Here is a 71,787-nt window from a genome sequence, read left to right as displayed (position 1 = left end):
ACAAATGTGAAGAACCGATTCCAAAAGGACAAGTCCAAGTACAATTCTAAAGACAAACTTACACATGATCATGTCAAGGCTATCTGTGCTTACACAGGAGGTCAAAGTAAGATGTACCCAGTGTTCAACCAAGCAGTCCGGACCAATAGAACAGAGTACACCACCTCCTTCCAATTCCACTCCCTGCATTTCCTGCTGACTGACGCCATTCACCTCCTGAAACTAAACCAACAGACCTGTCACACCACATACCGGAGAACCAACATGGAGTTTGGAGGTGAAGTTAACCAACTAATCCGATTCGGCTTCTTTGCCTCAAGCTCTCTCAACAAGGGAATTAGTGAAAAATTCGGAAAAAAATCCTGCTTTAATATAACTACATGTTCAGGAGCTTTTCTCAAGTCCTACCCATTGATGGGAGACTACGAGAAGGAGGTGTTGATTCCACCTTTTGAGATGTTCAATATTACCAAAAAGGAAAATGGCCAGAAGGTTTTTAACTGTGAAACTCTCTACAAACTGGAGAGTGTAGGGCTCCAGAGCAATCTGAATTGTAAAACTGTATAGGAAAAATACAGCAGTCAACATGTCTGTTAGTCAGTGAAACTCTCTCTCATTCAGAGAGTGAAATGAAACAGGCTGGGCTACTTTTGCTTGCTTGTTTCCCTGTGGATTCCCCCATCACTGTAGACCTGTGTTATATACTGTATGTTCACATCGTTCTTCTTCTGCGTGGCCCTTTGCTCCATAATGTAATGCCCACACAGGGAGAAATCTAATATAGAATTTCTGCTACCAACAACTTCATCATAGGTTACATACAAACCTGGATTCAAATACTGTTTGAAACATTTTCATATACTTTATTTGCATTTAATTTAGCTTGCATGTTGCATTGAAACCAATAGAACAGTCCCCAAAGTGCAAACCCTGCCCACCTGGCATTCCACCCAGGTTAAAGAAAACGCTCAAAGTATTAGAAAGATTTCAAATAGTATTTGAACCCAGGTCATATATAGCATTTACTGTAACTATATTTACTATAGCAATTACTGTAACTATATTTACTGTAACTATATTTGCTGTAGAATTTACTGTAACTATATTTACTGTAGCATTTACTGTAACTATATTTACTGTATTATTTACTGTAACTATATTTACTGTAGCATTTACTGTAACTGTGTCTACATAGAAAAATGTATTCAGTAATGTGGTGTAATGTAGAGTTAATTGTGTTTTTATCATATATTTTGAGCAGTGGCGGCTGGCCGATAGAGGGCGCTAGGGCGCCGCCCCCTTAAATAAAATTATTTTAAAAAAAAATAAAAAAAAATAAAATAAAAATAATAATAATAATAATAAAAACATCAGTATGTCAATATTTGTGTGTTTGAAATATGGAATGCACACAGTAATATGTGTAAGATATGATAGAAAATCATATTCGCAACCTTTCCTCTGCCTGTCAAACGCCTCGTCAGCTCTGGGCGATACAGAAAGTGCCCCGAGGAGGCGGGTCTACGTAGCAGTTAAGCCAATTGCTAATTTAAGATATGAATGTATGACATAAAATGTAGCTAATCAGCGATTTTAATTCGAATCCAAGGAGGGCGATTATTTTATCGCCCCAAGCTCGCCCCTGATAAAATAAGGACCGGGCTCCAGTGGCGCCATTTTTACTAGACGACAATGGCGAACGCAAACGTTACTCCTCCAAGACCCAACCCTAACTCGGTGAAATCTCTCCTCCAAGATCCGTTTGAGAGGAGAACTTTGTCAGAGAAAGTTCGGGTGAAAGAGCTGGGCCCAGATCAACCTGACCTCTCAATCAGACAGCAGGCTAGCGAGAAAGGGAAGCAGTATATGCGCGGCTTCTCCCGTAGCTGGTACACCAGGAAGGCTTGGCTAGCTGGGTGCACTGATGCTAATGCTTTATTTTGCTTTCCGTGCTTGCTTTTTAAAACGACGGGGTCAGATTCAGCATGGACAGGTACCGGAGTGAGGGATATGAAGCACCTGTCAGAGAAGGTAAAGAAACATGAGAACACCAGGGCACACATGGACAACTCTGTAAAGCTAGCTGTATTAGGAAGGGTGAACATTGCTACGCAGCTGGATGACGGCCACAGGATTGCGGTGAGGAAACACAATGAGGAGGTGGATAAAAACAGGCACATTCTATCCAAAATTATCGATTGTGTGAAGTTCTGTGGGGCTTTTGAGTTGGCCTTGCGTGGGCACGAGGAGACTGACTCCTCGGACAACCCCGGCATTTTCCGGGGCTTAGTGGATTTTGTTGCCTCCCTCGACAGTGTGCTGGAGGAGCACCTGAAGACAGCTACCGTTTTTAAGGGCACGTCAAAGACGATACAGAACGAGCTGTTGGACTGTATGTTGTCAGTGCTTAAGGATTACATCCTGGAGGAAGTAAAGAGTGCTGATTTTATCGCCATTCAAGCTGACGAGACGACTGACGTTTCCACCCACTGCCAGTTGGTGCTTGTGATACGCTACATCGATGCTAAAAGTAACGTCCAAGAGCGTTTTTTCGAGTTCATTTTGATCGAGAACGCAACCGCCGACACCATCGCTACAGCGCTGCTGGAGAGGCTCAGCACCATACTCTCACATGGACAAAAGGCCAAACTTATTGCCCAGGCTTACGACGGAGCAAGTGTGATGAGGGGAGCCACCGGCGGAGTGCAGCGTAAAATAGTGGATGTGTACGAAAATGCGCACTACGTCCACTGCTATGCACATCAGCTGAACCTCATCATGCAGCAGGCTACTTCACGCATCCCCAGGATCGGCACTTTCTTTTCCGACCTTGCAGGATTTTCTGCTTTCTTCTCCAGGTCTCCCAAGCGAACCACCGTGCTTGACGAAGTGGTTGCGCATAGACTCCCCAGAGCCTCTACAACACGGTGGAACTTCCACAGTCGCGCTGTAAACACTGTGTACGAGTACAGGGATGACCTCCTAACGTGTTTCCAGACCATCAGAGACTCTGGGAACTTTGATGCCCCGACTGTCAGAGAGGCGGGGGGCTTTGTGAGGATGCTCGAAGACGAGGCTTTCTGTTTTTTCCTGGCACTGTTCCACAAGATCATGCCAAATGTGGACATGCTTTTCAGCCAGCTGCAGAAGAGGAACATCGACCCTGTCTTCATTAAAGCACTTGTCCAGAGGTTCACAGACAGCATGCTAACAATCAGGTAAATAACTATATTTACTATTGGCTGATAAAGATGCTGTTAGAAAGATGAATAGTTCACTTACAACAGTTTAAAAGCCTAAATGTGTCTGGTCATCAAAGTGAGTGATTATCATAGAGCCGTCACAATTATATTTGTTTTAGTATTTTAAAAGGAAAGAGAAGACATTTACATTATATTTTAGTCATTTAGCAGACGCTCTTATCCAGAGCGACTTACAGTTAAGAGTGCATACATTTTTTCATACTGGCCCCCCGTGGGAAACGAACCCACAACCCTGGCGTTGCAAGCGCCATGCTCTACCAACTGAGCTACACGGGACCACATTAGTTTTGGCAAGATCTGAAAAAAGAAGTTGGTGGAGTGCAACCCTCAAACATTGAAGAATTACAGCAGTTTGCTGCTGAAGAATGGGCCAAATTGCCAGCAGAAAAGGTGCAGCAAGCTCATTGATGTCTACAATAAGCATATGTTGGCAGCTATCTTGGCCAAAAGCTGTGCAACCAAGTACTAGCTCCAGGGTGCCAATAATTTAGTCCATGACATTTGTCTATATTTTCTAAATTACAATTGTAAACTTAAGTTTACAGAAATATAATTAAAGGTGTGGAGACCCATTTTTTCCTCTCAAATTTCAACTGATTTTAGAAGAAATAGGGAATTATTTAAGAAAATCCCAAGGGTGCCAATATATTTGGACACAACTGTATGCCTTCAGTCTAATTGGAATGTATGGCAGTAGAGTTGTTTGTATTTCTCCCTAACCAAAATGGCTGCCATTAGGATACCATTCAGGATTTTTTTTCACCTGTGTTACCACGACAATCACGCCAAATGAGCATTGCATTTGTGTGCTCCTTCAGTGTGAATGCACAAATTTGATATGGGTCACATGTAAAACTGATACATAATTGATACAGATTTACGGTATGTTGCCTATATATTACTATATACCGGTATTGATGCACAGACCAGTTTGGGTTTTTACTTTACCTTCTATAACGGTATTTCAATGTTTGGTTTGTTAAATGTGGTAATGCCACTCCGCCATGTGTAACGTCCGTTTTTCTAGTTTACTCCGCAATTTGGGTCGTCTCTCTCCCTCTCTCACCAAGTACCACCCCGTCACTCAAGGAGCGCAGTTGTTGTTACTCGACCACGAGAACAAGTGTTTGTCCAAAAAGACACAATCAGACGTTGATAATAATGCAGGAAAGTACTACACAGTTTGTAATAATTATTCAGGTGTCCACCAGGTCAATTTCTAGAAGAGGCCTAGTTGTTATTGAAGATTAACTTTATTGCTAAGTGCACAGCAGAACAAAATTATGTTGCATCCCTCTCACAAATGTAATAGAAAAAGGCTTTAAAACGTAATAACATCAGTTAATTATGTACATCACAGGTTAAAAGCAGTTACTAGACATAGTTTGTGTGTATATACACACTATCTGTCTGTCTGTCTGTCTATATATATATATATATATATATATATATATATATATATATATATATATATATATATATATATATATATATATATATATATATATATATATATATATAATATAAAAGTCACTGGTTGTGTGTTGAGGGGGAATTACAGTGAGTTAAGAAGTCTGATTGCAAGTTATCAAATTAAACTTAATTTTTTGGACCCAGGGCCTCAATTCCCTCTTTGTGTGGGGACAGCGCATCTGACGAGCAGCAACAGCCCATCAAGCGACGGAGGATGCTGGGACCAGGAGAACAACAGAGGTTGGCTATAGAGGTAAGTTGTGATGTAATTGTCAGTGTTTCCCCATATAACTTTTTTCAGGCCTGGTAGTATGTAGCCAAAACCCTGAACAATCAGCACCTTGGTAATCATATACTTGAGTTGGACATAGGCATGTGTCAGTCAGGATCACTTGCATCAAAATAGCTTAATTGCAAATTAAAGCTGATGATGTATCTTTTACAGGTATGTGATACCATCCTGAGTCATGCCAAAGAGAGGTTCTCCTTCACCCAGCACCTCATCAGCGCAACACTATTGCACGGAGAGTTGTTCCCACAACACAGTGTGAAGTTCCCCGATACAGCGCTTGAAACAACCGTGGAGGCGTACCCCATGTTGAACAAGGCCAAGCTCAAAACCGAACTGTCCCTCATCTATGAGAACAGTGAGTTCAAGGCTTGTAGTGGTGCAGTGCCCCTGTACCAGTTCTTCATGGGGAACAACCTTCAGAGCACTTTCACAGAGACTGCCAGCCTCCTCAAGATCCTCATCACCACACCCATGACAACTGCTGAGTCAGAAAGGTGCTTCTCTACACTGAAAAGGATCAAGACCTTCCTGAGAAACAGCATGACACAGGATCGCCTGAACGCTCTGGCCATGCTCTCCATGGAGAAGAAACTTGTCAGGGACATTCCTGACTTTAATCAAAGGGTCATTGAGAGGTTTGCCACTCAGAAGGACAGACGGGCAAAATTCCTGTACAAATAAGATGACAGACACACACACACAGAGCAGCTCTGGCCGCATGTTTCTTTGTATATAGTTGACCTTAGCATAAAAAATCCAGTTATATATGGTACTCTAGAAAGTCTTAATAGTGTCTTTGCTAATATTACTGTATATATGTTGTTTTGTATCAATTAATTGTTGCAGTTCTGGAGCACATTAACAATTAGTCACATTTAGTATGATCATAAAATACTGTATGCTATTCTTCCAGTCAAAGGTTTGAGTTCATCCACTTGATATCCATTTCTATATTATACATCCTTTTATACAGTGTAAGATTTCCTATAAACTTTATAATAATTTCATGTTATTGTCCACTTTCCACTCTGTTCTGACAGCATGCCTGTTGCGTTGCCTGTTTACTACCAATGGTAAAAAGTTCACTTTAAATGCAAATGAAAGGCTTGGGTTTCTGTAATATGTTTTTGTGTAATAATAATAATAATAATAATAATATGCCATTTAGCAGACGCTTTTATCCAAAGCGACTTACAGTCATGCGTGCATACATTTTTTTTTGTGTATGGGTGGTCCCGGGGATCGAACCCACTACCTTGGCGTTACAAGCGCCGTGCTCTACCAGCTGAGCTACAGAGGACCACAGAATGTAAGAATGCCTCAACTTTTTAATATTGGCATTAAATAATTACTGAATGTTTCACTGAGCACTGCTGTCCTGCAGTTTGTGTTAAAATATATCGCGATGGTTACAGGAAAAAAAAAGTATGGCACAGCCCCACCGAGAATATTTTTCACCAGCCGCCACTGATTTTGAGCACTTGCCCTGTAGCATTAATAAAGCATCACTGAGCACAATTAAAGCAGTTCAATGTGATTGAAAGACCACCGGCAACAAGTGATTACATTGTGCATTCTACACAACTACCAGAAGGGTGCAGCATTATGCAGAAAACAGACCAACTATTTTCAGCTACCTCTCTCTCTACATCAGTGGTCACCACCCCTGGTCCTGGAGAGCTACAGATGCAGGCTATTGTTCCAGTCCAGCAATAAAAACACTACATTCAGCGTATCATCAACTTATCATCAAGGCCATAAAGCCACAGTCTCCTTTAAAAATGAATACCAGCTTAGATAGCAAATGCATGCTATGAGATTTTAAGATTTAAAAAGCACTAGGGACATGACAGTATCTGTAGTGGTCAGGAAATGACATCCCATTACATCAGGGTTGTGTTGAATGGGCCCAGGGCCTGCTGTTTGTGGTATTGTATTGGTCACTACAGATACGGTCATGTCCCTAGTGCTTTTTAAATCAAAAAATCTCATTGCATGCATTTGCTATCATAGATGGTATACATTTTTAAAGAAGACTGGGGCGTTAAAGGCCTTGATGTGAAGAGTAGTATGGTAATGATCCTATCCAGTAGGACTTTATCAAGGTGAGCTACAAGCCTTGTGTCAATACACCTGTCCAGGCAGGAGGATCAGTCAGCCTCTGATGTCCACAGAAAGACAGAGGAATGAGACCAACGTATGTTCTAAAACAAACTAGTAAAAACAGCCAATGGCAGACAGGCACAGGAGTTTGTGGGGTATGAACGAGACTTACTTTAAAATGCAAATTGGCATGCACGTCATTGGTCCACAACCCTGGTCCTGGACTGCACCTGATTAAGCACTGAACAAACAGTGAATAAGTCTGACATTTTTCAAGTAGTATGAAGGGGATCATGGCCATGAATGAGTGAGACAGAAGATATACCCCAGTTAAACAACGCCTAGGGACATTAGAATCACAATTAGTTGTTCATACAGTACTTTTTTGTAATTGGGCATAGGTGAGTGTCTAGAAGCACTGTAAGTTAAAACATCAGATTCATTTGTAGACGGTCAACACTCAAAAAAGAGATTTAAAAGTTATTTTTATGCTATTTTATTAATTTAGAGGCAACGAGCTAAAACAAACAACGTTGAGTACTTACAACAGTAGAAGCTCAGCTACAATACAGTATAAAACTGGTCCTACTCTGTATAGAGTTATGGTGTAAAGAAGATGTCAAGTGGCATGTGAATGTCAGTCTTCCATCTTCCTTGGGCAACACTCAATTTCCCAATAAGGGCAGAGGAATGAGACCAACAACTGTTTAAAACCATCTAGTAAAACCAGCCAATAGGAGACCGGCACGAGAGGCTGTGATGTATGATATTAAACTGACACGTGTGCTCTAGTAGAGTAGCATTAGACTATGCAAATCAGTGGAGAACGCTGAGAGGAGAACGCCTCATAATAATGTCCATAACGGTACCAATGGAATGGCATCAGACACCTGGAAACCATGGAAACCATGTGTTTGATGCATTTGATCCTATTCCTCTGATTCTGCTCCAGTCATTCCCATGAGTCTATTCTCCCCAATAAAGATGCCCCCAACCTCTTGTGATGCAAATGGTAAGATACAGGAGAAAACACAGCCCAGAGACACTGGAATATTTTGGGATCAGTAAAGCATCGCTGAGCATGATTAAAGCAGTTTAATGGTATTCAAAGACCACGGCAGACAAGAATGATTACATTATTCATTCTCCAAAACTAACAGAGGGGAGCAGAATTTCAGGCATTAAACCGACCAACCATTTTCAGCTACCTCCTTCTCTCTCCCCTGAGAGCTACCCTATTGCTCCTACCCAGCAATAAAAACACAAAATTCATCAACGTATCATCAAGCCACAGTCTTCTTTAAAATGTGCACACCAAAGAGTGAGTGGGCCACCACATATTTTAAACAACAGAGCAAATGCATCCCATTACATTTTCACTTTAAAATAGCACCTGGGACATTAGCGTCTGCAGTGCTAAAAGAATGACATTCCATTACATCAGGGGTGTCTTTAATGGGCCCAGGGCTGTTTGACACCACTGAATTACATGTTATTACACATTATTATGTTATGTATTTCTCCCATAAAAAAATTTAAATAAACTGCAACAGCCAATGGAGGAATACGTCCTTAGTTTTTTGGTTATGATACTCAAACTCATTGGCTAGGGACATAACAGCGTATAGAGGGTGAACGAGGGTGGTATTGAATTGGGAGGATGTAAGGGGGAGAGAGGGTGAACGAGGGTGGTATTGAATTGGGAGGATGTAAGGGGGAGAGAGGGTGAACGAGGGTGTTATTGAATTGGGAGGATGTAAGGGGGAGAGAGGGTGAACGAGGGTGGTATTGAATTGGGAGGATGTAAGTGGGAGAGAGGGTGAACGAGGGTGGTATTGAATTGGGAGGATGTAAGGGGGAGAGAGGGTGAACGAGGGTGGTATTGATTTGGGAGGATGTAAGGGGGTATGTGTCTACATCAGTGGCGGCTCCTGAAAAAATTCTCAGGGGGGGCAATTTTTCTGATGATTTAGGTGACCTACACACATTTTAAAAAAGATATGTCCAGCAACAACATGAAGACAGGGGCAGCATATAAGTCAATACCAGAAGCATTTATTGACTGATCTCAAGCGCCGTGCTCTACCAGCTGAGCTACAGAAAGTGGATACTCATGGATGCGCATCGCAATTGTAAAATGTCAACACAATTGGAGACACCACGTCATTTTTGGAGACATGTTATTGACAGTAAACTATTGTAGATGCGACTGCTAACTAAATAAAACATTTTAGCTGGCTAGCTAATCATCTTAGCTAAATGTGGGGCAAACAATTCAGTTATTTACCGTTAATTTGAGGGATTGGGGTGAAAGAAATCGAGTTACATAGTGATACTTTACGATATACTGTATTGACAATATCGCAATATTTTAGCACTAGTTGGCTGTACCTGCACCAAAACACCATTATTGTTCCTTCATAGCTTGTTCTCAATCTTTTCACATTGGGAGCCAATTTGTTTTCAGCACTTTTATTTCCATGACTGATCAAAACTCGTTCTCATGGCTTTCTGATCCCTCTGCAACAGACATATGGTGCGCAATAAAATCACAGTATCGAATCGCAATACGTATAGAATCATGAGACTCGCAATGCATATATCTTATCGTGAGGTTCCTGGCAATTCCCAGCCCAAGTTCATTTGCCACAACAAATCTCTTCGCTAGCAAACGCGATGTCTTCTCCAAAACGGCAATGTGTCTCCAGCAATGTTTACTTTTTTGACGTTCTATGGCATCTCCACTTTCCAAGCATATATGACCACATGTAAATTTTGGTAAGTGATGCAAATAGTGAACTATGTAGGGCCAGGATGTAAAATATGTGTAGCTGCAGCAATTTCTCTTATCTGATATGGTAAGTAATGGGGCTTAATGTATAGCTAAGCTCCCTAAGAGTTTGACGAATGGGTCCGTGCACGCGATTCCAGATATCTTTACCTCTGAATAAACTGCCTTTATTATACCATATCCACCCTGTCCAAAGTCTCTACTTGGTCTCAGTTCTCCAGTAAACTTGTGATTATCAACACTAACCTCATCGTTGTGGCGGCGGACAGCTAGCCTGTATCCCTCATCAAGTTGAGTGGCAATGTTATTTTTCCGTTCGTACCAATTTTTTGAAAATCCTCGGGTGTAGGACTTTCCGCCTTTAGTAGAAACCTGTTGAATTATTAAATTTGGTCTGGGAGGTCCTAATTGTTTCGTTGCCAATTTATCTTCATTTGTTCGCCGACAAAAAGGAACTTCTTTCAAAGACACAATCCGCTCTTTTCTTAGTTACGTTCATGGTTACGTAACGTATGACGAAAGCGCGTAAGTGCAAGCCCTCAGACACCCATAGAGATTGTATTGAAAGCTCTGATATTTGAAAAAAATAGATTTTACATGGGAGTCTATGACAGACTTCTGGGCGATTTTCAACCTGACTGAAATCGCCCCAAAAGGGGGGGGGGGGGGGCATTTGAAGCACGACTTTAGCCTGATTCGACATTTAGTGGCAGTGTGGCACTGTGGCAGATCAGACGTATAGATTACAACACTGATAACTACTGTTGCCATGATATAATTGATTAGAAAAAAAATCCCTTCCTTTTCCCGTTTGGCAGTGCGTCGCCCATATCGCCCTATTGAACAGGCCGCCCCTGGTCTACATTTACTGTAACTATGACTACATGGAATAATGTATTCTCTAATGTGGTGTAATTTAGAGTTAATTATGTTTTAATAATATACTTTCAGCACTTGCATTCATGATTTTACCCTGAAGAAGGCACAGTGATGCCGAATCGTTGGTGGTTTCTTACCCAATAAATTACTGGGAGTTTATACATAGAGTGTGCGACTCTCTTTGTTTTTATAGTTTACAGTTTATTCACCATTAGTCAGCACCTCTACACTAAATAATGTTCTCTGGGTGTGCGCCAGCTCATGCTTTTTACTAGACTTGAACTATAGCATCAATAAAGCATTACTGAGCACGATTAAAGCAGTTCAATGTGATTCAATGAACACCGGAGACAAGTGATTACATTGTGCATTTTACACAACTACCAGAAGGGTGCAGCATTTCATGCAGAAAACAGACTGACTATTTTCAGCTACCTCTCTCTCTCCATCAGTGGTCACCACCCCTGGTCCTGGAGAGCTACAGATGCAGGCTATTGTTCCAGTCCAGCAATAAAAACACTACATTCAGCGTATCATCAACGTATCATCAAGGCCGTAAAGCCACACTCTTCTTTAAAGGTGTATACCAGCTAAGATTGAATGGGCCACCAACAACAATGTAGAGCAAATGCATGCTATGAGATTTTCACATTGAACTAGCACTTCAAATTAAATCAAAATGTATTGGTTGCGTACACAGATTTGCAAATGTTATCTCAGGTGCAGCGAAATGCTTGTGTTTCTGGCTCCAACAGTGCAGTAATACCTAACAATACAAAACCATATGCACATAATGCTAAATCAAAATAAAGAAATTAAGAAAATAAATATAAGACTGAGATTTACAGTTGCATTTGCAAACAAATTACTTTTTTATGCAAATTCAATAATAGTTGCACAAATAGGGGTGACAGTGAGCAGTGAACAAAATAACCATAGATGGGAAGTTGACAATAGCTTATTAGTAGCATAAATACATTGTATATCTGTGGTTGCAGCCCTAAAAAAATGTAATTTAATTTAATCAAATTAAACAGATCCAATGAGTTACCAACCGTAGAGCGGGGTATCTCTATGGTTCATTCATTAATGTAAGAAAACTGTTATCGAAATACTACTCATTTCAAATTACACCAATTCTTGCTTTGTAGCACCTACAGACTGTAGTATTAAAGGAGGACTGAGTAAGGCCAAAATGTCACAATACAATTTAATGATTTTTCAATAAGTCATGAAAAATAATTCATGAGGAAGTTTAAAATCCTATGTGTTTAAACATCCAAAGAGTGTGCCACTTTACCAACCGTGGTGGAAAATAATTCATGAATCAGTTACGAGTGCTTATAAACACTAATGTGCCTTCTCTGATTGTACCCTATACATGTATAAGTATGTGTACACATAAAGGCTTCATAACATAAATATATGTGGAACAGAGACATTTGGCAGAGACAAAGTTGCTTGCTTATAACAGTTCTTGTGGAATGGTGTTAATGCAGTGGTGTAAAAAGTACATTATTTTCCTTAGGAATGTAGTGAAGTAAAATTAAAAGTTGTCAAAAATAAAAGTAGTAAAGTACAGATACACAAAAAAATACTTGAAAATATTTTTATAGTACTTGAAAATATTTTTACTTAAGTACTTTACACCACTGCCTAAATGTCTATGGCAAGTTGCCCGGTTCCCACTACGGCCAAGCTGTGAAGTCAAAATTGGTGTCACGCCCTGGCTCTGGGGACTCTTTAATGTTGAGCCAGGGTGTTAGTTTCTATGTTTATTTTTCTAGGTTTTTGTTCTAGTTCGTGTGGATCTATGTTGGCCAGGGTGGTTCCCAATCAGAGGCAGCTGATTCTCGTTGTCTCTGATTGGGAACCATACTTAGGCAGCCTGTTTGGCACAGTTCATTGTGGGATCTTGTTCCTGTAAGGTTTGTGTTATTAACCTAGGACTTCACGTATCATTTTGTTGTATCTGTGGAAAGTACTCATTAAAGAATGTACGCCTATCACGATGCGCCTTGGTCCGGTTCAGTAAACGAGCGTGACAGAAGATCCCACCAAAATAGGACCAAGCAGCGTGTGCAGGAGCAAACGCCGGGAAAGGAACTGGAGAAGTTGGCGATGTCCCAGGTGGGCGAATGGTGGTCTTGGGAGGACATGTTCGCGGGCAAAGGGCCATGGGCAAAAGTTAAAGCCCTGGCGAGAGAGGAGGTACGGCGCCAACCGTGCCGTCGTCGGACAGGCGAGAGGCAACCCCAATAAAAAAATTTTGGGGGGCACATGGCTTGGACGACGGGGATGCTGGAGGCAGCTACAGGACGGATCGGCGGATTAGGAGAGGAGGCCACCAGGTTTGGGGGTCTGGAAGGGTGGTTGGCAGAGCCTAGAGGTAGAGCAGAGCCAACTCCCCGTACTCAGGCTAGGCAGCGTGAGACTGGGCAGGTTCCGAGTTATGCGGAGCTGCGTACTGTACCGCGAGTGTGCCGGCACAGTCCTGTACGTCCTGTGCTAGCACCACGCACGTGTCGTGCTAAGGTGGGCATGCAGCCAGGACGGAGTGTGCCGGCTCAACGCTCGTGGCCTCCAGTAACCCTCCTCGGGCCCGGATATCCTGCGCAAGTGCCACGTGCTGTAGTGCCAGTACGAGTGCACAGCCCTGTACTTCCTGTGCTGATGCCTCACACAGAGTGTGTGGAGATAGGCATTCAGCCAGGACGGGTTGTGTCAGCTCTTCGCTCCAGGCCTCCAGTCCGTCTCCACAGTCCAGTCTGGCCTGTTCCTGCTCCCCGCACCAAGACAGTGGTGCGCGCGCCAGCCCGGTCTGGCCCGTTCCTGCTCCCCGCACCAAGCCAGTGGTGCGTGTCGCCAGCCCGGTCCGGCCCGTTCCTGCTCCACGCACCAAGTCAGTGGTGCGCGTCGCCAGCCCGGTCCGGCCCATTCCTGCTCCCCGCACCAAGCCAGTGGTGCGCGTCGCCAGCCCAGTCCGGCCCGTTCCTGCTCCCCGCACCAAGCCAGTGGTGCGCGTCGCTAGCCCGGTCCGGCCCGTTCCTGCTCCCCGCACCAAGCCAGTGGTACGCGTCGTCAGCCCGGTCCGTTCCTGCTCCCCGCACCAAGCCAGTGGTGCGCGTCGCCAGCCCGGTCCAGCCCGTTCCTGCTCCCCGCACCAAGCCAGTGGTGCGCGTCGCCAGCCCGGTCCGGCCTGTTCCTTCTCCCCGCACCAAGCCAGTGGTGCGCGTCGTCAGTCCGGCACGGCCCGTGTCTGTTTCCCGCACCAAGTCAGTGCCTGTTCCACCGGTGCCTGGTCCGGCACCGGTCAGCTGCTCCACTCCGGAGCAAGAGCAATCCGCTCCACCGGTGTCCAGTCCAGCTCCGGCCAGCGGGACCAGACCAGGGGCGCTATGGGGGGGTAGCGAGAGAGTGGTGGTCACGCCCGGAGCCGGTTCCGCCTCCGAGGCGGAATGCCCACCCGGCCCCTCCCCTGTTGTGTTTGGTTGTAGCGGTCGCAGTCCGCGCCTTTGGGGGGGTGGGGGGGTACTGTCACGCCCTGGCTCTGGGGACTCTTTAATGTTGAGCCAGGGTGTTAGTTTCTGTGTTTAGTTTTCTAGGTTTTTGTTCTAGTTCGTGTGGATCTATGTTGGCCAGGGTGGTTCCCAATCAGAGGCAGCTGATTCTCGTTGTCTCTGATTGGGAACCATACTTAGGCAGCCTGTTTGGCACAGTTAATTGTGGGATCTTGTTCCTGTAAGGTTTGTGTTATTAACCTAGGACTTCAAGTATCGTTTTGTTGTATCTGTGGAAAGTACTCATTAAAGAATGTACGCATATCACGCTGCGCCTTGGTCCGGTTCAGTAAACGAGGGTGACATTTGGGTGTAACATAACATTTTATGGTCTTAATTTAAGGTTAGTTAGGCATAAGGTTAGCAGTGTGGTTAAGGTTAGGCGTAAGGTTAAAATCAGTCTTTGCAGCTTGGCCAGATAGTTACAACCAAGTTTCCCTCTGTAACCACTAACCAGATCCACTCTCCTTCTTCTTGGCATGCGTCCTTGATCCTCCTTTATCTAGATTTTTTTGCTTAATCTGATTTATTTCAAGTTGCTGAATTAGTACTTGAATTTCCTGAATTAGCAGTTTCAGGACTGTTATGAGCCAATTGCTGAAGATTACTGTGACTTGCAGATAATGCTGTATGTGCTTAGCATTGCTAATAACAATGTCAACATGTTATTTTTTTCCAAAGGTTTTTTCATTTGAACAATGTCAACATTTGAGATACTTGTGAAAACTTGTCATGCACCTGAAAATAATAAATGACCTTGAATGCTACGTCTGTTAATTTCCATTCTTCCCCCTGATTTGGAGTACCTGTGGTGGTACTTATGAGCTTGCTTGTTAAAAGAGGACCCAAACTCCACACTAAATTGGTGTAGCACTTTTACATGTAATCCCTCATCCTCCTTACTTTCAAGGCTACTCATTAATAAAAAATAAAAAAATGCCCAGCCACTTTGTTTGTTATAAAACAGGGATGGGGCTGAAGAAATGTTAGCCTTATCGGGCCTAGCATAAACTTTGCCACAAGGAACAGTCTGCCGCTCTACCTAATCATTGAAACATGATACTTCATTATCAATGAGACTTTACAAATTCAAAGAAAATTGCAAGATTCCAGTTATACTCACCAGACCTTATTTCCAGTTGCGTCGCGTCTCCGGCTTCCTCTTCCGTTAGACACAGGTGTTCTTGTTTGTCTTCACAGGTGTTAGGAAGACGCTGGACAGTTAAATAGAACAGGCACTCATCTTTCTCTTCTGAATCAGAATCACCTTTATTAGCCAAGTCCATTTGTGGTGTTGTGTCATGAAGTGTTGCAAAGAAGCTGGAGACGTGGGAATCTTTAGTACAGGGATGGGCAACTGGTGGCCCGCAGTTGGGGAAACAGTTCAACAAAAATCCAGAAAATCACAATGTATGATTTTTAAATAATTAATTTGCATTTTATTGCATAACATAAGTATTTGATCACCTACTGATCAGTAAGAATTCCGGCTCTCGCAGACCTGTTAGTTTTTCTTTAAGAAGCCCTCCTGTTCTCCACTCATTACCTGTATTAACTGCACCTGTTTGAACTCGTTACCTGTATAAAATACACCTGTCCACACACTCAATCAAACAGACTCCAACCTCTCCACAATGGCCAAGACCAGAGAGCTGTGTAAGGACATCAGGGATAAAATTGTAGACCTGCACAAGGCTGGGATGGGCTACAGGACAATAGGCAAGCAGCTTGGTGAGAAGGCAACAACTGTTGGCGCAATTATTAGAAAATGGAAGAAGTTCAAGATGACGGTCAATCACCCTCGGTCTGGGGCTCCATGCAAGATGTCACCTCGTGGGGCATCAATGATCATGAGGAAGGTGAGGGATGCACAATCTGGACCCCTACAAATCATCTGGGCTAGACAAACTGGACCCTTTTTTTCTAAAATTAGCCGACAAAATGGTCGCAACCTCTATTACTAGCCTGTTCAACCTCTCTTTCGTAACGTCTGAGATCCCCAGAGATTGGAAAGCTGCCGCGGTCATCCCCCTCTTCAAAGGGGGTGACACTCTAGATCCAAACTGTTACAGACCTATAGCCATCCTGCCCTGCCTTTCAAAAGTTTTCGAAAGCCAAGTTAACAAACAGATCACCGACCATTTCGAATCCCAATGTACCTTCTCCGCTATGCAATCTGGTTTCCGAGCTGGTCATGGGTGCACCTCAGCCACGCTCAAGGTCCTAAACGATATTATAACCGCGATCGATAAAAGACAGTACTGCGCAGCCGTCTTCATTGACCTGGCCAAGGCTTTCGACTCTGTCAACAACCGCATTCTTATTGCCAGACTAAATAGCCTTGGTTTCTCAAATGACTGCCTCGCCTGGTTCACCAACTACTTCTCAGATAGAGTTCAATGTGTCAAATCGGAGGATCTGTTGTCTGGACCTATGGCAGTCTCTATGGGGGTACCACAGTGTTCAATTCTTGGGCCGACTCTTTTCTCTGTGTATATCAATGATGTCGCTCTTGCTCAGTGGCGGCTCCTGAAAAAATTCTCAGGAGGGGCAATTTTTCTGATGATTTAGGTGACCTACACACATTTAAAAAAATATATGTCCAGCAACAACATGAAGACAGGGGCAGCATATAAGTCAATACCAGAAGCATTTATTGACTGATCTGGGGAGATGGATTCCAGTTTCTGTGACAGATTATAAATAATCTCTGATGCCTTTGTTATATTAGCTTTTGGTTGAATGTACTGTCGTAGTAAATATATAATGTTATAGCTTGGTCTGACTAAAATCTTGTGCATGACCCATTTTGTGTTGGGCGTTTGTTTTCAATCAATGCTGTTCCTATCCTATAACAATGGACAAAAGAGTCCTATCTTGTCAGCCTTGTCAGCAGGTGGCCAAGGACAACACCCACGCCATAGGTCTCTCAGTTCTTCCAACTCACGAGTTCTTGCTCTGAGGACACACACACACACACACACACACACACACACACACACACACACACACACACACACACACATCATCACTGATAACACACACACACACACACATCATCACTGTTAAACACACACACACACACACACAAAAATCCCCTCTCTTTAGGCTGAACATTTGAAGACAGAGAACCCGACTCAGAGCCAATGCAACAGTGGAGGGGACCTCGCCCAACTCATCAGGACCAATCAGAAGATCAGAACTACTAGATTCAACCTACATCATTTATTGTATAAAATGTCTGCACAATGTTTTCGGGGCTCTCTTCAGATAGCTCCCTAAGAGTTTGACGAACGGGTCCGTGCACGCGATTCCAGATATCTTTACCTCTGAATAAACTGCCTTTATTATACCATATCCACCCTGTCCAAAGTCTCTACTTGGTCTCAGTTCTCCAGTAAACTTGTGATTATCAACAGTACACAACGGTAACAAACAATTGGGGGAACTCACGGGGCAGATAGTAAGGTCGCAGTGACACAGAAAGCAGTTCAATGTCGGGGTACAGAGTCGCTCTCTTACCAGGATCGCGGTCCGCTCTGACCAGGGTGAAGCCGGCCGGCTCCACTTCTCTGTCCGGGACTCTGTCATCCAGCCAAGTCTCCCAGCTGTATTGGATTCCGCTGCTAGCAGCGTTTTCATTATTTAGTCCGTTCGTAGCGGGTATGTACACGATCAACAAGATCAGTCCAAAACCAACCACTGGAAATCCATGGTTGGCAGAATGTTTGTAAACTAAGTCTACAAATTTAAAACATAAAATAACGCCACACTGCAGGTCGCAACAGAGACGCTGCTAGCCGCCATTTTCTTAGTTACGTTCATGGTTACGTCACGTATGACGAAAGCGCGTAAGTGCAAGCCCACAGACACCCATAGAGAATGTATTGAAAGCTTTGAAATTTGAAAAAAATAGATTTTACATGACAGGCTATGAGAGACTTCTGGGCGATTTTCAACTTGACTGAAATCGCCCCAAAAACGGGCGGGGCCATTTGAAGCACGACTTTAGCCTGATTTGACATTTAGTGGCAGTCAGATCAGATTACAACACTGATAACTACTGTTGCCGTGATATAATTGATTAGAAAAAAATCCCTTCCTTTTCCCGTTTGGCAGTGCGTCGCCCATATCGCCCTATTGAACAGGCCGTCCCTGCTCTTGCTGCTGGTGACTCTCAGATCCACCTCTACGCAGACGACACCATTTTGTATACATCTGGCCCTTCATTGGACACTGTGTTATCAAACTTCCAAACGAGCTTCAATGCCATACAACACTCCTTCCGTAGCCACCAACTGCTCTTAAACACTAGTAAAACTAAATGCATGCTCTTCAATTGAACGCTGCTGGCACCCGCCCACCCGACTAGAATCACTACTCTCGACGGGTCTGACTTAGTATATGTGGACAACTAGAAATGACTATGCATAAATAATTAACAGAGTAGCAGCAGCGTAAAAAGGATGGGGTGGGGGGGCAGTGCAAATAGTCCGGGTAGCCATGATTAGCTGTTCAGGAGTCTTATGGCTTGGGGGTAGAAGCTGTTGAGAAGTCTTTTGGACCTAGACTTGGCACTATGGCCTATTTATTGCCTTACCTCCATAACTTGCTACATTTGCACACACTGTATATATATTCTCTGTTGTATTTTTGACTTTATGTTTTGTTTTACCCCATATGTAACTCTGTGTTGTTGTTTTTGTCGCACTGCTTTGCTTTATCTTGGCCAGGTCGCAGTTGTAAATGAGAACTTGTTCTCAACTGGCTTACCTGGTTAAATAAAGGTTAAATAAAATAAAATAAAAATAAAAGGGATCAGCCCAGAACTACACGGCAGGACCTGGTCAATGACCTGAAGAGAGCTGGGACCAAAGAAAACCATTAGTAACACACTACGCCGTCATGGATTAAAATCCTGCAGCGCACGCAAGGTCCCCCTGCTCAAGCCAGCGCATGTCCAGGCCCGTCTGAAGTTTGCCAATGACCATCTGGATGATCCAGAGGAGGAATGGGAGAAGGTCATGTGGTCTGATGAGACAAAAATAGAGCTATTTGGTCTAAACTCCACTCGCCGTGTTTGGAGGAAGAAGAAGGATGAGTACAACCCCAAGAACACCATCCCTACCGTGAAGCATGGAGGTGGAAACATCATTCTTTGGGAATGCTTTTCTGCAAAGGGAACAGGACGACTGCACCGTATTGAGGGGAGGATGGATGGGGCCATGTATCGCGAGATCTTGGCCAACAACCTCCTTCCCTCAGTAAGAGCATTGAAGATGGGTCGTGGCTGGGTCTTCCAGCATGACAACGACCCGAAACACACAGCCAGGGCAACTAAGGAGTGGCTCCGTAAGAAGCATCTCAAGGTCCTGGAGTGGCCTAGCCAGTCTCCAGACCTGAACCCAATAGAACATCTTTGGAGGGAGCTGAAAGTCCGTATTGCCCAGCGAAAGCCCCGAAACCTGAAGGATCTGGAGAAGGTCTGTATGGAGGAGTGGGCCAAAATCCCTGCTGCAGTGTGTGTAAACCTGGTCAAGAACTACAGGAAACGTATGATCTCTGTAATTGCAAACAAAGGTTTCTGTACCAAATATTAAGTTCTGCTTTTCTGATGTATCAAATACTTATGTCATGCAATAAAATGCAAATTAATTACTTAAAAATCATACAATGTGATTTTCTCAATTTTTGTTTTAGGTTCCGTCTCTCACTGTTGAAGTGTACCTATGATAAAAATTACAGACCTCTACATGCTTTGTAAGTAGGAAAACCTGCAAAATCGGCAGTGTATCAAGTACTTGTTCTCCCCACTGTATGTAGACACTGATTTGGTGCTGGAGATAATGAATATAAGGTTTAAAAGTGGCAGAATTGCCCTTTAAGGCAACATGGCAATAATAATAATAATAATAATAATACAAATAATAATGATGTTTTTAACAAATTAATTCCATAGAATACTTTTATACATTCCAAAATTGCTTCTGACCAATCATATGGCCAAATAAGGATAATCTGGCTCCACAGTTCAGTTACAGTGCAAAGAGGACGTTTTGTCTTAAAAAATAGGAAGATCAGAGACAAAGAGTTTAGTTTATCATGATCTCCAATAGCTACTGCACATGTAGTATTCCTGGGGTCCACATAAAACGTACAAATACATAACAAAGTACAGAATAGTTATAGGCAAGAACAACATCAGATAATACATTAAAAATATATATTTAAAAATAAAGAGATATATATATAGAAAAGACACCAAGAGACAACAAAAATACTACTTATAGAGACAGAGAGAGACATAGAGAGACACAGAGAGAGAGAGACAGAGAGAGAGAGACAGAGACAGAGAGTGAGAGACAGAGAGTGAGAGACAGAGAGAGAGACACAGAGAGAGAGACACAGAGAGAGAGACACAGAGAGACACAGAGAGAGAGAGAAACAAAGAGAGAGACAGAGAGAGAGAGACAGAGAGAGAGAGAGACAGAGAGAGAGACACAGAGAGAAAGAGAGAGAGAGACACACAGAGAGAGACACACAGAGAGAGACAGAGAGAGAGAGAGAGAGAGAGAGAGAGAGAGAGAGAGAGAGAGACACAGAGAGAGAGAGAAAGACAGAAAGACAGAAAGACTTTTCTTCACAAAACACCCTGCCCCGATTGGCCGACAGGTGTGTCAATCACCACCAGCTTATTCTCATAGCAGGTGGGGCCCTGCCCCTGCTGTCCCTGATTGGCTCCCCTCCCATTTCTGTCCTCCAACGGGGTGTGCTGGGATGCCCTACAGCACAGCCTCTTCAGGAACACAGTGGCTCCTAAAGCTCCAACCAGCGCCCCCAGCAGGACACAGGTGATGTACACCCCTATCGGCGACCTCCACACCCCCGGGTCCCCCCTGCCTGATACTGGGGTCCTCCATGGTCAGCTGGTAGGAGGCTGTGAGGCAGGGCTTAATACCCTGGACTGGGCAGTGGCAGGAGTAGAGGCCCAGGCTAGATTCGGAGACGGTGACCTCCAGGTGGGAGTGGTGCTGCAGGGTGTGGCAGCCCTGGGGGCGCTCCCACACACAGGGGAGAGAGGAGAGGTGGGGGTGGTCACAGGGGAGGAGGACCACCAGGCCCTTCTTCACACGCAGCTCCTTCACCACAGGGGAACAACGACCTGAGTTGGGAAGAGGGTGGGAGAGAGGACAGAGAGAGGCAGAAGCAGAGAGAGAAAGAGGAGTTGGAGGGAGAGGAAGAGGAGGAGCGAGAAGGAAGGATGGAGAGTAAAAGAGAGAGAAAGGGAGAGATAGGAAGTATGGGACATGGGCAAGAGGAGGGAGGGAGTTACAAGGGGTGATGAGGGGGTGATGAGAGAGAGAGAGAGACAGCGAGACAGACAGAGAGAGAGAGAGAGAGAGAGAGAGAGAGAGAGAGAGAGAGAGAGAGAGAGAGACAGAGAGAGAGACAGAGAGAGAGAGAGAGAGAGAAGAAGGAGGGTAGAGACAGAGAGAGACAGAGAGAGAGAGAGAGAGAGAGAGAGAGAGAGAGAAAGAGAGAGAGAGAGAGAGAGAGAGAGAGAGAGAGAGAGAGAGAGAGAGAGAGAGAGAGAGAGAGAGATGACTGCCTCGCCTGGTTCACCAACTACTTCTCAGATAGAGTTCAATGTGTCAAATCGGAGGGCCTGTGGTCTGGACCTCTGGCAGTCTCTATGGGGGTGCCACAGGGTTCAATTCTCGGGCCGACTCTATTCTCTGTGTATATGAATAATGTCGCTCTTGCTGCTGGTGACTCTCAGATCCACCTCTACACAGACGACACCATTTTGTATACATCTGGCCCTTCATTGGACACTGTGTTAACAAACCTCCAAACGAGCTTCAATGCCATACAGCACTCCTTCTGTAGCCTCCAACTGCTCTTAAATGCTAGTAAAACTAAATGCATGCTCTTCAATCGAACGCTGCTTGCACCCGCCCGCCCGACTAGAATCACTACTCTCGGCGGGTCTGACTTAGTATATGTGGACAACTAGAAATACTTAGGTGTCTGGTTAGTATGGTATTATTTTATGTATCATTAAGGCAAATGTAGGGAGAGGTCAAAGGTAAAATAATAATATTAGTAATAAGCATGGATATGTTGTAAAATTAAAAACCTATATGCCTTAAAATGTTTATGGATTGAGAACCAGTTGAAAGGTTAATACAGAGCAGAGACATTTATGTGTTTTTCATGGACTCTCGGCAGATGGTCTGGGTATGTCTATGACATGTGATGTACATACTACTCCTCGTGATGGCTGCGTGGAGATTGGAGTAACAATGGACCTAGTGTTATCATTTGTTTTGCTTATGACCCTATGACCTGACACATGGCCACATGCACATAATCTCAAGGGCCAGGGAGGATGGTAAATGATAAATGCCTTAGTGTATGTATGTGTATTATTTTTGAGAAAGGGTCTGCCACCAATATAATGAGATAAGAGGAAGAGGTCATATGGAAAAGTTCACATAGCCTTTTTGGAGAAAAACAACATGTGACATCTAGACGTTGAAAGATAAGGGTGGCGTGGCCATGAAAGAAGTTAATCAATTACCCTAGGGGTAGTAACTGTGTATGCTATGTAAGGGTGACTATGCGCTTGTATTTGTATAAAAGGAGATCTTTGAGCCAAGGAGAGCCAGTTGTTGCTCCATGGAGCAAAACTCAGGCTTTGTTATGCAATAAAGTCTAATTCTTGAATTCACAGGCTCCGATGTCTTGAGAGATATTTTTGAGTTGATGATCTAGTCAAATGTTTCTACAACATAATTGGCACCCCAGATGGGACATGATAGGGATCAGTGACGGTATACATTTGCAGTTGTGAAACGGCTTGGACGGACCATACAAACAAAAGCGGCCGCTTTTAAAAGGTAAGCCAAGTTCTTACTTAAATAGTATAACGTTTGTGTGGTCCGATCCGGGGCTCGGCAACATCTAAAGAAATACCAAGTAGGTCTCTCCAAATTTAAGAACCAGAAAGTTAGACACTAGGAGCTTTTGAATTTAAGATTACATGTCGCTGTTGTTTGTCTGAACCGTCTGTTCAATTGAATTGATTCATTTGATTCATTTGATTCAGTTGATTCATCTTGTTGATCACTTTGTCTGGGTCATTTCGACACGGGTGGTTGTACAGCTGGTTGAGCGATCAGACAATAACATGTTAAGTCCTGCAGATACCGCTTTAGACGTGTTGGGGGAGTGAATCGTCTTGAGGACTGCTTAGGTAGGCAGAAATCCTGTGTAATACCGCTTCTTTTTCTGTGTTGAGGAAGTGTAACAGAAAAAATAGGGCAGAATTTACAGGTCGCTTAGGAAAGCGTAGTAAAAGTCCAGGTGTGTTGTGGAAGTGTAACACCTAGGGGGCTAAGTAAATACAAATCCTGTGGATACCGCTTTGGAGAGCTAAAATTAGCATTCCATAGGACTGAACGGGCAGGTCATCATCCTGTGTTGTGGTTATGCCAAAATTAGGTAGGGTCTATCAAGTAAAAAAGTTAGGTCATCCTGAGTAGGTGAACGGGTTAAATAGCTACAAGGGCTTCAAAATTTTGATAAAGTGTTATATATAGAGTAGGTCTGCTCATCTCATATGGGGAATGGGTTGCTTGGGCGGCTGTGAGTCATTCAACTGTCTGATTCATTTGGGCACAAGTGGCTGCTCATCTATATGACTGAGAATAATGAGAAATCCTGCAGATAACAGCTTATTTTCTGTGTTGAGGAGAGAAGCTGTGTTTGAGGTCGTTTGAAGTGTCGGTGTTTGGTGGAGAAAGGTTGGCGCACCTGTCCTGGACCGCTGTTTGAGTATAACCTGGTAGGAAGGACGCACCCGGTCTCACACCAAGAGAGGAAGAGTGAATGGAGCGTGGATATTCATTGACTAACTGAGTGTAGAAAATTCACGTTACCAGGAGGGGTAGAATAAATCCTGTTGGAGGAACAGGTCACATGTATCGGTGTGGTCATATGACGTCTATGCATTGTATTTTGATAAATCTGTTAGGGTATGTTTCTGACATTATATTTAGAAACTTTAGAGGAGATGCAGTATTATGATAAATTGACTACAGTAAAATAATAACTAGGATAGGGTTAACATTCCAAATTTGGGCCCTTTGATAGAGTAAAATATTCCTGTAGGTTATACAAAGTAATTAAAGGCGTTTAAGAACAACATTGTATAAATATGGAATAAAAGTGGTATAATGATGTAAATTAGTCGCACTCTGAAGTTTGAATGATGAGATATAGAGGTGTGTTTGATAATTATATATACGTTGGAATAATACGTTTTTCTTGTAAATTATATCTTGGAGTTTCGTACAACAATGCCTGTCATAGAATTTTGTAAGATCAGGGAATAGTGACCAGCATATATGATTCTAGGAGGATTCTATGACTGAGGGAAAGGATTTGGGTAATTTGTTGTTTGTTCCGCTGAGACTAGATGGTGATTAACTGATTTATGGCAATAAAGAATAATTAGAAACATGAATGGTTTGGTAGATATGAATATATTGGAATATAATGAATTTTATGTGAGTCTGATTTAATACGAGGGATTGGATAAAATTATAGGTGTGGACTTGCCCAAACACGTAGACGTACGTGGAAATGGGAGAGAGTACATAGGACAGGTGTTGGAATTAAGCATTATAATAAACTATCTATTATTTCAGAAGCAGATATATAATTCATTTGGTTAGGTCGTTAGATCTGTTTCCAAATCAATGAATGTGGGGTTTGACTTGTTGACTGCTAAGTTGATTACGTTGAGCGTATGAGATCTGTGTCCTTCAAAGCTATTTTCTGATAAAGTGTGGTATGAGCCAGATACTAAAACTACTGACCATTATCATTGGAATAAAGGAGGATTAACTTGTCATTTCAATAAAGCATAGATTCTGCATCGCTGAACAGAGTCTAGGTTTTCTAAGTATAGTTTAGCTATAGTTGTGGGTTGTTTAGATTGAAGGAACAGTCAGGATAAGATTGGAAGATCTAGTAGCCTGCGTCTTTTCAGACTGAAGGACTCACTTATTCAACGGGAAGGAGTGAGGAGTGACTATAGTCTGAATAGCGTACTGGCAATTGCGATAGAGTTATGGCCATAATTTTAATTGTTTAGGTAGACTGGAATGAAAGTAAGGTATTTTAATATTATGAATATACATATATTATTAGTTATTGTTGGGATGTGAATAGATTTTTCTAATGCCATGAATTAGTTTCCGGTAAAAAGAGAGTCATACTTGTTTGACTGTATCGAGCTGAAAGAGTTATTTAAAGAAAGTTTGAATAGTTGGATGGAAAACATTTATTTGACAAAATTCTAATTGTTATTACTTTATTCTATGGTTTGCGTGACATCAGTAATGTATGCGGATTGTTGAATTCTAGAATGATAATGTATTCTCGTTACGTGAATTAGTGGATGCAAGAAGCTTTGGCTATTATGCTATAGTGGGTTCTAGATTTGTTGAATAAACAAACTCATATTTTAAGCTAAAGTAATGCAATAGGCTACAATTATAACATTATCAGAAAAAGGCACTATACGTTCATCTGTGGTCCTCTGTAGCTCAGTTGGTAGAGCACAGTGCTTGTAACGCCAGGGTTGGGTGTTCGATTCCCAAGGGGGGCTAGTATAAGTATAATAATGTATGAGCCCACTAATTGTGAGTCGCTTGGAATAAGAGCATCTGCTAAATGACTAAAATGTTAACGGAGAGGAGACTACGTGGTAGTAATTTTTAGTCATTGAATGAGGTTTTGCTAGATTAAACGAGTGACAATGGTGAAATATGTCTATAGATAAATTGGATTGTGATAAATGGATGATTTCAATATATGATGGTGAACTATAGCAAGTGTTTGGTGTTACTTGTAGCTTACTTAGAAAGGATATATAATAGATTCATTCATTCTGATAAAGGCGGAGTGATGGTATAATTGTGTGGCTATGATTTTAGTTGATTACAAGAGAAATAGGATATAGTTTACGACGCATGGAGAAGTGAATGTCTTATATGGTAATAGATCAATTGAATCAAACATGACGTTACTACGGCAATTTAGGATGGTTAATGTTGTTAAGTTCGTTTTTAAACCCTATGATAGAGGTAAATGCAGAACGCTGTTTGAAAGTGGTTTATTAGGTCTGCTAGGAAAAATTGAATAATTTCCATTTTTGTCTGTGGATGTTGGACATTGGGGCTTGCTGAAACGTGAGAGCGCTATAAGGGACATTATGGGTTACGTTAACGTTAGGTGTACGGGGATTGCGTGTTTTTTGGGAGGTCGTGGAAGGTTGAATGTTATCGGCAGGAGATTGCTAGCTAGTTAGCGGTGAGAGCTAGTGTGGTTTTCGTTGGGTGACGTCACTTGCTCTATGAAATGGAAGTAGATGCTTTGTGTGGCACTGGTGGAGCGACGGGTAATGGTGCTTCGATGGTGAATGTTGTCAATGTGTGCAGAGGGTCCCTGGTTCGAATCCAGTAGGGGACAGAAAGCAAATCTTTTACATTGATGCTATTGATGTGAATTACTGGTTTCATTGATAGCATTATAGGAAAGATGTTGTCCTACCAATCCATGTCGGATAGGATAACATAGTAATTGAAATTGCATATTGGTGAATTGGATGTTTTATTGGTTTTTACTATAAATATAAAATAATTTGTCATCTGTTGAGGTACCGTTATGAGGGAAATTAGCGGTAGAGTATGATAGATATTGTAGAGGGTTTAAAAATAAGTTAATTGGGTGATGAGACAGGTTGACTTGATGTTGAATGGGATTGTTTAATATAAGTAATTATTTTTACTTAGGAGAATGAGAATATGTTATTAGGTAGTATTGCTTTGTGGAAACGATTAACTAATGAAGAACATGTCTCGATAGTTGAATAAGGAACGATATTTGATAATTGATCATTTTATTATGACATTATATAGTTTGTTTAAACAGCAGTGAGTTATGATGATGGTTTATTACTTCAGATAACGATAAATTGTTTATAGTACGTTGAACCTTGGGAGGTAGTTGTTGCTGTTGACTTGATGGATTAAGTAGACATCTTTTTATGGGTTTTGGATTATGAAACAATAAGTTTGTATTTAAGAAAAAGAAAAAGAAAACATCAATGCAACAGTTTGCGACGTTTAAATTACTAAAATGGGGTTATAGATTTATAGTGGAAGGTGTAGTTAACTTAATAAAATGTGTTATTATCTAGTGTCTTCTAAGTGGGAGTTTTCTTTTAAGGGTTGATGGGAGTCTCCTATAATATTATGTTAGGGGTGAGATAGGAATGGGGAGATATGTATGATGTTTTGTGTGTAATTACTATCTTTGGATTGTTGATTATATGTTAACGACATGTATACTCTCTTCCAGGAACATGGGGATTTCTTAATTGGGAGGTTGAAAAAGTCTGTCGGCTAGGGTGGAACTAGTTAGTAAAATTAAGTAGTTTTATTTTTAAGTTGTCATAGGGAGCTACAAAAATAAATAAGGCCTGGCCATTTTTGTTTGTTTATTGTTTTACTATATGGTGTTCAAATAACCACAAACAAACTACTTAGTATGAAATGTTAGTTGTATAGGATTTGTATTTCTATTTTTTTTTTTTTTTGATGGGATGGAAGTGAAATATCTTAAAGGGGCATACGCATGTAATTTGGGTTTTATTTACTGAGGGATAAGTAAATAGGTATGATTTATTTTGAAAAGAGCTATACTAAGGAATTACAACATTTATGAAAGGTTTTGATGGTTGTTAGAAGTAGTATACTATAGGATGAAACAATTCATTGAATGATTTCAATGACCTCTGAAATCTGTCCTGGCTTTATAGTGTGACCTGATCACCCGCACTATGAATTCTAGAGGCATGCTGAATTAGGGGGTTAGATAAAATAAGGATAATTGTGAAGAAGTTTATAATTTGGAAAAATCCTATATATAAATTAGTCTAAACAGGACAAGGATGAAGTGAGAGAGTTAGTCCTGAAGGAGAAGTATTCCTTGAATAGTGTTATGGAATACAGTTAAGTAAAGATATGCTCAAGGGTTGTCATTTTAAGGTTAGTTATTATTTTAGGTTTGATAGGCAATATTGTTTTGTTTTGTTTTTGTACACATGAATCACGATGTGATGCATGTGTCCGAGGGGGGAAGTTGGGATTACAGAGGTTTTAATGTTTTATTATGGTTTTGTGGGGAAGTATGCAAGGTGTATTAAGGATGTGAGCAGTAGTAATAATGTGTTATGGGTTAGGTTAAATCAAAGTAGTAATAATGTGTTATGGGTTAGGTTAAATCATTTTTTGTTTTTGTGATAGGAGGCATGGTGTAGAGGTGGTCTGTCAATGAAATAAGTGGACTACAACAAGCTGGAAGCAGGTGTGCTTCATAATCTCAAGGCTTCTCTTGACGGATGAGAGGACATAAGTAGCATACTGTGTCTCACCTAACCTAACAATGTTCTTAAGATTTTCTTTTCATGGGTGAAGATAGCTATGCCCAACTGAGTAGGATAATCTGAGTATTTTCTGTGCCCTGGAGACTATGTGATGGCAAAAGACTACAGAAGAAAGAGCTGGAAAGACCCTATGTGGAGGGGCCTGTACCAGGTGTTGTTGGCTACCTTAATGATGGTGAAAGTGGTGGAGACAGATACTTAGATTCATGTTTCCCACTATAGGAGTGTTCCAACCTCAGCCATTGGGTAGCATTGTTGTTTTTTGTGTGTGTCTGTGCTTGTGTCTTTGCAGCAGTAACTCTGAGCTTCCCTATGGGAAGGCTGATAGAAGGACACTTTTCACAGACCGATGTCGATAGATTGAGAGGGACTTTGGCTGATCCGGAGACCCTAGTGACGGGGGAAGGTTAACAACTGAAGTGACCATACACATCGTTGTCCAGGTTATACCAACGATGGTACGGATAGAGGGGAGTATCGGGTATCATCTTAACCATTGTACCAGAGTGAGGGAACTGATGATTAAGAGACTTTAAGGACCTTCCAGATCGCCGAGAGATTCCAGACCTCCAAGACGCACCAGATATCCTTATCATTGATTTCTCTACACTTGACTAGTTACCTGAGAATAAGGGGAATGGAGTACTGATAATAATAAAGAGCAGAAGGAAGAGACACAGAAGAGATCACTATTAGAATACAAGGGTTAAAATATTATTGGTGTGTGAGAAACCAGCACAAAGAGTATGGGGAAGTCACATGGGGTAGTGTGACCTTAAGATAATGAAAGAAAGAGACAGGTGAATCATAGAAATAAGGAGAACAGTCCAATACCTAGATAAACAATTTGATGTAGTATTTGGTGTTAGATTTCCAGGGGGAAGTGTTATTGGAGTAATTATTCCTTGGGAAAGTGCATTAAACCCTGTATATGTTAGGGCCATACCAAATACAGAAGAAAGGGAATTGAAGGAGCCGTTAAACAATGATTGATATAGATGAGTACAATATATTATATTACAATTAAATAAAGAAAATAGTCTAATATGCACCACATCTCCGTTTAAAGAATTAACAGTAGTTCAAAATTGTCAGCTTCCTGCCTCCTGTTTGTCTCCGGGCCTCTAGAGGTCATCTGTGTTCCCCTCTGCCTTAGTTCTTCCTCGTGTGTCCTTATTAGCTTTATCCAGGTCACCTGTGCCTTGTTTCCCCTAGAGTATTTTAGCTGTGTTTTTTCCCCTTGTTCCTCACTTGGTTTTTGAGTCCTGGCTATGTGTCTCCTGCTGTGTCCCACAGAGTCTTTCCGAGTAAGCTTTTCTAAGTTATCTTTATTTTGTTTTTCTCCCCTCGTGGAGTTATTTTGTTTTTCCTCCTGTTTTGTTTACTGTACCTCTGTTAGTATACCTCTTTCTGAGAATAACTTTTGTTGGATTATTTTTGAAGTGCAAAGAACCTTTTTTTTATATTAAATCTACTTTGCCTGGAGTATTGCCTTGGGTGTTTCGTTTGGGTCCAACTATACCTCCTCTGTGGCTAAGGGGTAGAACACCCAACTCTCCACATCTGAGACCTGAGTTCAAGCCCAGATTGTGACAGAAAAACCAAGTCAATTATGGACTCAGAAACACTCAGTTCCAAGGACCTGTTGGCGGTGATCGCTCGACATGAGGCATCTTTCCAGCGCCATGAAGCCGTTCTCAGCCGACAAGAAGAGCTGATGGCTAGTCATTCTCAACTCCTGGCCGATATGATGAGTTCCCTCCGCCAGCTCTTTGAACGCCTCCCTGGTCCTTCCCCTTCCTCCAGGTCACCCCCCAGTGACTACAGGCCTTCTCCAGTGGCGGAGCCCCGACTACCACCTCCCAAGCCCTTTTCTGGGGATCCAAGCTCTTGCCAGGGTTTCCTCACCCAATGCTCCCTCACCTTCGAGCTCCAACCCTCAAGTTTTCCCACAGACCGTTCCAAGATTGCCTACATCATTACCCTTCTTTCAGACAAGGTGCTCTCCTGGGCCTCTGCGGTGTGGCAGTCCCAGGAGGCCTGTTGTGACTCATACGCTGCATTTGTAGAAGAGTTCAAGCGGGTGTTCGATCATCCTGTCAGTGGGCGGGAAGCTTCCAAGCGCCTACTGTCTCTCCGTCAGGGTCCCCAAAGCACGGCAGATTTTGCCATTGAATTCCGGACCATAGCAGCAAGGAGCGGATGGAATGATGAAGCGCTGAGGGTCTGTTTTCAGGGAGGGTTATCTGAGCCCCTTCAAGATGAGTTAGCCACCCGAGAACCAGCTGGGGATCTCGAGTCCCTCATAGCCTTGGCCATCCGCCTGGACAATCGTCTAAGAGAGCGGAGAACGGCTCGCCGCCAGGTGTCTCAGTCCCAAGTTCCTCTGAGCAGCTCTGTTTCTCCTGTTTGGGCTCCGTCATTCAGAGCTTCCCCGGCTCCTGAACTGCTCCAGGATTCCCCGGAGAACATGCAGTTAGGCCGTTCCAGGCTTTCTCCCAACGAAAGGGAACGTCGCATGAGGGAGCGTCGGTGCCTCTACTGCGGGGTTGCCGGCCACTTCCGCTCCACTTGCCCCGAGCTTTCGGGAAACGCCTGTCCCCGCCTAGCTACAGGAGGGCTGTGATGGGGAAAATTAGAGCTCCTCCTACTAACGCTGTCCTAGCTATTCCAGCCACTCTGTCCTGGGAGGGCCACCAGCATCGGGTCCAGGCTATGATCGATTCCGGTGCCGCAGGTGATTTCCTGGATTTAACCTTGGCTAAGGAACTTAAGATCCCTACCCAACTACTTCCTCAACCCCAGGCAGTTACAGCCTTAGATGGCAGACCTCTGGAACCAGGAAAGGTTACAGAGGCGGCTCAGTCCCTGCGACTTACCATCTTTCAACACCAGCAGGAGGAGACCTTCTATCTCATTGACTCCCCCGAGTATCCTATTATCCTGGGTCACCCTTGGCTATGCAGACATAATCCCCAGATCGACTGGCCTACTGGCACCATTCTTAGCTGGGGTCCCACTTGCCAACTCACCTGCATGATTCAGAGTCCCTCAGCCCCTAGTACCCAGTTTCAAGAGTCTGTTGACGTCTCCCGAGTCCCCAGTGTTTACCATCGGTTCAAGGCAGTGTTCAGCAAGTCCCGGGCTACTTCCTTACCGCCTCACCGCACGTATGACTGTGCCATTGATCTACTCCCTGGTTGCTGCCCTCCTAGAGGTCGGATCTTTTCCTTATCCTCCCCCGAGCACTCAGCTATGGACACCTACATTAAGGAGTCCTTGGCAGCCGGCATCATCTGTGCCTCTACTTCCCCGGCTGGGGCGGGCTTCTTTTTTGTTGAAAAGAAAGACGGGGGTCTTAGGCCTTGTATCGATTACCGGGGACTCAACAAGATCACGGTTCGGAATCGATACCCCCTTCCTCTCATGGCCACTGCTTTTGAGCTGCTTCAAGGGGCTTCCATTTTTACTAAACTGGATCTCCGCAATGCTTACCATCTCGTGCGGATCCGGCAAGGAGACGAATGGAAGACGGCATTCAAAATGCCCACGGGGCACTGTGAATATCGGGTGATGCCGTTCGGGCTCACCAATGCCCCCGCAGTATTCCAAGCCCTGATTAATGATGTTCTCCGGGATATGCTTAATCTGTTCGTCTTCGTGTACCTGGACGATATCCTCATCTTCTCGAGGTCACTGAAGGAGCATGAGGGGCATGTTAGCAGGGTTCTCCAGAGGCTCCTTGACAATCACCTCTACGTTAAACCTGAGAAGTGTGAATTTCATGTTTCCCAGACTCAGTTTCTCGGGTTTATTGTCACTCCCGGCCACCTAGAGATGGATCCCAAGAAGGTCAAAGCGGTCCACAGCTGGCCCACACCTGCCACGGTCAAGGAGGTTCAACGGTTCATTGGCTTTTCTAACTTCTATCGGAAGTTCATTAAGAATTTCAGCTCTGTGGTAGCCCCCTTGACGACGCTTACCAAGGGAGGAGGGACCAAGATTCACTGGGGTCCGGAAGCAGCAGGGGCCTTCGAGGATCTCAAGCGCCGCTTCACTTCTGCTCCGATTCTGGTGATCCCTGACCCAGAAAGACCTTTCGTGGTGGAGGTGGACGCCTCAGAGGTGGGGGTGGGAGCCGTCCTGCCACAGAGGGGTGAGGATGGGAGATTACACCCTTGTGCCTTCATGTCTCGCCGCGTGTCTGAGGCCGAGCGCAACTACCACGTGGGGGATCGAGAGTTGCTTGCGGTAAAACTGGCCTTGGAAGAGTGGCGCCATTGGCTTGAGGGGGCTCAGCATCCTTTCCAGGTTCTCACAGACCACAAGAACCTGGAATATCTCCAACAGGCAAAGCGGATGAACCCTCGGCAAGCACGATGGTCCCTTTTTTAAAATTGATTCCAGTTTCTCCTGTCTTACAGACCTGGCACCAAGAACGTCAAGCCGGATGCCCTGTCTCGAGCCTATTCTCCCGAGATACAAGAGAAGCCCTTGGCATCGATTATTCCGAGGTCTAGGATCGTCGCACCTCTTCAGTGGGAACTAGAAAGAGGGGTACGTGAGGCCCTTGTCCATGAGCCCGATCCAGGCGGTGGTCCTGCCGGACGCCTGTACGTTCCTCTCTCTGTTCGGGCCCGCGTCTTGCAGTGGGGTCATGAGTCGCCCTTGACATGCCATCCAGGTAGTGCTCGCACACTGGAATTCCTCCAGCGGCGGTTTTGGTGGCCGTCCATCAAGAAGGACGTGCAGGTCTATGTTGAGGCCTGCCCTGTGTGCAACCAGGGAAAGTCGACACGTCAGCGACCCCAGGGACTGCTCCATCCCTTACCTGTTCCTCGCAGGCCATGGTCACACCTTTCTCTGGACTTTGTTACGGGACTTCCTCCATCCCAGGGCAACACAGTCATCCTAGTGGTTGTAGACCGATTCTCTAAGGCTGCCCGGTTTATTCCCCTGCCCAAGCTGCCCTCGGCCAAGGAGACTGCTGAGCTCCTCATGAACCATGTCTTCCGGATATTTGGAATTCCCCTGGACGTTGTCTCCGACCGAGGTCCCCAATTCTCGTCCCGGTTTTGGGGGGCCTTCTGCAGGCTTATTGGGGCCACAGCCAGCCTATCGTCTGGGTTCCATCCAGAGTCTAATGGCCAAACGGAACGGATTAATCAGGATCTGGAGACCACCCTGCGGTGTATGGCGGCCAGTAATCCCACGTCTTGGGCCACCTATATTATTTGGGCTGAATATGCCCACAACACCCTCCAGTCCTCAGCCACCGGATTGTCCCCCTTCGAATGCCAGTTCGGATACACCCCTCCATTATTTCCAGAGGAAGAGGCGCAAGTTGGTGTTCCCTCGGCCCAGCGCTTTGTCCAACGCTGTAGGCGGACCTGGAAGAAGGCCAGGCGTACCCTCCTTCGGACCTCCCAGAGATACAAAAGTCAGGCTAATCGCCGCCGCCGGACGGCCCCTAGTTTCCGAGCTGGTCAGAGAGTTTGGTTGGCCACTAAGAACCTGCCCCTCCGGGTCGAATCCAAGAAGCTTTCCCAGAAATACATCGGCCCTTTCCGCATAGCAAGGAAAGTTAACCCTGTTTCTTATCGTTTGGTTCTCCCTCGCTCCCTTAGAATTAACCCCACTTTCCATGTTTCACTACTAAAACCTGTCTTGTCTTCTCCCTTTGCCCCCCCACGCAGACCCCCGCCACCTCCCAGGATCATTGACGGCCAGCCAGCCTACACAGTGCGCCGGATACTGGACTCCCGGAGGGTCCAGAACTCTCTGCAGTATCTGGTGGACTGGGAGGGCTACGGGCCAGAGGAGCGCTCCTGGGTTCCAGCCAAGGACATCCTGGACCCAGGTTTGATCCGAGAGTTTCGCACCCTGAGGCCAGGGTGTTCTGGAAGGAACGTCAGGAGTCGTTCCTAGAGGAGGGGGTCCTGTCAGCTTCCTGCCTCCTGTTTGTCTCCGGGCCTCTAGAGGTCATCTGTGTTCCCCTCTGCCTTAGTTCTTCCTCGTGTGTCCTTATTAGCTTTATCCAGGTCACCTGTGCCTTGTTTCCCCTAGAGTATTTTAGCTGTGTTTTTTCCCCTTGTTCCTCACTTGGTTTTTGAGTCCTGGCTATGTGTCTCCTGCTGTGTCCCACAGAGTCTTTCCGAGTAAGCTTTTCTAAGTTATCTTTATTTTGTTTTTCTCCCCTCGTAGAGTTATTTTGTTTTTCCTCCTGTTTTGTTTACTGTACCTCTGTTAGTATACCTCTTTCTGAGAAGAACTTTTGTTGGATTATTTTTGAAGTGCAAAGAACCTTTTTTTTATATTAAATCTACTTTGCCTGGAGTATTGCCTTGGGTGTTTCGTTTGGGTCCAACTATACCTCCTCTGTGGCTAAGGGGTAGAACACCCAACTCTCCACATCTGAGACCTGAGTTCAAGCCCAGATTGTGACACAAAATCTTCACAGTTACTAGGACTGTGTTATGATTCAACTACAACTTTTGTCATATAAGGAACTCGGAAAGACCATATTGGCCAGCAGAATGTTTGTAATATTTAGGAAATCCTAAATATAAACAATTTTATGATCAACCAGGATGAGGAGAGAAGTGTAAGCAATTGTTAGAATAGGAACAAGGAAAGGGAAATACCAGAGTAATGTCAAATAGAGTATGAGCAAAAATATAGGAATGTTACAATAAAACAATTGGGTTATATAATTTGGGAGAATTCAAGGGAGAATGTGAAACTAGGGGGTGTTTAAACAGATAGCCTTTGGAATACAGGGGCCCCTCAAAGGAAAATCTATCAGGCGTTAGATAGAAATGGGTATAAGAATGAGTGATGAAACATAATGATTTGTCATGTAGACAATGTTAATAGGGATGTTTTGGATTGGAAATTAACTCAACTGAACTGTTATGATCTGTCCTTTCCTGAGGTTACTACGGATGGTGTCGTAATGCATTGCAGAGATCATTTGGCCCAGAACGGTGTAAACCTCAATAAAAACCAAAAATCCTCTACTCGGCTGAAGAGGAACAACAAAGGCGTTGAAGACATTCTTGTCGGAACCACTTCTGCCAGGAGACCTGAATCCAGCATCAAATCAAAGCAAATATACTGGTTTGCACATGGACAAAACAGGATGATGGGGGAGGTGTGGCGGTTCAGGTGTGACATTGGAATTGGGACATTGCTATGGGCAATCCAAGATGAACTATGAAGAACATAATGAAGACGCCAGAAGATTGAGTGCCGGTAGAGGAAGGGAGTGTTAGTTGAGGTAGTATGTTGATTAAGGAGTTATTATACACTACTAAATTTATAGTAATTTGGACAATGCATTAAGGTACTGATCTGTTGTAATTCTTGTTATGAGGAAATTAATGCTAGAATTATTATAATATAAATATACATTCGGCCAGTATCAATATGTGCCAAGGTGAGAGTTTTAACTTTGAATGATGGAACAAAGGTGACTAATTAAGAATTGTCATTCTAAAGTTGTGTTGGGTAATTAATTTGATTATGATTATAAATTATAAGTGGACTGACTGATCTGAATAACTTATTAATATTAATGCTTAGTGATGTTGACATGGCAATTACTTGATTAGATATGGATATTGATTATTTTGATTGTTATAATACTTGTGATATGGGTGATTAATCTTTGTATTGATGGGGCATTGGTGGAATGTCCCATAGGGGGGATATATGGTATTATTTTATGTATCATTAAGGCAAATGTAGGGAGAGGTCAAAGGTAAAATAATAATATTAGTAATAAGCATGGATATGTTGTAAAATTAAAAACCTATATGCCTTAAAATGTTTATGGATTGAGAACCAGTTGAAAGGTTAATACAGAGCAGAGACATTTATGTGTTTTTCATGGACTCTCGGCAGATGGTCTGGGTATGTCTATGACATGTGATGTACATACTACTCCTCGTGATGGCTGTGTGGAGATTGGAGTAACAATGGACCTAGTGTTATCATTTGTTTTGCTTATGACCCTATGACCTGACACATGGCCACATGCACATAATCTCAAGGGCCAGGGAGGATGGTAAATGATAAATGCCTTAGTGTATGTATGTGTATTATTTTTGAGAAAGGGTCTGCCACCAATATAATGAGATAAGAGGAAGAGGTCATATGGAAAAGTTCACATAGCCTTTTTGGAGAAAAACAACATGTGACATCTAGACGTTGAAAGATAAGGGTGGCGTGGCCATGAAAGAAGTTAATCAATTACCCTAGGGGTAGTAACTGTGTATGCTATGTAAGGGTGACTATGCGCTTGTATTTGTATAAAAGGAGATCTTTGAGCCAAGGAGAGCCAGTTGTTGCTCCATGGAGCAAAACTCAGGCTTTGTTATGCAATAAAGTCTAATTCTTGAATTCACAGGCTCCGATGTCTTGAGAGATATTTTTGAGTTGATGATCTAGTCAAATGTTTCTACAACATTAGACCGTAAACTCTCCTTCCAGACTCACATTGAGCATCTCCAATCCAAAGTTAAATCTAGAATCGGCTTCCTATTTCGCAACAAAGCCTCCGTCACTCATGCTGCCAAACATGCCCTCGTAAAACTGACTATCCTACCGATCCTTGACTTAGGCGATGTCATTTACAAAATAGCCTTCAACACTCTACTCAGCAAATTGGATGTAGTCTATCACAGTGCCATCCATTTTGTCACCAAAACCCCATATACTACCCACCACTGTGACCTGTACGCTCTTGTTGGCTGGCCCTCACTACATATTCGTAGCCAAACCCACTGGCTCCAGGTCATCTATAAATCACTGCTAGGCAAATCCCCGCCTTATCTTAGCTCATTGGTTACCATAGCAACACCCACCGGTAGTCTGCGCTCCAGCAAGTATATCTCACTGGTCATCCCCAAAGCCAACACCTCCTTTGGCCGCCATTCCTTCCAGTTCTCTGCTGCCAATGACTGGAAAGAACTGCAAAAATCTCTGAAGCTGAAGACTCTTATCTCCCTCACTAACTTTAAGCATCAGTTGTCAGAGCACCTTCCCGATCACTGCACCTGTACACAGCCCATCTGTAATTAGCCCACCCAAATACCTCATCCCCATATTGTTATTTATTATGCTAATTTGCACCCCAGTATCTCTATTTGCACATCATCTTCTGCACATCTATCATTCCAGTGTTAATACTAAATTGTAATTATTTTGCACTATGGTGTATTTATTGCCTTACCTCCATAACTTACTACATTTGCACACACTGTATATAGATTTTCTATTGTTATTGACTTTGTTTTGTTTTACCCCATATGTAACTCTGTGTTGTTGTTGTTTTTATCGCACTGCTTTGCTTTATCTTGACCAGGTCGCAGTTGTAAATGAGAACTTGTTCTCAACTGGCTTACCTGGTTAAATAAAGGTGAAATATAAAAATAAAAAATAGTGGAATAGTAGTTATACTCACCCTCTCCAGTGCCACACACCTTTAAAGGGTCCTCTGGCTCAGTCTGCCCTGGAGATCTGAGAACAGAGAGAGAGAGAGAGAGAGAGGTAGAGAGAGAGAGAGAGAGAGAGAGGTAGAGAGAGAGAGGTAGAGCGAGAGCGACAGACAGAGAAAGAGAGAGAGAGAGAGAGAGAGAGAGAGAGAGAGAGAGAGAGAGAGAGAGAGAGAGAGAGAGAGAGAGAGAGAGAGAGAGAGAGAGAGAGAGCATGTTAGACAGTATGCTGGAGATGGAATAAGATAGAAAATAATATGAGAAAAATATAGAGTGCTAAAATGTGATGGTGAGACTAGTGAAACAACTAGTTTGAAAGGAAGGAAGATAAAACAATGTTTTGGACAGCAGGAGAGGTAGAGAGAGAGAGGTAGAGAGAGAGGCAGAGAGAGAGGTAGAGGTAGAGGTGGAGAGAGAGAGGTATAGAGAGAGAGAGGTATAGAGAGAGAGAGGTATAGAAGAGAGAGAGAGAGAGAGAGAGAGAGAGAGAGAGAGAGAGAGAGAGAGAGAGAGGGAGAGAGAGAGAGAGAGAGAGAGAGAGAGAGAGAGAGAGAGACTCCAACCCCCACAAAGAGAATGCTATGTAGACTCACTCTGCAACACAGGCTCTCTTCTTGATGTCCCACACACAGCCTAGTCCTGCTGCCCGGGCACACACCTGACAGCTGGGGTACACCCTGCACCCCTCTACTGGCACACGGGACAGAGAGGAGGGGGAGCCCACCACCACATGGCCCTGGGAGGGAGCAGAGGGGGTTAAAGACGTCTGTCTGTCAGTGTGTGTGTGTGTGTGTGTGTGTGCGTGTTTGTTACCTGGTGTATGAGGATGTTGTTGACAGGCTGTACTGAGGTCGTCAGAGGATCTCCTGCAGCAGAGTAGCAGTACGGCCAACGATAGACACACTGTGTAACTCTCCCTGATCTGTGTGAAAACACACACACACATCAATAATTCACACACCATAGAACATACTCAACCACAAAATTTGAATATTTTCTGATGTTCACCATAGTAAATTAATTGCCTGGTCTATTGCTCATTTGATGTATTATTAAAATCTCTCTCTCTCTCTCTCTCTCTCTCTCTCTCTCCTCTCTCTCTCTTCTCTCTCTCTCTCTCTCTCTCTCTCTCTCTCTCTCTCTCTCTCTCTCTCTCTCTCTCTCTCTCTCTCTCTCTCTCTCTCCTCTCTCTCTCTCTCTCTCTCTCTCTCTCTCTCTCTCTCTCTCTCTCTCTCTCGCTCGCTCTCTCTCTCTCTCTCTCTCACCTGTTCCCAGATGTAGTAGGGCAGCATCACTGTTGGAGATGTTGGTGGCTGTGATCCTGGTGTATGTAGTTCCCCTCCTCACCAGAAGGGGCGCTGCGTCCACAGTGTCCGTCAACAGAGGGTGTTCCTTGGCAAACTGCAGCACTCGGTCAGGTATCTCGAGGGAGGTGTTATAACCCTGGCCTCTACACTGAGGGGAAACAGAGAACAATTCATCATGTTATGACGATGATGGACATACTAGGATGCTACATGATAATGAGCCTTAAATGGAAAATGACTCCCTGGATTCGTCTAATAAGAAAGAAACATTCATTTTCAAACATTCGTTTAAAAAATGTTTTCCGTTGTTTGCCCTAATCCCAGCCCCCATCCCCGCAGGAGGCCTTTTGCCTTTTGCTAGGCCGTCATTGTAAATAAGAATTTAACTGACTTAAATAAATCAAGATAATAATGAATACAACCAGGTGAGTCACGTGAATACCTGTCCGGGTCGGGGCTCAAGTACAGACACAGAGCTCACACGGTTCACACAGTTCCCCTTCATATCTCTGAAGCCTCCCGTCGCAAACACCTTGGTGACGTCAGCCAGGCTGTACACACACACTGCTGACACGCGTTCTCCTTTCCTACACACACACACACGCGCGCGCGCACGCACACACACGCACACACACTACAATGTTCATTACAGTAATACCGTCTGTATGATTAATTGTAACATGATAATCATATTTAGTGATCCTCCTCTCTCTCATTCTCTCTCCACCCCATTCCCCATCTCTACCCCTCCTCTCCCTTCCTCTCTATCCCCCCTCCCTCTCTCTCCCCCTCTCCTTACCACTGGGAGGTGAAGAGTGCGTAGAAGTGTGTGCTGCTGGGGTCTCCCAGGCGGTGTTCCAGGGGGTAGGCGTGGGTCAGGACGGTGTAACGTTGGCCACTGTCCCGGTCTTGACACACCAGCTGAGCCTTCAGGAAACTGGTCCAGCGCTTCTGCAGGGTCTTAGAGCCCCCCACATCTCCCTGGCAGATGGGGAGAGAGGGATGGGGGAGAGGGGGATGAGAAGGATGGCGAGAGAGAGAGAGCATGATACAAAGCACACATGAGTAGTTATGTGATTGAAAGACTGAACGAGAGAGAGATATATAGAGAGAGAGAGAAAAGAGAGAGAAGAGAGCGAGAGAGAAAGAGAGAGAGAGAGAGAGAAGAGAGCGAGAGAGCGTGAGAGAGAGAGAGAAGAGAGAGCGAGAGAGAGACAGAGAGAGAAGATCGCGAGAGAGAGAGCGAGAGAGCGAGCGAGAGAGAGAAAAAGAGAGCGAAAGAGAGAGAGAGAGACAAAGAGAGAGACAGAGAGAAGAGCGAGAGAGAGAGAAAGAGAGAGAAATAGAGCGGGAGAGAGAGAGAAAGAGAGAGAGAAAGAGACAAAGAGAGAGAAGAGAGAGAGAGAGAAGAGAGAGCGAGAGAGCGAGAGAGAGAGAGAGAGAGAGAGAAGAGAGAGCGAGAGAGCGAGAGAGAGAGAGAAAAGAGAGAGAGAGAGAGAGAGAGAGAGAGAGAGAGAGAGAGAGAGAGAGAGAGAGAGAGGGAGAGAGAGAGAAGAGCGAGAGAGAGAAGAGCGATAGAGAGATGCATCTCACCTTGCAGACTCTGGCCACCCGTGTGACTCTGACCTCGGTGTAAAGGTCGTACTCTCTGGCATTCTCCGTAAAGAAGAAGTAGATCTTATCATCGTCTCCAGGGCTCTCCCTGACCAGGGCCGAACTCACAAACACTGGATCTGGACTCATCAGACAATTACATATTATATGTAGTGTTTCCCAACCCTGGTCCTCAACTACCCCCAACAGTACACATTTTCGTTGTAGCCCTGGACAAACGTGCACATATTCTCACCAGTGGTGTGTTTCCACCAAATTGACTTGTTGCAGATAAAAATCAGTGCGTGATGAAGTAGTGCACACAAAACATACTTTTTTCGCATACATTTTCATGTACCGAATAAAATGTCAAGTTCAATGTGTTTCCATTTTCAACTCTACCGATAGTTATGTCACAAAAACTGTTTTGTTAAATACCAAATGTGCCTACTCTGGTGTTGGCATGTGCACTCTAACCAACCGCCCACAGATACAGTGCGGGCAGGCTGTGCTGGTAGGCTAGTCTACATGATGACATTATTATGGATAAACAAGAATATTTTTATTTGTAAAAACAGCAGTCAAGCATCGATCACCAGAATAAGACCCTCTATATTTATTGGAAAGGAGCATCAAGCTCATCACTGTGAACTTTCACCACCCTGTGAAGTTCATCATCACTTATTTCATCTGTAGCCTAATAAACTGCATGGTTTCCCCAGTCATATTGGGAGGACCACACAACATTTAATCGCATGACTACTTTGATATGATGGTTATTATATCAATACTAGCGCATAAAGGTGTTTCCACCACCATTTCTCACATAATTGATTTTACAGACACAAAAAGATCCCACCATGTCGAATGAAAGATTGATCTATTAGCATTTATAAAATTGTACCAAAACATCATGTTTCCTTAACAGCTGTCATGATTGTTTTTTTAATACCGTATGACTTTACTGGCATAAAACGTGGATGAACACATGGTTACAGATCATCATCAAAGAGCAAACTCATTAAGTAAGTAACACTACACTGCTAAACCACATCCTGAGTTAAACTCTTTATTGGACAAATAATGTTATTGTTTGTTTGGTGTTACTGGTGTTACAGAAGTTTGGACAATAGAAGTATTTTATAATCTATCCCATCATGCATTAGGAGTTTGTGTGATTGACAGATGGGTCTCACCACTGAGCCAGTTGATGGACTGATCCATGCGCACCTGTTGACCCGTTGCCCTGGTGATGTCAAACTGCGTGCCCATGAAGTTAGAAGGGGAGGCGGTGTACAGCACTCCATCTACATTACACACATAGACAGGATGTGATAATAGTGAGAGAGTGTGTGTGTGTGTGTGTGTGTGTGTGTGTGTGTGTGTGTGTGTGTGTGTGTGTGTGTGTGCGTGCGTGCGTGCGTGCGTGCGTGCGTGCGTGCGTGCGTGCGTGCGTGCGTGCGTGCGTGCGTGCGTGCGTGCGTGCGTGCGTGCGTGCGTGTGTGTGTGTGCGTGTGTGCGTGTGTCTAACCTGCAGTAACAGCAGTGTGAGGTTGTCTGGGATCATAAGGACACTTCCCCTTCCCTTGGTCACCTCCTTCCTTCACTAGGGAAAACGTCACTGGGTCCTGAACACACACACACACACATTTAGTAGTTACACTACCGTTCAAAAGTTTGGGGTCACTTAGACATTTCCTTGTTTTCCATGAAAACATACATGAAATGAGTTTGAATAGGAAATATAGCAAAATGAATAGGAAATGTAGTCATTGACAAGGTTAGAAAAAAATATTTTTTATGGAAATAATCATTGTGTCCTTCAAACTTTGCTTTCGTCAAAGAATCCTCAATTTGCAGCAATTACAGCCTTGCAGACCTTTGGCATTCTAGTTGTGAATTTGTTGAGGTAATCTGAAGAGATTTCACCCCATGCTTCCTGAAGCACCTCCCACAAGTTGGATTGGCTTGATGGGCACTTCTTACGTACCATACGGTCAAGCTGCTCCCACAACAGCTCAATAGGGTTGAGATCCGGTGACTGTGCTGGCCACTCCATTATAGACAGAATACCAGCTGACTGCTTCTTCCCTAAATAGTTATTGCATAGTTTGGAGCTGTGCTTTGGGTCATTGTCCTGTTGTAGGAAGAAATTGTAGCTCAGTTGGTAGAGCATGGCGTTTGCAACGCCAGAGTTGTGGGTTCGATTCCCACGGGGGGCCAGTATGAAAAATGTATGCACTCACTAACTGTAAGTCGCTCTGGATAAGAGCGTCTGCTAAATGACTTAAATGTAAATGAAATTGGCTCCAATCAAGCGCCGTCCACAGGGTATGGCATGGCGTTGCAAAATGGAGTGATAGCCTTCCTTCTTCAAGATCCCTTTTACCCTGTACAAATCTCCCACTTTACCACCACCAAAGCACCCCCAGACCATCACATTGCCTCCACCATGCTTGACAGATGGCATCAAGCACTCCTCCAGCATCTTTTCATTTGGTCTGCATCTCACAAATGTTCTTCTTTGTGATCCGAACACCTCAAACTTCGATTCGTCTGTCTTTCCAATCTTCCTCTGTCCAGTGTCTGTGTTCTTTTGCCCATCTTAAAAATATTGTATTTTTATTGGCCAGTCTGAGATATGGCTTTTTCTTTGCAACTCTGCCTAGAAGGTCAAGCATCCCGGAGTCGCCTCTTCACTGTTGACGTTGAGACTGGTGTTTTGCGGGGACTATTTAATGAAGCTGCAAGTTGAGGACCTGTTCTCAAACTAGACACTCTAATGTATTTGTCCTCTTGCTCAGTTGTGCACCGGGGCCTCCCACTCCTCTTTCTATTCTGGTTAGAGCCAGTTTGCGCTGTTCTGTGAAGGGAGTAGTACACAGCGTTGTACGGTAGTGTATGTGAACATCATATGTGTAAGCGTATCAACTAAATACATTAATTGAATTATTTCACCATAACAGTAAAAGAGTATCTAGCAGGTGTATTATAATAATAATAATAATAATAATAATATTATAGGTGTATTATAATAATAATAATAATAATAATAATAATAATTATATTATTATTATAGGTGTATTATAATAAAAATAATATTATAGGTGTATTATAATAATAATAATATTATAGGTGTATTATAATAATTATAATAATATAGGTGTATAATAATAATAATAATAATAATAATAATAATATTATAGGTGTATTATAATAATAATATTATTATAGGTGTAGAGTATTATAATAATAATAATATTATAGGTGTATAGTATTATAATAATAATATTATAGGTGTATAGTATTATAATAATAATATTATAGGTGTAGAGTATTATAATAATATTATTATAGGTGTAGAGTATTATAATAATAATAATATTATATGTGTAGTGTATTATAATAATAATATTATAGGTGTAGTGTATTATAATAATATTATAGGTGTAGAGCATTATAATAATATTATTATAGGTGTAGAGTATTATAATAATATTATTATAGGTGTAGAGTATTATAATAAAAATATTATAGGTGTAGTGTATTATAATAATATTATAGGTGTAGAGCATTATAATAATAATATTATAGGTGTAGAGTATTATAATAATAATACTATAGGTGTGGTGTATTATAATAGACAGAGGAGAGAGAATGTGACTGACTATGAAAGCACACTGGGGGTTGTAGGCGTAGGAGCCACAAACGTAGATCCTTCCATCCTTCAGAACCTCCAGCAGACAGATGTAGTTATAACAGTCATCCTGTAGAGGGAGACAAAGAGACATGTATCAAACGGCATCCTATTCTCCCCTACAGGCCCTAGTTAAAAGTAGTGCACTGAATAGGGAATAGGGTTCTATTTGATATTCAACTAGAGAGCTGAGTAGCAGAGGGAAAATGTAAGCCTGTTTGTATCCCGAAAATCTTTACGATCTATTTAGAAACAGTTGAAGTGTCCTGGGATATTTTTGGGGATTTTGACGTCCCTGATTCCCTTTGAGTTTAAGCTAGGCTAAAGCGCATTTGGCAACACCTTCTTAGCACAAGGTCATAACAGAGTAGGATAAAGTTGCCTCTAGACACAGATCTCAGGTTAGTTTGCATTCCTCACCATAATGGCTAAGGTTAGGATTTGGGGTGGATAACCTGATCCTAGATCAGGAGAACCTAGTTCTACACAGACCAATAAAATATGGTTCAAATCAAATCAAATCAAATTTTATTTGCCACATGCGCCGAATACAACAGGTGTAGACATTACAGTGAAATGCTTACTTACAAGCCCTTAACCAACAATGCCGTTTTTAAGAAAATAAAAAAGTGCTAAGAAAAAAAATAGATAAGTAAAAAATAAAAAAATAAAAAAGCAAATAATAAAATAACAGTAGGGAGGTTACATACAGGGGGGTACTGGTACAGAGTCAATGTGTTAGTCAAGGTAATAACAGTAGGGAGGCTATATACAGGGGTTCTGGTACAGAGTCAATGTGTTAGTCAAGGTAATAACAGTAGGGAGGCTATATACAGGGGGTACTGGTACAGAGTCAATGTGTTAGTCAAGGTAATAACAGTAGGGAGGCTATATACAGGGGGTACTGGTACAGAGTCAATGTGTTAGTCAAGGTAATAACAGTAGGGAGGCTATATACAGGGGGTACTGGTACAGAGTCAATGTGTTAGTCAAGGTAATAACAGTAGGGAGGCTATATACAGGGGATACCGGTACAGAGTCAATGTGTTAGTCAAGGTAATAACAGTAGGGAGGCTATATACAGGGGGGTACTGGTACAGAGTCAATGTGTTAGTCAAGGTAATAACAGTAGGGAGGCTATATACAGGGGGTACTGGTACAGAGTCAATGTGTTAGTCAAGGTAATAACAGTAGGGAGGTTATATACAGGGGGGTTCTGGTACAGAGTCAATGTGTTAGTCAAGGTAATAACAGTAGGGAGGCTATATACAGGGGGCAACTGTACAGAGTCAATGTGTTAGTCAAGGTAATAACAGTAGGGAGGCTATATACAGGGGGGTACTGGTACAGAGTCAGTGTGCGGGGGCACCGGTTAGCATTATATAATTAGTAGTATAATGCCGGGTTTCTCAACTCAGGTGCCAGGAACCCAATGTATACCAGCCAAGGTTGGTTTTCATATCAACCAATTACTCCCATTGAAGAAATGCTAATGAGGTAGCGATAACAATAACTCTAACTCACTGACTCTTTAAGGTAAGTCATGCTTCTGTTTATCAGTCTTTGAAGATGACCAGATACAAAGTGAAAAGTCATCTGAAAGCCACACATACAGGATGTGGAGAGTTGTTAACAGGAAGCTGGAGAGTCAGCAAAGCAGTCGTTATGGTAACGGTACTATACATCATGACATAGATGAGTATGACTAAAGGCGAAGGTGATGGTGTTTCATTTTGGGTGTGAAGCATAGCATCTCACCTACACCTTTAACCACTTATATACACTATAGAGCAGTGGAGGCTGGTGGGAGGAGCTATAGGAGGACAGGCTCATTGTAATGGCTGGAATGGAATTAATGGAATGGTATCAAACAAATCAAACATATGGAAACCATGTTTGACTCCATTCCATATATTCCATTCCTGCCATTACAATGTGCACATCCTCCCAGAGCTCCTCCCACCAGCCTCAACTGCTACAGAGACACCTCTTAACACATTCACACACACACACACCTACACAGTTTTCTTGCTACTTGAAACACACATCAAAAGCACCCCACGTTGCTCACCTCTGTCTTGCCTTTAAACCCACAGTCCTTCCTCTCGTCTTCTGTGGCCTCCCACTCAATCTGCAGAGACAGAGACACCCAGAAAAGAAGAAGGAAGTCAATGAGAGAACACACAGACGCATACAGTTGCAGTTACAACACACATCACACAGTTCAACATCAGGATAAGCCTAGTCCTGGACTAAAAAGCACTGTCAGTGGATCATCTCTATTGAGAATGCTGTTCAGGACTAGGTTTAATCTATGTCTGGCATGGTGTGTTTGTCCCAGGTAAGACAAACCCAAAACCACAGAAAAATTTTCATGAATACTCCCATCATGAAAACACAGAAACGAATACACTTGAATACACACTCGCACAGATAAACACGCACACACAGTCAAGTGAAGAGGTCTCTCTCCCTCTCCTCCCCCATCTCTCTGTCCCTCCCTCCCTCCCTCCCTCCCTCCCTCCCTCCCTCCCTTTCTCGCTCACTGCTGGGTGTTTCCAGGTGAGGTTGGAGGTGTGCAGGGCCAGGATGGAGCCTCTGGCTCCCAGGTAGAGTGTCTCAGAGCTGGGGTCCAGCAGGAGGACGCTGGCGTTGGACACCCCCAGAACCGCATCTACCCCTGAGGAGAACAGGATGTAACATTAAAGATGCACCCTATTTCCTGTAGTGCACTACTTTGGACCAGGGCACCGTAATATATCGACTCCCCTCCTCCACCCCATTTATTTGCTTTTGAGCTCTGAGTGAATGTGTGAAGGATGAGACTGACTGACAGGGCCTTTTATGGAACCATTTCTCAGCATCAGTAATTGTGTTACTTCCTTTGCTGAGAAACACTCTTGTGGTCGGTTGGCTGCTACCCACAGCTGGGGTGTAATCATTAGTCCAAACAAAAAGATAGTTTCTATTGGACACATTCGGGTAGGTCCCTCCCCGTTTGTTTCCGTTTGCTTTTGTTTAAGAAATGTTTTGCAACAGAATTGGCGTAATAAATATGCCCCTGCTTGCCAGTCACTCAATGCTGATTTAGGCAGACAACTTCGGAGCTAAAAAGCCTATTTAGTCCAGGACATAGGCTTAATCTGTGTCTGGTAAACCGCTCCTTGTTGCATTTTGTGCGTGTTAAAAAACAAACACACACACACACACACACCACAAAGAGTTGGGCATCTCAAACCTCCACATTCTCTGTATTACCGTCTAAGACCTATAGCCTAGGCCTATCTATCCAGGAAATGGCCATGAAAGCAGGCAACATTAGGATAACACTGTATCCCCAGTCTATACTCACTCTGCTACATTCCGGGTGAAAAGTGAACAGTGAATACAGCAGTGAAATGACACACCTGTCTTCAGTCATGTAAAACAGGTTTTGTTTAATGGGCATTTCTCCACCATGCCTCCATCCTTTCCATCTGGTTACATTTTGGATTAAGTTATTAACCATCCCCATTCCCAGATGAATAAATTAGCCTACCAAAACCACACTGGGTGTTGATAATAGACTTCTTGCAAATGTACTTGTTAGCTAGGCAACATAATTTGCATTGCTATGGCTAATTAGATTGTAGCCTACCTTTCCTATCCATTAGGAATTGCGATACATTTTATATGTAGAGAGAGACCGTTTGTCCAACTGTACTGTACTCACCTCCGTGACCATTGGGAATTGCTGTTTGACTACGAGTTGAATCGGTTGTGAGCCACCAGATCACGGTCATAAAACAGGTGGTCGGCATGTTGAGAAGTGACATCAGGAAGAATGTCGGTTGATAAAGGCAGTTCTCTTCAGCGCGTGTCAGGGTACGCGTCTTTGAATGTGCGCTCGAGGCGTTCTGCCAATAAAGGATGGAGAGAGGAACCGCTTACAGAAAACAAGAAAACAAAAAGTACGGTTCAAGTCTATCAAAATACGGCGTATTTTTTTATTCTCACCTACCTATTGGGTGTCCGATTGATGCTCTTTCTAACACGGTATAATAGGCTACTTAGCCTACAGGTCAGGTACAATACAGTATGTAATAAAACTATTACAATGTGTCAAACTAGGAAGCGTTCAAATCGCACAAAACCAAACGTCAAAACACGCCCACAACCACAGAGAAGCCTGAAATGTACAGTAGTCGGCCAATTAACGTTCACATATCCCCATATAAACGCATTGAACTGAACAGTAGTCTAATTTATTGAGAGGCACAATACAAATGATTTTTAAAAACAATCAATGCACAAAACAAATAGTGGAAATAGTGTTATTGGATACACACCCATTATTGTTTTATTGAATCATATCAGTAAAACAAAGTCAATTAGGAAAAGGGTGTGAGACTGAGCGGAAGTCATTTGTTTCATCATGTTCAATTCATTACATCTGTTGGGGAGAGAAGGAGGCTAACACTGTTTGTAATATTTACATTTGTATCGAACACTTGGCAGACTTCTGGAAGATCTCTCTCTCTTCTCTCCCTCTCCTCTCCCGTGTTCATTACACTGGCGTGCAATATTGATATTCATAAGAGGTAATACAAAAGTGATTACATCATAACAAAAAACAATGATACTGTTTGTGAAAACAAGTTCAATAAATAAATTAACTATACTATAACATTGTGAAATGAGTGAATGTGTGGATTGGTCTCAATATATCCCAATGGGCCCTAGTCAATAGTAGGGCACCTTAAAGGACAATACGGTGCCATTTCAGACACAGACCATGAGTATCCTAAATGACCCCCATGTTTTCATAGATGACATCTGGTGACTGGCGTCCAGCAGTGGGCCTCCTGCTGGCCAAGGTCCTGGTGATGGTCAACGATGATGAGGAGGAGGAGGAGGAGGAGGAGGAGGAGGAGGCCAGGGATGAAGAGGGGGATGATGATGATGACGAAGATGAGGATGGTGATGAAGAGCCTGGCTTGCAGACCTGGCTGTAAAGGTGGGCGAACGGGTCAGTGTTGGGGCCCTTGGCTGGGGTCCCCACACAGGGCTCACTATAGATGGGTTCCGCTTTTCCAGGTTCCTGCCCTCCCTGGTTCTGGTTCTGTTGTTGAGTCTGGTCAGGTAGAGGACTCACATGGTCGTACACCTCGGAGTAGACTGGTTCAGTCTCGTTGCCGTGGTGATGAGAACAGGAAGAGGAAGTGGGCGGTGGTGGTGGTGTAGATCTTGGGGGTATGAGTGAGAGGATGTCTGCTGGGTCGGCGTACACTGGTTCCGTTCGGTTACCATGGTGATTGCGGGGGTATAAAGGGATAGAGGGGGTGAGGGTGGAGGACGTTGGGGGGGTCAGGTAGGAGTTGAGGCCGGGGGCTTTGGGTTTAATGCTGTCTGCTGGCTCAGAGTACAGACACTCCTCAGAGCCAATCAAATTAGGCAGCTGTGAGTACACACACTGCTCTGAGCCAATAGCATTTGAAAATACTGGCCTAAAACTGTAGCTTCCCTCCAAAATGGCTGCGCTATCTGGCAGTGTGGGCAGTGGTGAACGAGCACGAGGCATATTAGGGCTACGCTTAGCAACCACAGTGTCGCCCTCACGGTCATCCCCGACGAAGACGGAGGCCTTCTGTTGCCGTATGGCGGTCTCGATGAGATTGAAGATGTCGTCAGCTTGGCGAGTCTCGAAGGTGAAGGTTCCGGGTCCAGACTCACTGCGCCGGCCCGCCTCGATGGAGAATGTAATCTGTGGGAGAACCAAGAGGACAGAACCGTGTTACACAATGATTTGAGAGAATTCCCACAGGTGTTCACTGGAAAATTGCATAATTAATTGTGGGCAGAAAATAACCATATGTATTATAACCTGCAACCTCCTTGAATGGACTCTGATGACCATACAATGATCCTTAGACACATCCTTTTTTCGACCCACACTGCCCTACAAAGGCAAAAATATTTGATCTGTTGTAACGGCCAGGTATATTACCTGATTAATGTGGTATTTAGTTTTCAGACACAAGAACAAGCCAGTTGATCAGAACGTATCATGAAGTACCAGAAATTGCTGTCTGTCTAGACAGAAAAATACTTTGAAGTAAAATAAATTACGTAGTTGCTGCGTTTTGCCTTTGTAGGGCAGCATAGTCCCGTACTGTGATGACCATGAAATTAGACACTAGAGAGTAGTATTAGATTAGAACTAATAACAGATTAGAAATCTAATTATATGGCTCAATGAGATTCTACATTCCATGGTTCTATTGACCTTGTCTCTGCCATAGCGTCGTAGCAGCTGATAGGGCCAGTGCTGCAAACTCTTCCTGGTCTCCGCCTCCTTCAGGACCAGCCCCTCCTGGGTCACCTGCAGCCAATAGTACTCCCCCTGGAGGCCGCAGCGCACCGCTGCGTCCGTCTGCTTCACACCCACCCTGAACTCACTCACTGAGGGGAGAGAGGAGGGAGAGTGAGGGTCACGACCAAAGCACTATGGATGGTGTTCATTTCTATTTTGTGTTTATCTTTCCATTATTCGTTCAAATATCTTTGACAAGAGGGACCTGTTCCAAGACAGCAGTAATCATACGCCCATTAGACATAAACAGACAGAAGAATGGTTGTCCATTATAGTTTGTGCGGCCACTAGGATATGTGTGGTGTCTGATGTGCTTCTCACCTTCCTCCCTGGAGACGTATATCTGGTTGTCCTCCATCTGAAGCTGGGGCTGCTGACCAGTGGAGCGTCCCTGGGAGAGAATACATTTATTTAGATTAGACAGTGAGAACAGTCCTCAACCGATACCTACACTCTTAGAAAAAAAAGGTGCTATCTAGAACCTTAAAAGGGTTCTTCGGCTGTCCCCATAGGAGAACCCTTTTCGTTTGCATGTAGAAGCCTTTTGGGTTCCATGCAGAACCCTTTCTACAGAGGGTTATACAGGGAACCAAAAAGGGTTCTACTATGGGGACAGCTGAATAACCCTTTTAGAACCCTTTTTCTAAGAGTGTACACATCCTCTATGTAATAACTGTTTGGTGATGAAAGGGGTTTAATGGTAGAGAGATCAGTGAACAATGGCGTTTGCTGTTAGCCTTCTACCATACCGAGACAAATTCCTATCAGCGTTGTTGAATGCTAATAAAGTCTATCTGATTCTACTTCTGTAACTGTCAAAATGTTGAATAGAGACTGATCCACAACAGTCACAAGACAACAACAGAAGCTGCTATTCTCACCTGGAAGGCAATGTCACACATCCTCTCCACCCACTCCACGCAGTCGTCCTTGTCCGCCGCGAAGACGTACCTCCTGCCGTCTGTCTCCACACAGAATGCGGCCATGTTGTCTTTGGGGCAGGCCTCAGCGTGTGGGGGCAGTCTCAGGACCCTGATCACCTACATTTACATTTTAGTCCATTAGCAGACACACTTATCCGGAGACTGTAAAAAATTGGACTCGGTGCATCTCTGCTTGGCACTCAGCATTAAGGAGATAGATTGGGGGTAAGGCTCGTGCGAGTCCAAACTGCTCATAGGAGCAGCATGTTTCTGTAGCGCGAGGCAGCTTGATGTACAAGTACGCCCGCTGGACAGGACGCTAGTCTATCGCAGGGCCTTAGGCTACAAACGTATCCATATCCAGAACGACTTATAGTCAGTGCATTTAACTAAGGTAGGTAAGACAACTACATATCACAGTCATTGCCAGTAATACAAATCCTCAATAAAGCAGTTATTAGCAAAGTCAGTACTAGTAAGAAAGACAAGTACAGCAGTAAGGTGTACCTCTGACAGGCGGATCACCCTCTTCTCCTTAACCTTGTCCTGGTGCTTCCAGACCACAGAGGCACCGGCCCGCTCTCCTCCCCCCATCTCCTGGAGCTCTAGCCTGGCTACACCGCAGCGGCTGGAGGGGTAGAGAGCCAGCCACAGCTGCTTCCACTTCTGGATGGAGGGAGGGCGGAGGGGGGGAAGGAAGGAGGGAGGGAGGATAGGGGATGAGGACAGAGAGGGAAGAGAGGGAAGAGAGAAATAATGGGGAGAAAGAGAGGGATAGAGAGAAAGGTGGAGAGAAAGGGAGGAAAATGAGTGGGTGAGAAAGAGAAGTAAAGAAAAAGTGAGTATGTAGTTTTCCCACTTCCCTGACAACTATTAATAGACGGTTTCCTGACTCCAGCGCTCATGACACACATTAGTAATATGATAAACTCAGAATATCACCCACCCTTTCTCCAGCACTTCCGCCTCTTTTTAAATAAAGGTGCAGTGGTAGATGAGGTATGTGTGCTCAGGTACAGTACCTGCCCTGGCCCCTCCCTCTGTTTTAAGTGTGCCTCGCACTGTTTCAGTTTACATCCCAAATGGTACCCTATCCACTATATAGTGCACTACTTTTGACCAAAGTCCTATGAGTCCTGGTCAAAAGTAGTGCACTAAAAAGGGAATAGGGTTCCATTTGGGACAAACAGCTTTGTTGGAATGTGCTGTGAGGAATGTGCGGTGAGGAAACTGGGAGCGGAGTACTGTGTCTGGGCACGCATGTGAGGATCCGTTCTCCCCTCATACCTTTACACACGCACCATTACCAACTTAGCCTGACTCTGCAAGTAAGACTTCAACGTGTAGGCTACAGTAAAGGTCCTCGTATACTGCAATCATATACATTCAATTGTAAAGTGGAATGGTATCGGGATTAGATTACTGTCATACACAGTACATGCAGCAAAACAATGGGACGGCAGTTTACATGATAACATCAATAGCCAATTTCAATACCATCGGAATAAACAAAAATAAAAACTCTCATCTTACATTACAAGACTTATAAAGCTGCATTAAAAATCTAAATGCATTCAATATGTTCCTATTGGCTATTATTGTCATTCTACACAAACAAGATAGATAAGTTACCAGAATGTGTGCAATTAAGTGAGCTAAATAAAGTTAGGTTCTTACCTTTTCTACATTTCGGTGTTGAAGGTAAACTTGTCCTGCCTTCGCATGAGTGTCCATTATGTTCCAAGAGACTCTCCGCATACAAGTGAATTTGAACCAATAACTTGAACCTTGGACTTGACTGTGACCGATTTTCTCTTACGGTATCCTAATCCTACAATTGTGATTTATGTATATCCAAACACTCCCCCTGACAAACGTAGGCTAAGCAATTAAGAGGTGTGCTATTATTTCGTTGAGTCAGCGGCAAATACTACGGTGAAATATGACTGCGTCCACACCTTTCTCACACCCCAAGGTTACAAGTTCTGGTCCAGGGCGTTAGATGACGTTCCTCTAACTACCCGAATCTAAAAGACCAACCCTTGTGATGTCACACAATGAATAATAGCCTACACAGAGAACCATACAGTGAATAAGACATGTATTGTGAAGAATGAAGGAAGTGAAACTGCCCACTCTTGGTTGATTTTATTACGAGAATTGAATTGTTCATTTTTCTGTTTTCATTAATGACTTTTGGTTTTAGAACGGTTATGAAGACTCAGATTTTTTGGGAATGCTGTGACATCACCCTATTTATGATATCACTGCGTAACTATGGAATTGATTAAAATTATGTTATTGTGACTCAAACGTTCCAACGTTCTATGGAACATAGACTGTTATGTGTTTTCCAACATATATTTAACCAGTGTTCCATGTAGCCAGTTTTAGTTTCGCTAACGTTCACCCCGATTTATCTTTGATGAATGACCAACTTAAATATCAGGGAACAACAGCAATGTAATGCACTCTTTTAGGCAAATTCAGGTATGTCTAGTATAGTTTATCATTGCCATAATTGATCATTTTCATAACATAAAAACTAGGCTATTCAACTCGTAAGAATAGGTCATCAATGAGATTGTCTCAAATCTTACGAGAATGAAGACTTTTCACTGATGCTTTTGGCTGGTTGAAGGTGAGGCCGGTTCATCCATCTAGCTCCACTCTTCTCTCCTCCAGTCCTGGGGCCCTCAGGCCAGAGTGGGGCAGCAAAGCACCTATGGGGCTGACTACAAGCCCCCCAGTGATCGGCCCCTCTCGCTGTTCCGGCTCCATGCAGAGCCCTCTTGCACCACACACCAGAAGGTAGCATACAACTAACTCTATCTCTGTCTCTCCATCTCTCCTTCTCCCTCTCTCTCTCTCTCTCTCTCTCTCTCTCTCTCACACACACACACACACCAACACTTTTCTACACTTGTATACTAATGCCATACATACATACTGTACACATTCACACTGCCCTGATTTGGCCTGCCTATCAGTCTATCTGTGTCTGTCTTCCTGTCTTCCTGCCTACCTGCCTGCATGCCTGCCTGCCTGCCTGCCTGCCTGCCTGCCTGCCTGCCTGTCTGTCTGTCTGTCTGTCTGTCTGTCTGTCTGTCTGTCTGTCTGTCTGTCTGTCTGTCTGTCTGTATGTCTTCCTGTCTGTCTGTCTGTCTGTCTGTCTGTCTGTCTGTCTGTCTGTCTGTCTGTCTGTCTGTCTGTCTGTCTGTCTGTCTGTCTATCTATCTATCTGTGTGTCTGTCTTCCTGTCTGTCTGTCTATCTGTGTGTCTGTCTGTCTTCCTGCCTGTCTGTCTGTCTATCTGTGTGTCTGTTTGTCTTCCTGCCTGTCTGTCTGTCAGTTGGTGGATGTGTGGGCTCAGTACCACAGACAGTGTTTCCAGACCAGTACCAACGGCCCACGGAACCCCGCCTCTGCCTTCACTCAGGTGAGTCCATCAGCCTCAGGCACAAGAACTAACTTACCTGTCCCTTGACTGGCATACCTTAGGGGCATTTCATGGTAGGCTGCTCACCTGCACATACTCCGCCTCCTTTTAGAAGTAAGACTTATTTTGTACCTCCAGCCAATCGCAATCACTCTGTTGAGATATATTGCAGACTCCTTGAAAAAGATGTTGGTAATCTCCTTAAGAACAAACATGAGTACATATCTTTCCATAATTTACAGAAGGATGAAAAACAAGCTTTGCTTGATTTACAATCCGATACGTCAGTCCTTACCCACCCTGCTGATAAGGGTGGGTCGGTTGTACTCATGGATAGGACAGTTTATGTAAATGAGTGTCATAGACAACTGCTTGACAACACCTTTTACAAGAAACTCAGAAGTGACCCCACTTCCCAATTTCAGAACATTATCTTTACTGTCCTAGATGGGTATTTAAGTTCTGGTCAAATCACCAAAAAATAACATTACTTTTTGGCTATTCAACACCCTAAAATTGCCACTTTCTATACTTTGCCGAAATTATACAAGAATGTTGCAAAACCTCCAGGGCATCCTATTGTAGCGGGCATTGATGCAGTAACAGCCCCTTTATTGACTTTTGTTGACTTTTTTATTAGACCACAGAACAGCTCCCCTCCTTTGTAAAGGACACCAGCAGTATGGTCTTTATTATTGAATCTCTTAATCCTCTCCCTGAGAATACTTTGTTAGTTACTTTTGATGTTGAGTCGTTATACACAAATATTCCACACGAGGGCGGTATTGAAGCCATGGAACATTTTCTTCTGCAACGTGACCCAAATGAACTCTGATTTACCATCCCAAAATATCCCTGCACAATGTCTATTTGCGCCTCTACAGGATGGAAACTACAAGTGTAATGGCTGCGCTCAATGCAATGGCACTTACAAATGTAGATCCTTCAAACACCCCCAAACAGGGAAACACATCCCAATCAAAGGTGTTATCACGTGCTCCACTAAGGCAGTTATTTATCTTATAACTTGTCTTGTGGTAAAAAATTATGTGTGTAAAATGAAGAGCGAATTAAAAGTACGAATCTCGGAGCATCGTAGCACCATTAGGTGCAAAAACTCGACATTTGCGGCCCACTTTTTGGAAGCGAACCACTCGATTTTGTCCCTACGTTATATCGGCATCGAACACATCACCCTCCCTAGGAGGGGATGACCTCGACAATTTATTATTAAAACGAGAGGCTGCCTGGATCTTTCATTTAAAGACCCTTGCTCCCTTCGGTCTCAACACAGACTTTGATCTGAAGGCATTCTTGTGATTATTGTGATTTTGCTATTCATTGTAAATGTTTGTTGGCCTTTGTAGTCAAATTGTATCTATGATCGTATGCTATTAATTTGTTTTTTATATGTTCTATTTATATCTGTAAATTAACCAATGATATCAAGCCACACCCGGCCATGATTACAGACACCTGCGTGTGTCCTTTGACACTATATAAACTAGTGACCCGCAGTGTTTGTCATTATACCCTGATGAAGACAGCTTGTCTGTCCAAACGTTGGTTATTAGGTTATTAAATTATTGCATCTGAGCTCCTAGAGTGTGAGATTCTCCTTTTCTTTTTCAGATGCATTGATATGATCTTATCTTAGTCAGTCTCAAACATCTCTATCCTCTCTCTCTCTCTCTCTCTCTCTCTCTCTCTCTCTCTCTCTCTCTCTCCTCTCTCTCTCCACCTCTCGCTCTCTGTCTCCCCTCTCTCGCTCTCTGTCTCCCCTCTCTCTCTCTCCCCTCTCTCTCTGTCTCCGCTCTCTCTCTCTCCCCTCTCTCTCTGTCTCCCCTCTCTCTCTCTCTCTCTCTCTATGTCTCTCTCTCTGTGTCTCTCTACAGAAGGGGAGAACAGTGAGGGCAGCTATGTTAGAGAGTGAGAATTTCAGTAAGATCCCAGTGGAGAGGACAGCTCCTCGAGAGAAGGGGCAGAGCCAGATACCACCAAAGCGTTCGAGCTTCGACTCTGGGGAACGAAGGTCAGTCTCCCCCTCTCTCTCCTGGACCTCAGTTCATAACTCCGGCCCGTTCCGCCCTGCCCGGAAAGAGGCATGGATGCAGGCAACAGGGGACCCGGCACTGGGGGTCTCAACCAAAGCCAAGGACGGGGTGGAGCTGCCTCACATCGGCAGTGGAGAAGGTAGGAGAGGGAACACCCTGTTTATTATATGTTTTTCTTTGAGGCTTTGAAGGGCCTTATAACTCCACAGTTTATCCGTTTTGGTCTCCTTTAGTGCAAGATGATAGACCAGCACCCATAATGTACGTGTGTGTACTACCTGTTCCTGTTATCACAGGAAGTGATGCGGAGCCCCCGCTGCAGTTGGAGGGGTTGAGGGCGGAGCAGTTCCGTCGGGACATGACCCACTCATCTAGGCTGGAAGGCCAGATCAACCAGCGCATAGCCACCCAGTCTAACCTCATGCACCTAGGTAGGTCCTATAGAGATAGAACAATATATTCAACACTGTTCTATACCCATAGCCACCCAGTCTAACCTCATTCATCTAGGTAGGCTTTCTAACAACAGCCTAGTGTCCCAAATAGCACCCTAGTCTCTATATAGTGCACTACTTTTGGCCAGAACCCTATCAGCACTATATAGAGAATAGGGCTTTGGTCAAAAGTAGGGCACTATATAGCGAATAGGGTGCCATTTGGGACGTACAGCCTTTATGCACCTAGGTAGGTCCCATAGCCACCCAGTAGGGGGAGACATAGTACTCAACACTATCCACCCTGATCCTAGATCAGCACTCCCTACTCTGAGACGCTTTAATACGGGCCAAACCACTTACTTTGTTGAGAGCCTGCTGGCCAAAGCTCATTGGCATTAACATGTTAAACTTGTGACGTAGGTGCAGTATGATGCTATATGTGGGTTTATTCATGATAACTCTCATTTGTGTGTGTGTAGGGCTGCCATTCGACGGCGTGACCACCTACAGCCAGAGCTACACACTGGGACAACCCCCCACCCTGAGAGGCCCGCAGCGCATCCTGCCTGAAGCCACACTCAACTGGTACAGTAGATCACATCCACGGATTGAAAGGAGGGATCTGTTCATACTTACTTACCTAAGTCTTTGGAGCATAGGCCATGGACCACTCCTCTCCATTGCACTCAGTTCTGGAAAGTCTCCTCCAGCTTGTTCCACCCTGTGCCAGTTTTCTTTGCATTTGTCTCAAGCTCCTGCAATCTGTTCACTGCGATAGATAATAACTACATTTACATTTTAGTCATTTAGCAGACGCTCATCCAGAGCGACTTACAGTTAGCGAGTGCATACATTTTCATACTGGCCCCCTGTGGGAAACGAACCCACAACCCTGGCTTTGCAAGCGCAATGCTCTACCAACTGAGCTACAGGGGACAGACTACTACAGAGCAGATTACATAGTGACTCACACATACAGTGATTCATAGCAATCCCCTTCACCCAGCAACCCATTAACGGTCAAGTGGTGCTGCAGAGGTTATGTCCATCATATAGTCTGGTGTCTGTAATAGCCAGAGGTAAAAGTGATATCCCAATAAACACAGTAGGGTAGTATTGTGGAATTCTAACAGCTTTATAGCTGTCCTCCAGACCTCCAGCTCTGCAAACATAGCATGGTTAGGGCCAAGGGGAAGGACTTTAATATGCTTCACCATCCATCCAGGAGGGCCTGGGCGTCAGAGTACCAGGACCGGTACCAGGGCCCTGATCGCTACGTCCCTGGGCAGAGGAAGCCCCCTAGCGGCCTGGAGAAGGAGCCCTGCACCTCCGAGTACCAGCCTGTCGGCCGCACCGCGGACCAGACCCGAGGACACATCCGCTCAGAGTACCAGAGGCACTTCACCAAGAAGGTAATGCCCCAAATGGCACCCTATTCCCTTTGTAGTGCACTACTTTTGACCAGAGCCTTATGGTGCACTATCAAAAGAATGGGGTGCCATTTGGGATGAAGACCCAGTTTCAAGGCTCCCTAGCAGAGCAAATGTAAGGCTGCATTTACACACCACTAGACACACTGTAGAGGCTGTGACTTTCACCTCGTGGTGCACAGAGGGCTCTGCACAGAAATTGAGATTTACATGCCATTTACATAGACCCTTGCTATCCGGGATCCAATGGACATCCCTACCCTATTGAAGTTTAAATTATTTAAAATGGTTAAGGGTTAAGGTTAGGGACATCAAGTATCCCAGATAGCACTAACCAATTTGGTCCTATATACAGTACCAGTCAAAGGTTTGGACACACCTACTCATTCCAGGGTTTTTCTTTACTTTTACTATATGCCAAGAGTGTGCAAAGCTGTCATCAAGGCAAAGGGTGGCTATTTGGAGAATCTCAAATATAAAATATATTTTGATTTGTTTAACTTTTTTGGTTACTACATGATTCCATGTGTTATTTCAGTTTTGTTGTCTTCACTATTATTCTAAAATGTAAAAAATAGTAAAACTAAAGAAAAACCCTTGAATGAGTAGGTGTGTCCAAACCATTTGACTGGTACTGTATATATACACTGCTCAAAAAAATAAAGGGAACACTTAAACAACACAATGTAACTCCAAGTCAATCACACTTCTGTGAAATCAAACTGTCCACTTAGGAAGCAACACTGATTGACAATAAATGTCACATGCTGTTGTGCAAATGGAATAGACAACAGGTGGAAATTATAGGCAATTAGCAAGACACCCCCAATAAAGGACTGGTTTTGCAGGTGGTGACCACAGACCACTTCTCAGTTCCTATGCTTCCTGGCTGATGTTTTGGTCACTTTTGAATGCTGGCGGTGCTTTCACTCTAGTGGTAGCATGAGACGGAGTCTACAACCCACACAAGTGGCTCAGGTAGTGCAGCTCATCCAGGATGGCACATCAATGCGAGCTGTGGCAAGGTTTGCTGTGTCTGTCAGCGTAGTGTCCAGAGCATGGAGGCGCTACCAGGAGACAGGCCAGTACATCAGGAGACGTGGAGGAGGCCGTAGGAGGGCAACAACCCAGCAGCAGGACTGCTACCTCCGCCTTTGTGCAAGGAGGAGCACTGCCAGAGCCCTGCAAAATGACCTCCAGCAGGCCACAAATGTGCATGTGTCTGCTCAAACGGTCAGAAACAGACTCCATGAGGGTGGTATGAGGGCCCGACGTCCACAGGTGGGGGTTGTGCTTGCAGCCCAACACCGTGCAGGACGTTTGGCATTTGCCAGAGAACACCAAGATTGGCAAATTCGCCACTGGCGCCCTGTGCTCTTCACAGATGAAAGCAGGTTCACACTGAGCACGTGACAGACGTGACAGAGTCTGGAGACGCCATGGAGAACGTTCTGCTGCCTGCAACATCCTCCACCATGGCCGGTTTGGCGGTGGGTCAGTCATGGTGTGGGGTGGCATTTCTTTGGGGGGCCGCACAGCCCTCCATGTGCTCGCCAGAGGTAGCCTGACTGCCATTAGGTACCGAGATGAGATCCTCAGACCCCTTGTGAGACCATATGCTGGTGCGGTTGGCCCTGGGTTCCTCCTAATGCAAGACCTCATGTGGCTGGAGTGTGTCAGCAGTTCATGCAAGAGGAAGGCATTGATGCTATGGACTGGCCCGCCCGTAAACCCAGCCCAACAATGAACAACTGGTAACTTCAATAATTTCAAGAGACAGTTGAGCAAAAAGAGGAAATATAATACAAGTCATTATGTTGCTCCTCTGGTTTTGCTGCAGAACTACCCTGGCCTGGCCAGACCCAAGACCAGCCCTGCGTACAGAGACGACTGACTGACCTGAACAATCTCCAGCACGCAGGATCAGATCTGCATTTTCTCTATTCGATGTTCAACCTGACAAAATGCTCTATTTTAATACAGAAATATCAGTATTTAGACAATTCAGAGGTACTTGTGTGCCTACATTTTTATCAAATAAAACTTTGCATTAATACCCACAGCGTGGTCTTTTGAGGGGTCTTTTCATTATGTGGTACAACTGTAGCTATGGTAATGACAGGTTACTAGACACGTAATAACAGAATCAAACATGTATATAAAACAATGAACAAGACAAAAGTCCCCGAGAGGGTACCTGATCTTTATTCCATCATACTTTTGTCCTCATTTTGTTAATGCAAGTTGCACACTGTGACAGGATTTCAACTGAAGTTTTTACAAATCAACCAAACAAAAAAAAAACTAATTGTTGCCACGGAAATCCCTCACAGGTTCCAAGTTGCCTGCCGTCAGCTCCGCCCTCGCAGCCAGATTCCATCCAATCCTTCTGTACACTGCCATCTGTCCATAATCTTTTGCCCAGCCCACTTCCCCCCTACACACCTGACACTACCTACCCTAAAACCAGCCTCTGAGGAATTGAAAAACATGAAGAAAAAAAAGAAACTGCAACAATGACCAGGGGAGATACAAATCTCCATCCACGATCACCACGGTGACAGAGACTCGCACGGCTGCACTTAGAGATCGAAGATAAAGAAAGAACAAAAATAAACACCAAACTTCCTACGCGGATATGACCTCCAGTTCTGCCGTCTGTCTGTCCAATAAGAACATCTTATACTGATGGCCCCTCCCATCCAATAGGATTATTTTATACTGATATGGCCCCTGCCCACCCTGCTCCCACCACAGCCCCTGGCCTAGTTTACCACATAGGAACAAAACGGAAATAAAAGGTTGTGTTCCCCTGCTCAGACGGTGCTGACGCATTCCAGATCTTACAACGCCTGATAGGTATTTTATGTATCAGCTAATTACAGCAATCTGGTGTCGATGACTTGGCACGTAACCATAGGTTGATGCATGCAACGTCTGAGCAGGGGAATGCGACCAAAAGCTTATTGAAGAGTATACCCCAGCCCACCCTCCAACCCCGCCCCATGTACCCCACACAGCCCAAAAGCAGGCGAGTGTAAGGGTGTCTGCTGGGAAGCCAGCAGTCACAAAGAGTCTTTATGAGGGTTCCCCCTACTGGCGGGAGGACCCTAGTATTTCATTCCCGGAACAAACTCCTTCGCCTCTGGGTTCAAGCTGCTCTTGCGCTGTAAAAAGAGAGGAGAGATTTAGTATAGGAGTACATCAAAAGGACCTAAACCTGTATGAACAGGTAAAAATAACAGGGCCTCAACATTAAAAGCTGATAGATAAAGAGCAGACACCGAACAAATAGTTTGGATTGTAACGCATCACAGGATAGTTTCTCGAGCGAATGGTCGGTTCCCTGACAGATTAAGCATACTCCTGGACTAATGGAGAATTTCCATTGAGCATGGTTTTTAGTCTAGGACTAGGCTTAATCTTTTTCTGGGAAACCGGTCTAAGAGTAGGAGCGGTATGGTGTCTGATCAAACAACTGGAGAAGATGGACCGTCCCTAAGGTATCTAGGTACTGAATGTGGATGACACTCCACAGTAAATACTGAACTTTTCAGGCTTTTAACTCTCAGGTGAACACTAAGGGCAGGTTTCCAGGACAAAAGATTAATCCTTGTCCTGGACTGAGAAGAACTTTCAATGAAGTATTGCCATTGAATATGCTTTTTAGACCAGGACTAGACTTAATATGTGTCTGGGAAACTGGCCCTATAAATAGTGACGTTTCGGTCGACGACGCTCATCAGACATGCTGCTCATGTCTGCTAAATGACATAAATGTAAATGTAGAGAGTAAGCAGACTATGACACATTCTGACGCACAAACATTCTGACGGTACTCACCGCGAGTTCATCAGCATTGCCGTTGGAGACAGAAAGCCCATTGAGCTGTTGCTGAATCTGTCCCACCCCCGGGGCGAGGTCTCTGGCGGGGATGAACCAATCCTGATCCTCCTCTTCCAGCATTTCCTGGAAACAGCGTTCTAAGAACTCCTGCTCCAGAAGCTCCTCTTCCACCTGGGATGACCACACAATAGGGAAAGAAGGGGGGGGGGGGGGATTACAACCAGCAGCCAGCAGCAGTTGATTATTTCTTAATATTTATTTCCTTGATTCCTCATGTCCTCTATCCTTGCCTCCTTCTCAAAGAGCACTGGAGGGTGGTCCAGGTCTGAGGGGAGTGTACAAAAAAATTAAGAACAACTTCCTAATATCGAGTACCCCCCCCCCCCCCCCCCCCCCCCCCTCGCCCTCAGAATGGCCTAAATTCGATGGAGCATGGACTCCACAAGGTGTCGAAAGCATTCCACAGGGATGCTGGACCACAACGCTCCAATGTAATATGGGTCCTTTCTTTTTGCCGTTTGAGCTAGAGACAAGCCGTTTTCTTTGCTTTAAAGCTGAAAGCATGCCTGTCGCGAAGCCGTTTTCCCTCTCGATTGACAGCGAACTTGCAAAGCCTACTCAGACTGCCCTATGCTCTTGGTTATACCAGGGATAAAATGAAACAATGTATTAACTTTGCTCGCTCTGCGGGCTGCTCCAATGTATGAAATGTACAAATGTAACAGAAGACTGAATTTATAAACAAAACTGACTTTATACGCATTTTGTAAACAGGCGCCAGCGGGTTCTTTAAATCGGTGGGGCCGAAAATTTTGTATTATCATATATTCTTTTTGTACTACGGTATTCTCAAATGTTGATGTCATAAGTATCATAACGTTTTGGTACCGTAATACCAGTATATAACACTACTCTGAATGGCACACATACACAACCTATGTCTCAATAGTCTCAAGACTTAAAAACCCTTTTTTAACCTGTCTCCTCCCCTTCATCTACACTGATTGAAGTGGATTTAACAAGTTAAATCAATAAGGGATCATAGCTTTCACCTGGTCAGTCTGTCATGACAGTGCATGTCAGAGTAGAAACTATAGCATGAAGTCCAAGGAACTGTCTGTAGATCTCCGAGATAGAATTGTGATGAGGCATATATCTGGGGAAGGGAATATGGAACTACCCAGACTCTGCCTAGAGCTGGCCGTCCGACCAAACTGAGCAACCGGGTAAGAAGGAAAAACCTGCCAGAAGGACAATAGTCTCTACAGCACTTTATGGGAGAGTGGCACATGACAGCACGGCTGGAGATTGCAAAAAGGCACGTGAAAGACAGAGCATAAGGCAAATGATTTTGTGGTAACTATTTCGCTACTGCTCCCCATCTAACTTAACAGAGCTTGAGAAAATCTGCAAGGAAGAATGATCATGCCCCTTAATCTGGTTGAAGGTCCCCTAATGGTTGGGACTGAGTAAGGTAACCTAATCCTAGATCTGTGTACAAGGCCTGGCAATATCTACCCAGGGCAACATTACTCACCTTTTAGTGTGTGGTCTGTACATCTGTGTGGGTGTCCCTCTGTCTATATGTGTGGTGTGTGTGTGTGTGTGTATGTACATAATGAGTGGTCCTAAATCACTGACCTGTCTGTTGTAATCCTCCTCGTTCTCCATCCACATGTAGTCAGCGAAGGGGTTGTTGTTGCCCCCCTCTCCCTCCTTGTGCCCGTTGGCCACGTTCTCTTTCCCGGGGGCACTGCTGCCGCCTGGTGTTTTTGCCATCTCAGGACTGTTCATCTCCGCAGGCTCTGTAGGGTTAACGGTTTCACACAGGCATTAATGGCAGCCCACTTGAAAAATGAGGCAAATGCTTATAAAATTGACAGTAATGCTCAGTTTGCATATACTGAATAAATGACGTGTTTAATAAACATGAAGGTCAAAAAACGTACCTAAACATAAGAGCAGAAAGTTAAACCATTATCTACCCACACAGTACTGTACTGTCATGAAAATGTATCTTGCCAAAACGCAAATAACAAAGTGCAGATGTAATTATTTTACTTTATACTTAGCTAGTTAGTAGTATCACAGATAAGTGTTAGGCTAGTTATCATAACCTTTACTAGTGTCATTCCAGTTAGAGTAGACCCAGAGAGTAGAGAGTCAGTGGCTGCGCTTCCAGCTGACGTGGCTACAACTACTAGCTAGCCAGCTGCTACCGTTATAAAGGAAGCGCTCGACAATACCTAGCTAACGCGTTACCTGTATCGTCAGCATTGAAGGATGCACATGTCATGAGACAAAATAGTGATGATGACAAACACCACATGGCGCTCGAGGCCTACCTGCAACAAGCCAGCCAGACAATTTGCTAACTGGAGTACCGTTAGTTACAGCTAACATTACCGTTCGTCGCAGCACAACTCCGATTTTGAGTATTGGCACAGTATGCTAGTGAGCTAGTTACAGTAGATGGTAAACAATGTTAGCTAACTAACTACGTAGCTAGCAAGTGTGATAGTTAGCTAGCGAATTTAGAAAACTAGCATGGACTAGCTAGCTAACAAACAATAGCTAGCTAACTAGCTAATTTAAGCCGTCTGAAAATAATTTGTGATAAAAGGGTTGTAGTTTCGACTAAATTTACTGTAGCCAGCAAGTCACCTGATTGAACAAGTTAGCTAGCTAGTTAAGTTAGCATTCGCTAGATAACTAACACAGCGTGCAATCACCCTACGAAAAAGGCTTCGGGTTACTACTAGCGAGCTAGAAAGCTACTTGGCTAGCGCGAGCTCGCTAACTAACTTGAAATATTTAAAAACACGCATATTGGATGACACATGGACTAACTTGGCTAGCTAGCTGTTTTTGATGTACAGAGTGGATGTTACGTAATCTGTAACTAGCAAAGCCTTCTCCCTACCTTGGGTTGTCTTTATAGCTAGCTATAAAACTGTTGGCAGGTAGCTAGCTGGTAGTGGTAGCAACAAACTAAACCAAATTTAGCTTACTTAGCTCAAAGGCTAACTGCGTGACATGCACACACAATTCAGGTCAAATGGTATCTGGAATGCACACTAGCCAGTAGCGCAACAAAAACGTAGCTACCTGGCATCGTTGGATAATTATTTCAAGACCACCCGATATTTCTCCAATGTTTGACAGGGCAATTCGTCGACTTTTTAAGCTAATTTGCTATCAAGCTAGCCAACTCCCTACATTCCACCAAGACGCTCACGGGGGACTTCCGTTTCGTCGTTGCGTTCCCCCAACCCGCTTTATCAGTCGTCATATACCTACCTCAGCGTATCAACTGAGAGGTTGATGTCATGGGCATGCGATTATGTGGTTACTTCATACACTGTATGTATAATATTCAGAAATCTAGGAAAACGTTATCTTGATAAAGATGTCATGTCAATTTTATTTTAAGGTCACATAAATGTATTTTGCTTTTAACCCAGCCCCCTGACAAACACACACACCTGGCTGTGACGCACATTGAAGCAATTTAAGGGTTAATTGCCTTGCTCCAGGGCATAACGGCAGGAGATAGATTGGGATTTGAACCAATGACCCTCTGGTTGCTGTCCCTCTTCTCTCTCCAACCTAGGCTACCTGCCACTGAGCATTTGCAACTACCTGCATTTGCCTACTGCCTCCCCTCTTTGTCCCTGGCTCTTCAAATGTCACCTCACCCTGTCTGTTGACAAGGCTATGGAAATGCCACGACACTGCAAAAACGGGCTGTTAGCGCAAAAAAATTCATTAATTCATTTGAATTCATTGCAGGCAAAGGTTTTCTTTGTCATCTGCCATTTACAATCTGCGCTGGCTGTTTATCGGTGTTATTAGACTAATCATCTGGATCAGCCCAATACATTAAAAGTACAACATTTTAGTAGACACTCTTATCCAGAGCAACTAGGGTTTAGTGTCTTGCTCAAGGGCACGTCAACAGATTTTTTAATTAGCTTGGGGGATTCAAACCAGCCACCTTTCAGTTATTGGCCTAACGCTCTTAACCGCAGGGCTACCTTCTGCCCTATAGAGGATTATCCACCTCAAAAAGCACAAAAAATAGGATTTCGACACCGACGATCTTGTCGTTATGAAATCGTTTCTGTAGTTATAAACAAATAAGATAAGCATTCCTGCAACATTATTTTGTTGAAGACAAATTAAATGAATTGATTGCACCCAAATTGGCCATTTCAATTTATAGGATTCATATAATATTCATTAAACATAGTACCCAACATCAGACTTGGACCAAACCACTTCTTAACAATGATTAAAATGTGAGGAATCCAAATAAATGGTAAAAAGCCACCCAAGGAACCCCGCCAAACCCCACACCAAGCCCACCCCAACGGCCAGCATACATGATTAGTTCTCTATGTCTGACAAGTAGTATGAAGCTGCGGCTAGGAGTATTGTTTCTTCATACTATGTTATGTATTCTCTGTGATTTTGGTGATGGTTATTTTCCCCGGTTCAGAGAAATCAGTCATTGAGGTTTCTAGGTTTATGTACAATCAGGTTATGACCAGCAGATGGTGCTGTTCCTGATATTAGTTGAAAAAAGTGTGAAGAACCCCCCCACCCCTCCCCCAATCAATGTTAATTCAAGACTGAACCTTCAAATGATAATAATTTATAAATGCAGAGTGAATAGTTAAAATTAGAACAATGTATTTGCCCAAAGAAAAATCATAAGAAAACGAAAAACTGCGTTGAGGACTACTCATTGCTCATTTCATTCTTTCACTTTCTTTTCTTTCTTCATTGCATCTTCTATTGCAGTGATGTCGCTACATCCCAAATGATATTGGCAACCAGTTGCAGTGGTTGATTCCTTAATGGTGCAGATGATGCTTGTTTTTCATACACAACATGTGTCTTCCCTGTTTGGCCAAGAAAATGATCTCTCTCTCTCTCTCTCTCTCTCTTTCTGTCTCTCTCTCTCTCTCTCTCTCTCTCTCTCTCTCTCTCTCTCTCTCTCTCTCTCTCTCTCTCTTCTCTCTCGATAACAATCCTCCTCTCTCTCTCTCTCTCTCTCTCTCTCTCTCTCTGTCACAACTACACCTTCAGCCACCCCCACCAAGGCACCCGTGTTTCTCCCGTCTGTAAACTGATGCTGCCCATCACCTCACTTAATGGACCACACCTGAAATGCAAATGTTTTCCACTGGTTATGACAACCCTAAGTGATGTTTAGTATGATTGAAGAGAATATGCCATGGTGTGTAGAATGTGTTATGGATGGATAGGCCCCTGAGTTTTTCCAGACCAGGTCAGGTCAAAAGATCAGGAAAAACTCCAGGACCTAGTTACACAATATGGTGATCAGTGCATTATAGCTGGAACAGCCCTCTAATTTCAAGGATAATTATATTGAAATATGATTATTGCATTGTTCCCCACAATTAAAACAGGGAGGGGACTATGGATATGTGTCCGTCCATCCTTCAGTTAGTCACACGCGGTATCTCAGACAGCACTGGTGTCATGACTTCGGCCGAGGCTGCCTCCCCTCCTTGTTCGGGCAGGCTTCGGCGTTCGTCGTCACCAGCTTACTAACCACTGCCGCCCCCAATCATCATTACCTTTGTCTTGTTTTGTCAATCACACACACCTGGTTCTAATCCCCTCTTTAATCTGTGTATAAGTGTTCCATCTGCCCCCTTGTCCTTGTGGATGAGCGTAGCGTACCGTAGCTACGCGTACATTTTGTTGCCAGGGTAGAGTTTTCCCCCTGTGCCTATGTATTATTGGATTCTACCGTAACAGTGTATTTGCCAGGGATGAGAGTTTCCCCTGAGCCTGTTTCGTTGATCTCTATTTGAGCGCATTTGTGTGTCCACGAAGGAATAAACTCTGTATTCGGTGATTACCCTCCTGCGCCTGACTCCTTCCATCACACTCATCACAACTGGCCCGATTTTTATGAAAATTGGTTAAAAGATGCGTCTTGCCATAGAGATCCGTCATTTACTTTTACTATTAAACAGTAATCTCCTGTCTCGTTTGAGCTTCAATTGTTGTCACTAATTGGCCCAAGTGGAGGCGGGGCGCTGCATCATTCGTGCGGGACAACATGTTTACTGTTGCCTTGTTAGTTATTAGAATTATTGTTATTATTTATTATAAATATACAGACATACTTTGTTTATCATCTTTAAAAAAGACAGGGAGTTCCTTAATAAGTACAGTATTTATTGAATCATCATCCCCAACAATATCTACATTGTAACTTTCAAGCACAATCATCATCTATAATTTCAAGAGAAAACACATGTACATGTTTTGTGCCAGTCTGTTTCTGCGTTAGCCAGCTGAATGGTCTGTCTCTCTTCCAATAAAATATCATGCTAAAGTTTAAACAGAATGACACAAGGTCTATTTACAAACAAGTACATTATAGCCGGGATTCAATACGAAACACGCTATATCACGCTTGACATTTAAAGGTAATTTCAAATTGAGCCGACATGTGCAGCGTTTACCTTCAAAGTCTTCTCCGCGAGCGCGGTACCATTGACTTTAAAAACTGCATTGTTTACAAGTGCGATCGGATTGAATCCCGGCCTGTATATCACAATTTTCTTTCTAAATATGAAAGATTTGAGAAGTGCTTGGGCTGGTTTACACTCTATGTGGGTACATAAACTGCAGACCCAATATTACTAAACAAAATCGACAGGGAGGGGAATCAAATCATCACTTTCTACGCTACTGATTACATTGGAAAATCATTTAAACATCATGAATTGGAAAACAGTAACTCCATATTGAAGAAAATCACACATTTTTATTCACAAATGAATATGAAAAAACATAGAACATAAATATAATGAAACTGTACATTTTTTTAAAGCACTAATGGTTGAAGAGATTTTGACTTGATGTCTTAGAGACCTCTGATACAGGGCAGCTTCCCAACCCTGTGGAGGTAGAGGAGGGGCTGCACAAACCCAGAGATTACAACAATGCACATACAAATAGACATGCCTATGAAAAAGTAAAGGAAGGCAATGTAACTTTTAGTCTGTGCCATCAGTGCCAGTGGCAATTGAGACACCACAGCATACACCAGGATAATCAAAATGATCTTAAAGGCCTTCATCTTAATGCTGTTTGTCCCCTCCCTCTCTCCATCCCCCGGCCCTGGACGTTTCAGAGCCCAGAGAACTGAGAGGCAGCAGAATGACATCAGCAAAAAATAGATCATTGATTGGGCAAATATAGAGTAGAAGAACACTGGTGAATATTTAGCAAACAAAGATAGACAGCAGTACCCAAGAACCATCAGCCAGACAACACTACAACACCCCACCCTGTATCTTAGGGGTTTGTACTTCAGGAAGACCACAGGGTGGACCACCGCCAGGTAGCGCTCCACACAGATACAGGTCAGGAACAGGGGACGGCCAGTGAAAAGAAACCCATATGAAAAAGCAGCAACTTTTGCGATAAAATCAGACTGGACGTAGAGTTCAGCCAGGCTGGCGGTATTAAAGAGACAGTAGAGGATCTCAGACACGGTCAGGTTGAGAGAGAAGAACTCTGTGGCCGTCGTCCCTCCAGCTCCAGTCAGTATCAGCCACAGGATGTAGACATTGGTGGGGAGACCCAGGATGATGTTGATTGAAAAGGAAGCAGTAAGAAACGGGTATAAGTATGCCACAAGGACATCCAGTACACCCTGGTTAATGAGGGAGATAGGAGGAGGGGTGGACGTTACATTAACTTTTGTTAAGTTCATGTCAACGACACATGCAACTGTAATGTGTGAAAGTTCTTGAGATCTGTAGTAAAAGAGAGAGAGAGAGAGAGAGACAAAGAAAGAGAGGGAGGAGGGGGGGAGAGAGAGAAGAAGAGAGAGGGAGAGAGGAAGAAACAGAGAGGGGAGAAGGATTGTCTTACAAGGATCATGAGTATTTATTTAGCTATAACTGCTGTCTTTACTTATCTTATACTGTTTGCACATGTAATCATTCTGTAACCACGGCGATAGGATGTTAGGTACTACTCTGGTACTGCTGGTGAGCAACTAGGTGTGCTAAAAAGTAGAACAACAACTAATGAGGCTAAATTAAGAAAGAAACTCTCTCACAATCTTCTATAGGTATTATATGGTGTTGGCTAACTATATCTTAACTACATGCACTAGCGATGATCACTTTGTGAACATGACGAAATATCACAATATGTCGATATATTTGCATAAATTGTCAATATTCAGATTACATTTTTTATTTTTTTTCTTACATCTAATTTGGTCATAAGCTACATAAATCTATTTCAACTGAAGTTTAAATTATAAT

General features: G+C 43.8%; 3 protein-coding genes and 1 pseudogene across 6 annotated transcripts in view; 1 reads left to right on the top strand and 3 right to left on the bottom strand.

The window, feature by feature from the left end:
• The window catches only part of LOC311110208 (erythroblast NAD(P)(+)--arginine ADP-ribosyltransferase-like), a gene marked incomplete at both ends in the record, with an annotated part of 1,162 nt that extends 595 nt beyond the window's left edge, over positions 1–567 (top strand). The window contains one exon of the mRNA XM_084188751.1: positions 1–567. This exon is cut by the window's left edge and continues 186 nt beyond it. Within this exon, the coding sequence (XP_084044877.1) occupies positions 1–567 (567 nt within the window).
• Positions 568–21,001: 20,434 nt separating this feature from the next.
• LOC311110242 (semaphorin-4F-like) lies at positions 21,002–48,791 on the bottom strand (annotated as a pseudogene). Its single transcript, XR_014615148.1, has 14 exons — positions 48,689–48,791; positions 47,523–47,656; positions 47,048–47,107; positions 44,948–45,046; positions 42,811–42,907; positions 42,476–42,586; positions 41,280–41,419; positions 40,486–40,667; positions 40,129–40,273; positions 39,645–39,834; positions 39,193–39,301; positions 38,973–39,115; positions 38,349–38,404; positions 21,002–21,523 (listed from the first exon to the last, which is right to left on the bottom strand). The product of XR_014615148.1 is annotated as a semaphorin-4F-like (transcript).
• LOC311110243 (docking protein 1-like) lies at positions 48,395–54,280 on the bottom strand. 2 transcript variants are annotated; one of them, XM_084188776.1, is made up of 7 exons: positions 53,929–54,235; positions 52,759–52,917; positions 52,210–52,368; positions 51,650–51,719; positions 51,242–51,417; positions 50,840–50,914; positions 48,395–50,719 (listed from the first exon to the last, which is right to left on the bottom strand). In XM_084188776.1, exons 1-7 carry the CDS (start codon positions 54,007–54,009, stop codon positions 49,760–49,762), a joined length of 1,680 nt encoding a protein of 559 aa, XP_084044902.1. In that variant the 5' UTR covers positions 54,010–54,235; the 3' UTR covers positions 48,395–49,759. The 2 variants fall into 2 exon arrangements, with proteins under 2 accessions (XP_084044902.1, XP_084044903.1); XM_084188777.1 differs by lacking the exon at positions 50,840–50,914 and having other exon boundaries at positions 48,401–50,719; positions 53,929–54,280.
• Positions 54,281–61,793: 7,513 nt separating this feature from the next.
• Positions 61,794–66,744, bottom strand: LOC311110245 (polyadenylate-binding protein-interacting protein 2B-like). Of its 2 annotated transcripts, none has more exons than XM_084188779.1 (4): positions 66,566–66,744; positions 65,099–65,262; positions 63,455–63,628; positions 61,794–62,778 (listed from the first exon to the last, which is right to left on the bottom strand). In XM_084188779.1, the coding sequence occupies exons 1-4, from the start codon at positions 66,570–66,572 to the stop codon at positions 62,722–62,724; spliced, it is 402 nt and encodes a 133-aa protein (XP_084044905.1). In that variant the 5' UTR covers positions 66,573–66,744; the 3' UTR covers positions 61,794–62,721. The 2 variants fall into 2 exon arrangements, with proteins under 2 accessions (XP_084044905.1, XP_084044906.1); XM_084188780.1 differs by lacking the exon at positions 66,566–66,744 and adding an exon at positions 66,381–66,533.
• Between the last annotated feature and the right edge of the window lie 5,043 nt (positions 66,745–71,787).

The sequence above is a fragment of the Coregonus lavaretus genome, assembly GCF_964263955.1.
Source record: "Coregonus lavaretus genome assembly, contig: SUPER_35_unloc_2, whole genome shotgun sequence".
In the NCBI taxonomy this organism is placed as follows: domain Eukaryota; kingdom Metazoa; phylum Chordata; class Actinopteri; order Salmoniformes; family Salmonidae; genus Coregonus; species Coregonus lavaretus.
This window is presented reverse-complemented; position numbering and strand designations above follow the sequence as displayed.

Excerpts from the sequence above, each read along its gene's own strand:
- LOC311110243 (XM_084188776.1), bottom strand. The coding sequence starts at position 54,009 with ATGCGGAGAGTCTCTTGGAACATAATGGACACTCATGCGAAGGCAGGA. Across the intron at positions 52,369-52,758 it reads GGGTGATCCGCCTGTCAGAG|GTGATCAGGGTCCTGAGACT; the intron begins GTACACCTTACT and ends ATGTAAATGTAG. Across the intron at positions 50,720-50,839 it reads TCCATTCAAGGAGGTTGCAG|ATTACATTCTCCATCGAGGC; the intron begins GTTATAATACAT and ends GTTCTCCCACAG.
- LOC311110245 (XM_084188779.1), bottom strand. Across the intron at positions 63,629-65,098 it reads AGGAGGATTACAACAGACAG|GTGGAAGAGGAGCTTCTGGA; the intron begins GTCAGTGATTTA and ends TGGTCATCCCAG. Across the intron at positions 62,779-63,454 it reads GCAATGCTGATGAACTCGCG|CGCAAGAGCAGCTTGAACCC; the intron begins GTGAGTACCGTC and ends CTCTTTTTACAG.